Genomic DNA, 60,948 nt, shown 5'->3' with positions numbered 1-60,948 from the left:
TGTAATCCCAGCATTTTGGGAGGCTGAGGTGGGAGGATTACCTGAGCCCATCAGTTCAAGACCAGCCTGGGCAACATAGTGAGAACCTGTCTCTACAAAAAATAAAAAATAGCTCAGCATGGGTGCATGTGCCTGTCAGGAGGCTGAGGCAGGAGGATTGCTTGAGCCTGGGAGATAGAGGTTGCTGCGAGCTATGATGGTGCCAGTGTACTCCAGCCTAGGCGACAGAGTGAGACCAAGTCTCAAAAATAAATAAATAATACATAAATACAGAAAAAAATAGAACTATGAGACTGGATGAGATCGTGAAGGGAGTGGGTATAAATGTTGAAAAGAGGTCGGGCGCAGTGGCTCACACCTGTAATCTCGGCACTTTGGGAGGCCGAGGCGGGTGGATCACGAGGTCAGGTGTTCGAGACCAACCTGGCCAATATGGTGAAACCCCACCTCTACTAAAAACACAAAAATTAGCCAGGCATGGTGGCAGGCACCTTAGTCCCAGCTACCTGGGAGGCTGAGGCAGGAGAATCGCTTGAACCCGGGAGGCAGAGGTTGCAGTGAGCTGAGATCGTGCCACTGCACTCCAGCCTGGGCAACAGAGCAAGACTCCGCTCAAAAAAAAAAAAAAAAAAATTGTTGAAAAGAGTCTGGGCCGGGCGCGGTGGCTCACGCCTGTAATCCCAGCACTTTGGGAGGCCGAGGCGGGCGGATCACAAGGTCAGGAGATCGAGACCATGGTGAAACCCCGTCTCTACTAAAAAATACAAAAAAATTAGCCGGGCGCAGTGGCGGGCGCCTGTAGTCCCAGCTACTCGGGAGGCTGAGGCAGGAGAATGGCGTGAACCCGGGAGGCGGAGCTTGCAGTGAGCCGAGATTGCGCCACTGCACTCCAGCCTGGGGCACAGAGCGAGACTCCGTCTCAAAAAAAAAAAAAAAAAAAAAAAAAGAAAAGAAAAGAGTCTGAAGACTGAGCTTTAGTCCTCAGTGGAGCTGCCGTTCCACTATGGCCTCCCGGCTGTTCCTACAACACCTAAGGGTGCTCCAAGGTTAAGATGTGAGATGAGGAAGAACCAGCAGAGCCGACGAAGTGAAAGGAATTTGGGATCCCAGAGGCTGAGTGAGCAAAGTGTTCTAAGGAGAAGGTAATGAGCACGTCTGTCAAATAATGCTGGTTGTTTAGTAAAATGAGGACTGAACAGAGGTCATTGCCTCGACCAAGTGGAAAGCATGGGTGACTTGCTGCGCACTTTCCATTTTGCAGAAGGGCAAAAACCCAAAGTGTAGTGGGGCTTAAGAAAAAGTGAGAGTTGGCCGGGCGCGGTGGCTCAAGCCTGTAATCCCAGCACTTTGGGAGGCCGAGACGGGTGGATCACGCGGTCAGGAGATCGAGATCATCCTGGCTAACATGGTGAAACCCCATCTCTACTAAGAAATACAAAAAATTAGCCGGGCGAGGTGGCGGGCGCCTGTAGTCCCAGCTACTCAGGAGGCTGAGGCAGGAGAATGGCGGGAACCCGGGAGGCGGAGCTTGCAGTGAGCCGAGATCGCGCCACTGCACTCCAGCCTGGGCGACAAAGCGAGACTCCGTCTCAAAAAAAAAAAAAAAAAAAAAAAAAGAAAAAGTGAGAGTTATCAATTTTGGAGGCCAGTTAATTGAAAAAGAAAGAAAGGGCTGGGCGTGCTAGCTCACGCCTGTAATCCTAGCACTTTGGGAGGCCGAGGCGGGTGGATCACCTGAGGTCGAGAGTTTGAGAATAGCCTGACCAATATGATGAAACCCTGTCTCTACTAAAAATACAAAAATTAGCCGGGTGTGGTGGTGGGCACCTGTAATCCCAGCTACTTGGGAGGCTGAGACAGAAGAATTGCTTGAACCTGGAAGGGGGAGGTTGCAGTGAGCTGAGATTGTGCCACTGCACTCCAGCCTGGGTGGCAGAGCGATACTCTGCCTCAAAAAAAAAAAAAAAAAAAAAAAAAAAAAAAAAAAAAAAAAAAAAAAGTAAAAGAAAGAAGTGAGAGGAAGGGATTAAAAAGAGCCAGGATAGGCTGGGGATGGTGGCACATGCCTGTAATCCCAGCACTTTGGGAGCCCAAGGTGGGCAGATGACAAGGTCAAGAGATTGAGACCATCCTGGCCAACATGGTGAAACCCCGTCTCTATTAAAAATACAAAAATTAGCCGGGTGTGGTGGTGTGTGCCTGTAGTCTCAGCTACTTGGGAGGCTGAGGCAGAAGAATTGCTTGAACCCAGGAGGCAGAGGTTGTAGTGAGCCGAGATTGTGCCACTGCACTCCAGCCCTGGGTGACAGTGAGACTCCGTTTACATAAAAATTTTAAAAAAGGCCGGGTGCGGTGGCTCATGCCTGTGATCCCAGCACTTTGGGAGGCCAAGGCGGGTAGATCACGAGGTCAGGAGATCGAGACCATCCTGGCTAACACGGTGAAACCCCGTCTCTACTAAAAATACAAAAAATTATCTGGGCGTGGTGGCGGGTGCCTGTAGTCCCAGCTACTTGGGAGGCTGAGGCAGGAGAATCACTTGAACCCGGGAGGCAGAGCCTGCAGTGAGCCGAGATCGTGCCACTGCACTCCAGCCTGGGCAACAGAGCGCGACTCCATCAAGAAAGAAAGCGGCCGGGCGCGGTGGCTCAAGCCTGTAATCCCAGCACTTTGGGAGGCCGAGACGGGCGGATCACAAGGTCAGGAGATCGAGACCATCCTGGCTATCACGGTGAAACCCCGTCTCTACTAAAACTACAAAAAATTAGCCGGGCGCGGTGGTGGGCGCCTGTAGTCCCAGCTACTCGGGAGGCTGAGGCAGGAGAATGGCGTGAAACCGGGAGGCGGAGCTTGCAGTGAGCCGAGATCCGGCCACTGCACTCCAGCCTGGGCGGCAGAGCGAGACTCCTTCTCAAAAAAAAAAAAAAAAAAAAAAAAAAAAAAAAAAAAAAAAAAGAAAGAAAGAAAGGGGCCGGGCGCGGTGGCTCAAGCCTGTAATCCCAGCACTTTGGGAGGCCGAGACGGGCGGATCACGAGGTCAGGAGATCGAGACCATCCTGGCTAACATGGTGAAACCCCGTCTCTACTAAAAAATACAAAAAACTAGCTGGGCGAGTTGGCGGGCGCCTGTAGTCCCAGCTACTCGGGAGACTGAGGCAGGACAATGGTGTAAACCCGGGACACGGAGCTTGCAGTGAGCCGAGATCCGGCCACTTCACTCCAGCCTGGGCGACAGAGTGCGACTGTCTCAAAAAAAAAAAAAAAAAAAAAAGAAAGAAGGAAAGAAAGAGAAAGAAAGGAAGGAAAGAAGGAAGGAAGGAGAAAAAAGAGAGTGAGCTAGGATAGACAACTAATATAAGGAGAGTGTTTGGTTAGTTTTTTGTGTTTTTTTTTGAGATGGACTCTTGCCCTGTCGCCTTGGTGGGAGCGCCTCAGCTTCCCGAGTAGCTGGGATTACAGGCGTGCACCACCAGGCCCAGCTAATTTTTGTAGTTTTAGTAGAGACGGGGTTTCACCATGATGGCCAGGCTGGTCTTGAACTCCTGACTTCAAGTGATCCTCCTGCTTCGGCCTCCCAAAGTGCTGGGATTACAGGCGTGAGCCACTGGGCCCGGCCTTCACTTCCCTTCTTACCTAGCTTAAATGTCTTTTAAATTTTTTTTAGTGGGGTCTTGCTCTGTCATCCAGGTTGGAGTGCAGTGGTGTGATCACAGCTCACTGTAGCCTCAACCTCCCAGATTCACTCTAAACTGGGCTAGGCAGACCTGGCAAGGCAGTGGGACGTGGAGGGAGTGGAACACAACATTGAGAGACCCAGTCAAGAGGACCCAGGCCTGGCGCAGTGGCTCACGCCTGTAATCCCAGCACTTTGGGAGGCCGAGGTGGGTGGATCAACTGAGGTCAGGAGTTTGAGACCAGCCTGGAGAACATGGTGAAATGCCATCTCTGCTAAAAATACAAAAACTAACCAGGCATGGTGGCAGACACCTGTAGTCCCAGCTACTCCAAGGCTGAGGCAGGAGAAACAATTGAACCTGGGATGGGGAGGTTGCAGTGAGCCAAGATCATGCCACCACACTACAGCCTTGGGCAATAGAGGGAGACTCTGTCTCAAAAAAAAAAAAAAAAAAAAAAAAAAAAAAAAAGATGACCTAGAGGAGACTGACTAAAATTTTCATCGATCTTACCCTCTTTCTACTGTGTCCCTTCTCTCCCTCCCCAACATCCTCCCTTCCCTTTTTTTTTTTTTTTTTTTTTTTTTTTTTTTGCAATAGAGTCTTGCTTTGTCACCCAGGCTGGAGTGCAATAGTGTGATCTCAGCTCACTGTAACCTCTGCACCCCAGGTTCAAGTGATTCTCCCATGTCAGCCTCCCGAGTAGCTGGGACTACAGAAGCCTGCCATCATGCTGGCTAATTTTTGTATTTTTAGTAGAGACAGGGTTTCCCCATGTTGGTCAGGCTGGTCTTGAACTCCTGACCTTAAGTGATCTGCCTGCCTTGGCCTCCCAAAGTGCTGGGATTACAGGCATGAGCCACAACTCCCAGCCTCCTTATTTTCCTTCCCTTCCTCCCTCCTTCTTTCCCTCCCTCCCTCCCTCCCGTCTTTCCTTCCTTCATTCATTCCTTCCTTTTCTTTCTTTTTATTGAGGTAAGGTCTTGCTGTATCGCCCAGATGGGCGTGCAGTCATAGGATCATAGCTCATCGCAGCCTCCATCCTCCTACCTCAGCCTCCCGAGTAGCTGGGACTACAGGTGTGTGCCACTACGCCCAGCTGATTTAAAAAAAAATTAGAGATAGTGTCTTCTGTGTTGCCCACACTGGTCTCGAACTCCTGGTCTCAAATGACCCTTCTGCCTCAGCCTCCCAAAGTGCTGGGATTACAGGTGCAAGCCACTACACCTTGCCACAGTCTTTTTTGTTTGTTTGAGACAGCGTCTCACTCTGTCACCCAGACTCGAGTGCAGTGGCACTATAGCTCACTCAACCTCCTGGGCTCAAGGGATCTTCCAGTTTCAGCCTCCTGAGGAGCTGGGACAACAGGCGTGCACCACCACGCCTGGCTAATTGTTTTCTTTTCTTCTTTTTTTTTGTGTTTTTTTGAGATGGAGTTTTGCTCTTGTTGCCCAGGCTGGAGTGCAGTGGCGCGATCTCAGCTCACCACAACCTCTGCCTTCCGTGTTAAAGCGATTCTCCTGCCTCAGCCTCCCCAGTAGCTGGGATTACAGGTGCGTGCCACCACGCCCAGCTAATTTTTGTATTTTTAGTAGAGACGGGGTTTCACCATGTTGGCCAGGATGGTCACAATCTCCTGACCTCGTGATCCGCCCACCTCGGCCTCTGAAAGTGCTGGGATTACAGGTGTGAGCCACTGCACCTGGCCCAATTTAAAAAAAAAAAATTTTGTAGAGATGAGGTCCCACTATATTGCCCAGGCTAGTCTGGAGCTCTTGGGCTCAAGTGATCCTCCTGCCTCAGTCTTCCAAAGTGCTGAGATTACAGGCGTGAGCCACCACACCCAGCTCCTCGCCACCATCTTGGTGCCAATCAAAATAGTCCTGAATAAATCTGACTTACTGTTTTAACAAGAGTCAGATTATTTCTTTAATAAGCGCAGTAGAAGAGGTGAACTGAAGAGGCGGGGCTGCAGTCATTGATGAAGACAAGGTCCAAGGCAAAACCACAGAGTAGCAGGGTAAGGTGGAGGTTGAGATTTACAGAAACAGAGTTCAGTGACGGACAGGCCAGGGTATACAAGGGAGTGCTTATAACTGACCCTGAAAACTTTTTTTTTTTTTTTTTCCTGAGACAGAGTCTCTTTCTGTCGCCCTGGCTGGAGTGCAGTGGTGCAATCTCAGCTCACTGCAACCTCTGCCTCCCAGGTTCAAGCGAACCTCTTGCCTCAGCTTCCTGAGTAGCTGGGACTGCAGGCACACGCTTCAGTTCAGAAGTTCCAGAGAAGCCTGGGCAACATGGCAAAACCGGGTCTCTACAAAATATTTAAAAATTAGCCAGGCGTGGTGGTGTGTGTCTGTGTAGTTCCAGGCACTCAGGAGGCCGAGGCAGGATGCTTGAGCCGGAAAGGCTGAGGTTGCAGTGAGCCGAGATCGCGTCACTGCACTCCTGCCTGTGTAATAATCCCTGGATTCAAAAAAGAAAAAGAAATGTATCTGAAACTCTCCAAGCTTCAATTTCCTAATCTGAAAAATTGAAATAGCGGTACCTACCTCACAGAGTGGCTAATTTAATACAGTGCTATTTGCAAGGGATAATTTATCGAATCTTTAGGCGTTGTTCTAGAGTACCTACTGAACTCACAACCTTAGGAGGGAGTTTCGAGTTTATGCCCATTTTACACGAGGACGCGTTGGCAGGCGATACTGCTGTTCATGGGATCTGTAAAGAGTGAAAAAGGAGTCTCAGCTCTCAGTAGAGTTCACAGGCTCTAGGGTTTCTGCTGGAGGTGAGAACACTGTGCAGGGAGGCACGAAAGCGGGCATCAGATGGTGCAAAGCGACGCTGGGCCCAGCTCGGCGGCCAATGGCTCCCTCCGGTGGCCGAAGCGAAGAGCGCAGCTGGATCGGGCGCAAAGAGAGGATCCCCGCAGCCTGTCAGGGGCGAGGCTGGAACCCGGTGGAGGTTCTAGGGCTTTGAGAGGTTGGAGGACTAGGACTCCAGAAGTCCCCGAACGAAGCAGGCCGGAGTTCCAGGTGACGCACCTGGCCCAGGTGTCGCAGCCCCGCCCACCTCCCTGCCGCCTTCCGCCGTCCTCACACGCCCCCTTTAGGAGGGTGGCTGCTCCCAGCGCCTCGGAGCTCGGACTGGGGTCCGGTCCCCGCGGCCACGATTGTTTGCACCTAAGTGATGGAGGCTCCGAGACCCAGGGCCCATGCCCTGCCGGGGACGCTTGTCTGCAGGGCTGCGTTGCAACCCTGGGCGCACGTGGAGCTGTAGCCGCGCAGGCTGGGGGAGCGCAGAGAGGGTCGGGCTTCCCCGGGCGCGCCCACGGGGCGGGGCCGAGGACGGGGACCAATGGCGCGCGCGTGCTGGTGGGGGTGGGGACAGGCTCCGGGCCTGGCATCCCGGTAGCCGCAGCTGTCTTTTCCGGCCCCCGTGCACTCTCCGCCCGAGGCGGAGCCCCCCGGCTCGCGGGGATCCCCCGAGCGCTGCGTCCTGCGGGTGGGTGAGTGAGTGCCCCGCCGTCCCTGAGATGTGGGGTGCACCTGGCTGGGGAGAAGGAGATCTTGGCTCCTTTGCACCCCAGCGGGCGCAAAGGGGCAGGAGCCCGGGTTGGGGGAGGAGGAGGAGGACCCGGGGACCTTGTGTCGCTCTGTGGGAACCGGTCTGTGTTTCTGTTTTGCTAGTCGAGGGGTGTGTTTGGGTTGGTAGAGTTTGTAGCGGGGGTGCCTCGTGTGGATGGGAGGAATCTGGGGAGGCTAAGGCGGGGGGCGGGTTTGAGATGAGTTGAGGGAGAGGATTGACGGAGGGTGGGATTTTGAAAGAGTTGGAAGTTTCTTGGGTGCGGTGATTGCATGGGGGGTCTTGGTAGGGGCAGCTTAGGACACCGAAGGAGAGGATGGCGAAGGCTCTCCTGCCCACAACTTACTTCCCTTTTGGGAGATTTGCTTCCTCTTGCATTGCTAGTTAAGGAAGGAGAAGCTGGAGAAGCCTGTGCCGTCAGAGAACCTTTGCCCCTTTGCAGAACCGGTGCCATCCCTAGTCTCAGGAACATAAGGGAAGGGATGGCCCCCAGGAGCCAGGAGTGGCCCTGAAACTCTTTCCGACAGGTTTGGGGTACCACTTTTTTGTGGAGCAGTGGCTGGTACCATTTGCAGCCCCATGGGCTCTTTTTAGTTGCCAGTAAGCAGGGTGTGGGTTCGTTCCTGTTTCCTTGTGGTTGTGTCTCTTTTTGTTTTTTTCTTGAGACAGGGTCTCACTCTGTCACCCAGGCTGGAGTGCAGTGGCACGATCTCGGCTGGCTACAGCCCTAAGCTTCCAGGACGCAGGCGATTCTTGTGCCTCAGCCTCCCAAGTAGCTGTGATTACAGACCCTGGCTAATTTTTTTTGTTGGTTTGAGACAGTCTCACTCTGTCACCCGGGCTGGAGTGCAGCGGCGTGATGTTGGGCTCACTGCAACCTCTGCCTCCTGGGTTCAAGCAGTTCTCCTGCCTCAGCCTCCCAAGTAGCTGGGACTATAGGCATGAGCCACCACGCCTGGCTAATTTTTGTATTTTTAGTAGAGACAGGGTTTCACCATGTTGATCAGAGTGGTCTCGAACTCCTGACCTCAGGTGATCCGCCCACCTCGGCCTCCCAAAGTGCTGGGATTACAGGCGTGAACCACTGAGCCTGGCCAATTTTTGTATTTTTAGTAGAGAGCAGCTCTCTCTTTTGGGGAGGCTTCGGGGTGTTTGATTAGTGGTCTTTGGGGGTGGGTGGGCCCTGTGGGGCTGCTTTTGATGCAACATAATCTCCTTTGCAGGTCACCTAACCCATTTGTGTCTTCCTCTACCTGTGCTCAGCCATGGCCAGTGAGAGCTCACCTCTGCTGGCCTACCGACTCCTGGGGGAGGAGGGGACGGCCCTCCCTCTCAATGGGGCCGGGGCTCCTGGAGGGGCATCTGCCCGGAAGCTGTCCACCTTCCTGGGTGTGGTGGTGCCCACTGTCCTGTCCATGTTCAGCATAGTTGTTTTTCTGAGGATTGGTGAGTGGGTTCTGGGGCGGGTGTGGACTAACTGTAGTATGGGAGGACATGATGGGGAGAGGTGGAGATGGGACTGGGATGAGAGTAGGAAGGGGACCCAAGAGAAGTGGTTGGCTAAAGGGTTTGGGGAGGGGCTCCCTGTGGGCTTGCATTTAGCTCCACCCTGGAGCTCTGCAGACCCAGGGGGTGGGGGATATGGGGTGTGAGCCCCTGTGACCTGACTCACTGCTTCTGCCTCAGGGTTCGTGGTGGGCCATGCGGGGCTGCTGCAGGCCCTGGCCATGCTGCTGGTTGCCTACTTCATCCTGGCGCTCACCGTCCTCTCTGTCTGTGCCATTGCCACCAATGGAGCTGTGCAGGGGGGTGGAGCCTACTGTATCCTCCAACATCGATGGACTGGGGTCTGGGCTGTTCTGCCTGCTCGGGAGGGTGTGGAAGGGGCCATTACCTTTGTTGGCTCAGGGGCGAGACAAGTGTTTATTTTCATTCTTAAAATTTTTTTAGGCTGGGTGCGGTGGCTCACACCTGTAATCCCAGCACTTTGGGAGGCTGAAGTGGGCGGTTCACTTGAGGCCAGGAGTTCGAGACCAGCCTGGCCAACATGGTGAAAACCCGTCTCCACTAAAAATACAAAAATTAGTTGGGCATGCTGGCACTTGCCTGTGATTTCAGCTACTCAGGAGGCTGAGGCATGAGAATCACTTGAACCTGGGAGGTGGAGGTTGCAGTGAGCCAAGATCGCATCACTGCACTCCAACCTGGGCAGCAGAGCAAGACACTGACTCTCAGACTGCAGTGCAGTGGCGCCATCATAGCTCACTGCGGTCTTGTCTTCCTGGGTTCAAGTGATCCTCCTGCCTCAGCCTCCTAAGTAGCTGGCACTATAGGCATGAACCACCACCCCTGTTTAATTTTTAAATTTTTTGTAGAGATGGAATCTTGCTATGTTTCCCAGGCTGGTCTTGAATTCCTGGCCTCAGGTGATCCTCTTGTCTCAGCCTTCCAAAACGCTGGGATTACAGGTGTCAGCCACTATGCCTGGCCTGGCAGGGCAAGTTTTAATAAATGTGCAGCAGGCACGCTCGTATAATGAAGGAGATCAACATTGCCCTACATGTTAATGCCAATTTCTAGTCTAACAGTCTCATCTGTTAGGCAGTGATTGTTTTACAGATGCAGAAACTGGCACTCAGAGGGTATGAGTGACTTGTGCAAAGCCACATGGCTGGGGCCTGGCTGCACTCAGGTTAAGTGCCTGGAGCTATGGCAACTTCCTTACGTCCATTTCAGTCTCTTTTCCCTTAACGCTTCCACTTTCAGTCATGATCAGCCGCACATTGGGGCCCGAGGTCGGGGGCAGCATTGGGCTCATGTTCTACCTGGCTAACGTGTGTGGCTGTGCCGTCTCCCTGCTGGGACTGGTGGAGTCTGTGCTTGACGTCTTCGGGGCCGGTCTGTGCTCTGTCCGATCTGGGCAGTGCTGCGGGTTTGCAGGGTCTGGGAGTGTGGGATCATGAGGGAGAAGGTCCTCTACAGGAGAGGGGCAGACTGAGCCATTACCTTGGCTTTCTGGAGCTTCTGCTGTGTGGCCAGCATCGTGCAGGAGATGTGGACATCCCTGAGATTGTTCTTGCCTGCAGGGAGCTAACCGTCTAATCGGAGAGACCAGGCTAAGATTCTTAAAATTGACAGAGACTACCAGGGAGAGCTAAGATGCTGGGATGGAGCTAAGAGGGAAGTGGGGAAGGTGGTCTCTCTGACAGCAGGTGGGTAGAGGGGGGCTTGTCTTGCTTTATGTCATGGTTGGGGCTGGGTACCTTCTTTTTTTTTATTTTTTATTTTTTTATTTTTGAGATGGAGTCTTGCTTTGTCGCCCAGGCTGGAGTGCAGTGGTGCGATCTCCCCTCACTGCAAACTTTGCCTCCTGCGTTCAAGCGATTCTCCTGCCTCAGCCTCCTGAGTAGTTGGGATTACAGGCACTCACCCCCACGCCTGGCTAAGGATTGTATTTTCAGTAGCGACGGGATTTCACTGTGTTGGCCAGGCTGGTCTCGAACTCCTGACCTCAAGTGATCTACCTGCCTCAGCCCTCCCAAAGTGTTGGGATTACAGGTGTGAGCCCTGGCGCCCTGCCCCCCTTTTTTTTTTCTTTTTTCTTGAGGCAAGGTCTTACTCTGTCACCCAGGCTAGAGTGCAGTGGTACCATCTTGGCTCAATGTAACTTCTGCCTCCCGGGCTCAAGCGATTCTCCCACCTCAGCCTCCCAGTAGCTGGGACTACAGGCATGCCTCCCCACGCCTGGCGAATTTTTGCAGTTTTTGTGGAGTCGGGGTTTCACAAAGTTGCCAAGGCTAGTTTTAAACTCCTGGACTCAAGTGATCCTCCCACCTCAGCCTCCCAAAGTGCTGGAATTATAGGCGTGAGCCGCCCACCATGCCCGGCTGGTGGGGTGCCTTAGGATCGGGCCTTCTAACTCTGTCCCTACCTCTTTCCAGATGCCACAGGGCCCAGTGGGCTCCGGGTCCTGCCCCAGGGCTACGGCTGGAACCTGCTGTATGGCTCCCTGCTGCTGGGCCTTGTGGGTGGGGTCTGCACCCTGGGAGCTGGCCTCTATGCCAGGGCCTCATTCCTCACATTCCTGCTGGTCTCCGGCTCCCTGGCCTCTGTGCTTATCAGCTTTGTGGCTGTAGGGCCGAGGGACATCCCCTTGACCCCTCGGCCTGGCCCCAATGGCTCCTCCCTGCCACCCCGGTTTGGCCACTTTACCGGCTTCAACAGCAGTACCCTGAAGGACAACTTGGCTGGTGAGCTGGGCACTGCCGTGGCAGGAATCTCGGGGCGAGGGGTGGGCAAGCGTCAGGGCTGGGCCCTTAAAAAATCTCTGGATGAGCACAGGTGTCAGAGGGAATGGGCAGGAGGTCTGGACTGCAGAGCAGTGCAGTTTAATTCAGGCCTGTCTAGCATGTGTTTGGCCAGCGGGGCAGGAGGAAGCCCACAAAACAGTCCCTGCTTTAGAGGAACTTGTGTTCTAGCTGAGGAGAGACGTGCATTTAGGAATCAGTTAAATAGCACAGTAAGGCCCAGCATGACTTTAACAGATCAGGATCTCCCAGGAGTGGAGAGAGGGAGGCCTGACTATGGGCTGGGGAGGGCAGGAGCCGGGGAGCTGGAGGTAGCCTGAGATAGATGGGTGGGGGATTCAGTCAGGAGCTGGGAACAGAGAGGGAAAGCACCTCAGGGAAGAGCTGGAGACTGGGTGTGGGGGCTCACATCTGTAATCCCAGCATTCTGGGAGGCTGAGGCAGGAAGATCACCTGAGGTCAGGAGTTTGAGACCAGTCTAACCAACATGGTGAAACCCTCTCCCAGTCTCTACTAAAAATACAAAAATTAGCTGGGCACGCTGGCTTGCACCTGTAGTCCCAGATACTCAGGAAGCTGAGGGAGAATTGCTTGAACCTGGGAGGTGGAGGTTGCAGTGAACCGAGATTGCGCCATTGCACTCCAGCCTGGGTGACAGAGCGAGGTTCCATCTCCAAAAAAAAAAAAAAAACCAAAAACCATAAAATAAAAATACAAAAATTAGCCAGGGGCAGTGGTGCACTCCTGTAGTCCCAGCTATTCAGGAGGCTAAGGCATGAGAATCGCTTGAACCCGGGAGGCAGAGGCTGCAGTGAGCTAAGATCGCCACGCCTGCACTCCAGCCTTGGCTTCCGAATGAGATTCTGTCTCAAAAAAAAAAAAACAGGCTGTGTGCGGTGGCTCACGCCTGTAATCCCAGGACATTGGGAGGTCGAGCTGGGTGGATCACCTGAGGCCAGGAGTTCGAGATCAGCCTGGCCAACATGGTGAAACCCCATCTCTACTAAAGTTACAAAAATTAGCCAGGCGTGGTGGCGGGCACCTGTAACCTCAGCTACCTGAGAGGCTGAGGCAGGAGAATCGCTTGAACCAGGGAGGCAGAGGTTGCAGTGAGCCGAGATCACACCACTGCACTCTGGCCTGGGTAACAGAGCGAGACTCCGTCTCAAAATAAATAAATAAATAAATAAATAAAAAAAAATTAAAAAGTTAGATGGGCGTGGTGGCGCACACCTGTAGTCCTAGCTACTTGGAAGACTGAGGCAGGAGGATCGCTGTAGCTCAGGAGGGAGAGGTTGCAGTGAGCCACTGCACTCCAGCCTGGGTGACAGAGCGAGATCCTGTCTCTAAATAAATAAATAAATTTATAAATAAATAAATAAATAAAAGAGTATGGATTAGGGTCTGGAGGGAGGAATGTCAGAGCATTAGGGGGACGTGGCAATGTGTCTGGCTGACCCAGGGCCAGTGCAGGGGCAGGCTGGTGTTTTAGTGAGTACGGTGCAAGGGGACCGTGGGAATGTGTGGAGAGGGTGGCTAAGAGGCCTGGATCCCCGAGAGGGATGCTGATGCCCTCTCCTCCGTGGGACGATCCTCTTAGCTGGCTACGCTGAGGACTACACCACAGGAGCCATGATGAATTTTGCCAGCGTCTTTGCTGTCCTCTTTAACGGCTGTACAGGCATCATGGCTGGGGCCAACATGTCAGGTGAGAGTCCCTGCCTGCTGCCTCCTGGGGGTTTGGGGCTGCCACCGTGAGGGACCCAGGGGGACGGTGGGAGGGCTGACCTCGCTCCCTCTGCTCCCCCCTCTCCAGGGGAGCTGAAGGACCCCAGCCGTGCGATCCCTCTGGGCACGATCGTCGCTGTCGCCTACACCTTCTTCGTCTATGTCCTGCTTTTCTTCCTCTCCAGCTTCACCTGTGACAGGTGTCTGGGGAGGGACGGGGATGGAGTGTCAAACAAGATTGGTGCATCTGGGTCACCAAGGGAAGCACAGGCTGGGGGACTGGGGAGCAGAAACCCAGCTTGTTGGAGTGGAGGGAAAATAGGGGGAGGGTAGCTACCAGCGATTGACAACCTGTAGCCAGCAGCTGCCATGGACCCAGTACTGTTGTAGGCACTTAGCTTGCAAGTGAGGGTGGCTAGTGACTTTCTACCCAGTTTGCATTTCCACAAATATTTGGCCTTTTGTGCATATACCGTTAGGTATGACAGCCAGGTGCGGTGGCTCACACCTGTAATCCCAGCACTTAGGGAGCCTCAGGCAGGAGGATTGCTGGAGCCCAGGGGTTCCAGACCAGCCTGAGCAACATAGCAAGACCCTCCCCCCAAATACAAAAATTAGCCAGGCGTGATGGCAAATGCTTGTAGTCCTGGCTACTTGGGAGGCTGAGGTGGGAGGACTGCTTGAGTCCAAGAGGTCGAGGCTGCAGTGAGCTATGAGTACAGCACTGCACTTTAGCCTGGGGGTTGGAGTGAGACCTTGTCTCTTAAAAAAAAGAGAAAGGAGGCCGGGCGCGGTGGCTCAAGCCTGTAATCCCAGCACTTTGGGAGGCCGAGGCGGGCGGATCACGAGGTCAGGAGATCGAGACCATCCTGGCTAACACGGTGAAACCCCGTCTCTACTAAAAAAATACAAAAAAAAAACTAGCCGGGCGAGGTGGCGGGCGCCTGTAGTCCCAGCTACTCGGGAGGCTGAGGCAGGAGAATGACGGGAACCCGGGAGGCGGAGCTTGCAGTGAGCTGAGATCCGGCCACTGCACTCCAGCCTGGGCGACAGAGCGAGACTCCGTCTCAAAAAAAAAAAAAAAAAGAGAAAGGAATGACCGCTGAGTGATTAAATCCAAGGCCGCCCAATGAATACCAGGCATATCCCTTTAGCACATTTGATATCTGAGTCTGATCCTTAAGATCAGGGCTGGAGATTTTCCTACCCCATGACGCATGATCATCTGTGTCCAACTTTCCCTCCTTCCTAGGACCTTGCTGCAGGAAGACTATGGGTTCTTCCGCGCTATCAGCCTGTGGCCCCCACTGGTGTTGATCGGAATCTATGCCACCGCGCTCTCAGCGTCCATGAGCTCGCTCATCGGCGCCTCCCGCATCCTCCATGCCCTGGCCCGGGATGACCTCTTTGGTGGGTTCTCTGCCTCATTGCTGGCTCAGAGCACGCCCTCCCTTGTCTGTTTGTCCATCACAGTTAGGCCCCGGCTGATGGGTCTGCTGTGGATTCTGTTTTTCTAGGAGTGATCTTGGCGCCGGCCAAGGTTGTGTCCCGGGGCGGAAACCCCTGGGCGGCTGTACTGTATTCTTGGGGCCTGGTGCAGGTGAGCCGCCTTCTTCAAGGGGCCCTTTCCCTCACCCCACCAGCTGGCAGGATGGGGCGCAGTTAGATGCAGGCTGGAAGACAAATGCAAAGGCAGATGTGTATGCACTTGGCTGTGCACTGGCACTCTGCAGCGTTCACTGGCACTTTGTGGGGTTCACCAGCACTTTGCAGGTTGCCCCAGTGCTTCGCAGGGTTCATTGGCACCCTGGGGGGTTCACTGACACTTTTTGGGGTACACGGGCATTTGGCAGGGTTCACTGACACTTTGTGGGGTGTATTAGTATTTTTCAGGGTTCACTGGCACTTTGTGGGGTGCCCCAGCACTTTGGGGGATTCACTGGCACTCTGTGGGATGTACCAACACTTTGTGGGGTTCACTGACACTTTGGAGGTTTGGTGGCACTCTGTGGGGGTGCACTGGCCCTTTCTGGGGTTCATTGACACTGGGGGTACACCGGCCCTTTGCAGGGCTCATGGGCACTTTTCAGGGTTCATCGACACTTTGGGGTGCACTGGCCCTTTCTGGGGTTAATTGACACTTTGGGGTGCACTGGCACTTTGCATGGTTCACTGGTATTTTCCAGGGGTTCACTGACACTTTGGGGGTACACTGGCACTTTCCGGGGTTCATTGACACTGGGGGTGCACTGGCACTTTTAGGGTTTAATAGCATTTTGGGGGTTGGGTTCATTGATACTTTGGGGGTGCACTGGCGCTTTGCAGGGTTCACTGGCACTTTCTGGGGCTCATTGACACTTTGGGGGTACACTGGCACTCTGGTGTTCACTGGCATTTTGGGGGTACACCGGCACTTTGGATCAATGCCTCTTGGCCCCTGCCCAGCTGGTGCTCCTGGCCGGGAAGCTGAACACGCTGGCTGCCGTGGTCACTGTCTTCTACCTGGTGGCCTATGCCGCTGTGGACCTGTCCTGCCTGAGCCTGGAGTGGGCCTCGGCCCCCAACTTCCGGTGAGAGACTCAGAGGCCTTTGTCCCCAGAGAGAAGAAGGAAGGAATGGAAAAATGGGGAGGACTCAGGCTCAGGTGTGGGGTTGGGGACAGCAGCCTCGGGTGCGGCCAGCCCTGAGTTTCTGTCTCTCTTCCCCTCCATGCCCGCAGCCCCACCTTCAGCCTGTTCTCCTGGCACACCTGCCTGCTGGGGGTGGCCTCCTGCCTGCTCATGATGTTCCTCATCAGCCCTGGTGCGGCCGGTGGTTCCCTGCTCCTCATGGGTCTCCTGGCTGCCCTGCTCACCGCGCGAGGAGGCCCCAGCAGCTGGGGCTATGTCAGCCAGGCCTTGCTTTTCCACCAGGTATCCCCGCGGAGCTGGCGGGGTGGTGGGGAGACGGGAGGTGGTCAAATAACCCCCCGTCTTTTTGGCTGGAGTTGGTGTTCCCGTCCAGGAGGTGCTGAACAGGGCTGTGTATTTGATCCTGCCACTTCCCCATCACCTCACCCATGTACCCAGGTGCGTAAGTATCTGCTCCGGCTGGACGTCCGGAAGGATCACGTGAAGTTCTGGCGGCCCCAGCTGCTGCTCCTGGTGGGGAACCCCCGGGGCGCCCTGCCTCTGCTGCGGTTGGCCAACCAGCTTAAGAAGGGGGGGCTCTACGTGCTGGGCCACGTCACCCTGGGAGACCTTGGTGAGCTGCCCTCCCACTCATTCACTCACTCCCATCCTTCTTTCCCCCTACCTTTTTTTTTTTTTTTTTTTTGAGATGGAGCTTCGTTCTGTTGCCCAGGCTGGAGTGCAGTGGGATGATCTTGGCTCACTGCAACCTCCACCTCCCAGGTTCAAGTGATTCTCCTGCCTTAGCCTCCTGAGCTGGGATTACAGGCACACACCACCATGCCCAGCTAGTTTTTGTATTTTTAGTAGAGAAGGGGTTTCACCCTGTTGGCCAAGCTGGTCTCGAACTCCTGACCTCAAATGCTCCACCCACCTCGGCCTCCCAAAGTGCTGGGATTGTAGGCATGAGACACCATGACCAGTCCCCCTCCCCCTGTTTTTTTTGAGACAAAGTCTTGCTCTGTCACCCAGATTGGAGGGCAGTGGTCCCATCATAGTTCACTGCAGCCTCAACCTCTTGGGCTCAAGCAATCCTCCTGCCTTGGCCTCCTGAGTAGCTGGGACTATAGGTGTGAGCCCCTAGGCCTGGCTAATTTGTAGAGATGAGGTATCTTTATGTTTCCCAGGCTGGTCTGGAACTCCTGGCTCAAGCAACCCTCCCACTTTGGCCTCCCAAAGTGCAGGGATTATAGGCATGAGCCATGACACTAGTCCCTCTTCTATTTTATTTTATTTTTTAAATTTTATTTAATTTTATTTATTTTATTTTATTTTTATTTTATTTTATTTTATTTTTATTTTATTTTATTTTTTATTTTATTTTATTTTATCTTTTTTTTTTTTTTTTTTTTTTTTTTTTTTTGAGACGGAGTCTTGCTCTGTCGCCCGGGCTGGAGGGCAGTGGCCGGATCTCAGCTCACTGCAAGCTCCGCCTCCCGGGTTTACGCCATTCTCCTGCCTCAGCCTCCCGAGTAACTGGGACTACAGGCGCCCGCCACTTCGCCCGGCTAGTTTTTTGTGTTTTTAGTAGAGACGGGGTTTCACCGTGTTAGCCAGGATGGTCTCGATCTCCTGACCTCGTGATCCGCCCATCTCGGCCTCCCAAAGTGCTGGGATTACAGGCTTGAGCCACCGCGTCCGGCCTTATTTTATTTTTTATTTTATTTTATTTTATTTTATTTTTTTGAGACAGAGGCTCGCTCTGTTGCCCAGGCTGGAGTGCAGTGGCCGGATCTCAGCTCACTGCAAGCTCCGCCTCCCGGGTTTACGCCATTCTCCTGCCTCAGCCTCCCGAGTAGCTGGGACTACAGGCGCCCGCCACCTCACCCGGCTAGTTTTTTTGTATTTTTTAATAGAGATGGGGTTTCACCGTGTTAGCCAGGATGGTCTTGATCTCCTGACCTCGTGATCCGCCCGTCTCGGCCTCCCAAAGTGCTGGGATTACAGGCTTGAGCCACCGCGCCCGGCCCCTCTTCCCATTTTATTTCCTTCCCCATGACCCCTCCAAGCAGCCATAGCCCTGCCTTGGCGCATCTGTGATTTGGACTCTAGGAGACATTGAGTTTGGCCAACACTGGCTACCTTCCTTTCCTTATCTTCTCTGTAGACTCCCTCCCCTCGGACCCTGTACAGCCGCAGTACGGGGCATGGCTCAGCCTGGTGGACCGGGCCCAGGTGAAGGCTTTTGTGGATCTAACTCTCTCACCCTCTGTGCGCCAGGGGGCTCAGCATCTGCTGCGAATCTCCGGCCTCGGTGAGCTGCTCCTCCCTGGATGCCCTTGGCCCTCCTCTGTGGCCACTTCACATCTCCGCTCCCCGCCCCTAGAGAGTCAGCCGCAGATTGCAAACTGCAAAAGGACCTTATAGTCAAGAGCAGATAAGACAGTGCTCAAAGATAATAGCCTCAGACAGTGTGTGATAAAGTCTAATAGGAGATGCTAGGGACTGGCAATGCTGTTGCGGTTTTTTTTTTCCTTTTTTTTTTTTTGGAGACGGAGTCTCGCTCTGTCTTGCCCAGGCTGGAGTGCAGTGGCACGATCTTGGCTCACTGCAGCCTCCGCCTTCCAGGTTCAAGTGATTCTCCTGTCTCAGCCTTCTGAGTAGCTGGCTGGGATTACAGGCGTGTGCTACCACGCCTGGCTAATTTTCGTATTTTTAGTAGAGATGGGGGTTTCACCATGTTGCCTAGGCTGATCTTGAGCTCCTGACCTCAGGTGACCCACCCGCTTTGACCTCCCAAAGTGCTGGGATTACAGGCACCTGACCTTTCTTTCTTTTTTTTTCTGACCCAAAAATTGGGGCATGGGCACTGAAGAGTGTATTTTTGGGGACAATGGAGCATTATTTGAATCTCCAGCTGCCTCATCAAATCAGGTGGTTTTTAACCACCAGCGTTCAGAGAAAGGCATGCCAGCCACTATGCACTGATATGGCCGGCAAAGGTTTTGCGGAGAGATGGTAATTCAGCCAGGCTTTGAAAGGGGTTGGGATGTAGGAGAAGTAACTGTCTCTCCCGCCCCGCCCTGACCCGAAGCCACAAAGGATGCTGGAGGCTGTGTGGGGCGGACGCTTGTGGATGGAGCAGTGAATTCTCAGCTTTTAGCGCTGAGGCCACCAGGGTTATCTGTGCTCAGTCACTGCCTTCTCCCTTAATCCTGGACCAGTACCTGTCACCAAAGTGCAGGCTTCCTTCTCTATTCAGAGTCTGGCTGAAGTTCAACAGTGCTGGACATTGCCCAGTTCAGTGTAAATCAGAACCCTGGGAAATACTCAGGAGGGGGCATGACTAGTTTATTTTGCAAGATCAGCTGGAGTTCACACCTGCTGAGATGTGCTGGGGTGTCGCCAAGCATCATTGACCCACAGAGTGTCTGAGAGCCTGGTCTTCACTTTTTGTGCAGAGACCACAATGCTCATGAAAGTTTTCCTGTGGAAGATACCAGGTCGGTGCAAAAGCAAATGCGGTTTTTGCTTTTTTTTTTTTTTTTGGACAGGGTCTCACTCTGTTGCCCAGGCTGGAGTGCAGTGGCACGATGTTGGCTCACTGCAACTTCTGCCTTCCGGGTTCAAGTGCTTCTCCCATCTCAGCCTCCCAAGTAGCTGAGACTGCAGATACACGCCAGCATGTCTGGCTAAATTTTGTATATTTTTAGTAGAGATGGGGTTTCACCACATTGCCCGGGCTGATCTTAAACTTCCGACCTCAGGTCCGCCTCCGTCTCCCAAAGTGCTAGGGTGCCATTTTAATGGGAAAAAAAAACCGCAATTACTTTTGCACCAACCTATTCCAATAAAAGGAAAAGTATTTCCTTTAAATGGTGGATTCTCCTATCATAGAAAATTTGACTTACGGGTTGAGCAACGTTTGCTTCATGAGAAGACGTCTCCACGTCTCCCTGTAACTCTCCGCGTCTCCCTGTAAACTCAGCCTGGTTCAAGGGGGCAATTATCCGATTCCACATGGGTTGTTCAAAAATTAAGAACCAAGAGCTTGTCAGCAGGGACTTGGAGCACTGTGGTTGGCACGTGCCCAGCTCGGTGGCTCAGAGTGTGGCCTCTCATGCTGGGTGGAGGCAGATTGCGTTGACCTACCTGCCCCAGTACCTACCAGCCATGAGCCTGTGGGCAAGTGACTTCATCGCTTGGTGCTTTGGGTTCCTTATCAGTAAAAAGAGAAGACTAAATAGTACCTACCTCATAGCATTACTTCAAGGTTCAAATAAGTTAAAATACAAAGTGCTTTCTATAGGACACAGCCACTGGTAAGTGGATACCATGCAATGAACCACCACGATTAGGGTTTTGCAGTAAACGCTACTAGGGTTAGGGTTTACTGCAGTAAACATACTGGGTAGCCCTGGTTCTTTTTTTTTTTTTTTTTTTTTGAGATAGAGTCTTGCTGGAGTCTCACTCTGTTGCCCAGACTGGAGTACAGTGGTGTGATCTCAGCTGACTGCAACCTCCACCTTCCGGTTTCACGCAATTCTCATGTCTCAGCCTCCTGAGTAGCTGAGATTATAGGCACCCACCACAGTGCCTGGCTAATTTTTGTATTTTTAGTAGAGACAGCATTTCACCGTATTGGCCAGGCTGGTCTCAAACTCCTGACCTCAGGTGATCTATGTGCCTCAGCTTCCCAAGATGCTGGGATTACAGGTGTGAGCCACTGCGCCCTGCCTGGTCCATTTTCTCATCTTTCCATAGCAGAGTCTGGGACGCTATTACCCTGGGGATTCAGGTCATCAGCTTGGCTGATCAGGGTGTCTGGTTTGCACAACTGAGTCAAACTCTCATCTCCTACCATGAAACAGATGCCCCGCTAGAAGCCGGGAGTGGACAGCGTCCTACTCTCTCCGCAGAATTGGAGTGCTCATTAGTGGCAAGAATCCTAATGCGAACTTTGCCTGTTTAAGTGGAGGAGATTAGTCACCGAGATAATAAAATAAATGCATGTGAAAGTGTTTAGGAAAAATGAAAAGTCATTATGCAAATGTGCAGAATGTTGCCGTGAGAGCCCGTACACAGTGGGAGTGTCATACCTATGGCTGACACACATTGCTGTCAGCGTGTGGGAGCGTGGTGTAAACTTAGCCTGTGAGCCTGACTCCTGTCTGTTCCTGCCTTCCCTGCTCTGCCCCCAGGTGGCATGAAGCCCAACACGTTGGTCCTGGGTTTCTACGATGACGCTCCACCGCAGGACCATTTCCTGACAGACCCGGCTTTCTCTGAGCCTGCAGACAGTACCAGGGAGGGCAGTTCCCCAGCTCTGAGTACCCTGTTCCCTCCTCCCCGGGCTCCTGGGAGCCCCCGGGCTCTCAGTCCCCAGGACTACGTGGCCACGGTGGCCGATGCCCTCAAGATGAACAAGAATGTGGTGCTGGCCCGGGCCAGTGGGGCCTTGCCCCCTGAGCGGCTGAGCCGGGGGTCTGGGGGCACCTCTCAGCTGCACCACGTGGATGTGTGGCCCCTCAACCTGCTGCGGCCCCGGGGTGGGCCCGGCTACGTGGACGTCTGCGGCCTCTTCCTACTGCAGATGGCAACCATCTTGGGCATGGTGCCCGCTTGGCATAGCGCCCGGCTCCGGATCTTCCTGTGCCTGGGGCCTAGGGAGGCGCCTGGGGCGGCCGAGGGGCGGCTGCGGGCGCTGCTGAGCCAACTGAGGATCCGGGCTGAGGTGCAGGAGGTGGTGTGGGGCGAGGGGGCTGGGGCTGGGGAACCCGAGGTGGAGGAGGAAGGGGACTTTGTGAACAGTGGGTGGGGAGATGCGGAGGCAGAGGCCCTGGCACGCAGCGCCAACGCCCTGGTTCGGGCCCAGCAGGGGCGTGGCACAGGAGGAGGGCCGGGTGGGCCGGAGGGTGGGGACACCGAGGGCCCCACCACAGCCCTCACCTTCTTGTACTTGCCTCGGCCGCCCGCCGATCCCGCCCGCTACCCCCGATACCTGGCGCTACTGGAGACTCTAACCCGAGACCTGGGCCCCACGCTGCTGGTTCATGGGGTCACCCCAGTCACCTGCACTGATCTCTGATGCCCCTGCCTCCAGGGCTGGGTAGAGAGGGCCCAGGCAGGTGGCCCATCCCGATCCTGAGGAGGAGGAGGAGGAGGAGGAGGAAGAGGAGGAGGAGGAGGAGGAGGAGGAAGAGGAGGAGGAGGAGGAAAGCACTGTGTCCCGTGGCCCTGCCCTTGGGACGTGGAGCCCAGGGGAGGTTTGAAGGGGATCATGCCACCTCCTTTGACAGAGGGACTCCAGCACACTAACTCTGGGCGCCTGTCCCCACTGTGCAGGGGAGGGAGTCCGCAGCCTCCCTTCACTGGTGCCTTGATGCTAGGGGCCAGGCCTCCGTGACTCTGGGCTACCTCAGTTTCCCCATTTTGGCCAGACTCACCGGCCCACTGGGGTGGTGATGTTTTCGTTCTGTTTTATTTTTCTAACTCTGCTGACCATGAATAAAAGACCAAAACACTACAGGCTGGCTGAGCAGTGCTGGTGGGTAGCTGAGAGGGAGCGGGTGGGAAGGGAGAGCTCTGCAGAGGGGTGGAGATCGGAGCCTTCAGCCTCCCGCAGTGAGGCTGCCACGTGCAGGGCTGGGGCTCGGGGCCTGGACGCATCCGTGGACTTGGAGGCTGGCCCGGGCCTGCACCTCCCATCCCCAGCTGCCCACAGCCCCCAGTGACTCGGGCTCCCCGGGAGAGCCCTCCCCTCTTGGCAGGAGGGGGCTGACTCGGGGAGAAATGGCAGTTTAGGGCCTAGGGGGCCACGTGACCCTCCCCCAGGAATGTGGTGACGTCATCGGGGGCGTGGTCGTCCCCAAAATTAGGGAGGAAGAGGAAAAAAAAGACAGAAAAAGTTTTCTTTTCTGGAGTCCCAAACGAGGTGCGGGACGGAAGAAGGGTTGAAGGCCAGAGGCCCGGGGCTTCAAGACTGTTGTCTGGAGTCCCCCCGTTCCAGGCCATGTCGGGGCCCACCTGGCTGCCCCCGAAGCAGCCAGAGCCTGCCAGAGCCCCTCAGGGGAGGGCGATCCCACGAGGCACCCCGGGGCCTCCACCGGCCCATGGAGCAGGTAAGGCAGCCCTTGTGAGACAGAAGAGCTACCCGGCTGTGGCGCTCACCTCTGTCCTCCAGCTCCAGCCTCCCGCCCTGCCTGCTTCCTCTTACCCCTTCCCCAAGCCGGGGGGAACAGCCGCCTGCGCTCTCTTGGGACCCTAGGTTTGGGGGAGGAGGTAAGGAGGGGCAAAGAGGGCAGCTCCCCAAATGCACACCCCTCCTGTCCTCCGCCACCCCACCTTTGATCTCTCTTCCCTCAACCCAGCACTCCAGCCCCACCCCAGGGTCAATTTTTGCCCCCTCCCATCTGAGCAGTGTTACCAGGCCCCAGGGGGACCGGAGGATCGGGGGCCGGCCTGGGTGGGGTCCCATGGAGTACTCCAGCGCACGCAGGTGAGAACTGGGATTGCGGGGTGGGATGTGCGGCGTCCCCTAGAACCGAGTCTGGGGGACCCAGGACAGGAGAAGGCCTATGGTGATTTGCATTCTTCCCTGCTCTGGCTCCATCCTCAGGGGCTCCCTGCAGACAGGGGGGGCCTTCGCCCCGGAAGCCTGGATGCCGAGATAGACTTGCTGAGCAGCACGCTGGCCGAGCTGAATGGGGGTCGGGGTCATGTGCCACGGCGACCAGAGCGACAGGTGACTCTGCCCCTCCTCCCCATTGGCACCCTGCCCCCTTCTGTGGACTCTCAGACCCAGCCCGACCCCCCGATGTATGTGATGTGCACCTTAGCATGGAGGAAGCACGGCTGCAAGTACCAACATGTCAGCCACTTGAGGACGGGACCTTGCCAAATGCAAAAGCCTGTGTTTCCCCACACCCAGGGTCATTTCCACAAATGTGGGTCCTGGAGTGGGGGCCTTGCTTACGGCTTCTGGCCTGCGTTTCTCCTTAGGCATACGAGCCCCCGCCACCTCCTGCCTACCGCACGGGCTCCCTGAAGCCGAACCCAGCCTCGCCGCTCCCAGCGTCTCCCTATGGGGGCCCCACTCCAGCCTCCTATGCTACTGCCAGCACCCCAGCTGGTCCGGCCTTCCCCGTACAAGTGAAGGTGGCACAGCCAGTGAGGGGCTGTGGCCCACCCAGGCAGGGAGCCTCTCAGGCCTCTGGGCCCCTCCCGGGTCCCCACTTTCCTCTCCCAGGCCGAGGTGAAGTCTGGGGGCCTGGCTATAGGAGCCAGAGAGAGCCAGGGCCAGGGGCCAAAGAGGAAGCTGCTGGGGTCTCTGGCCCTGCAGGAGGAGGAAGAGGAGGCGAGCACGGGCCCCAGGTAAGCCCTGGGGAACTGGGATTTCGGGTCCTACAGGCAATGGGACACTGATTGGGTGGGATGGCTGGTGGTGTTTTAGGGGGCTAGTTTTTTTTTTGAGACAGAGTTTGCTCTTGTTTGCCCAGGCTGGGGTGCATTGGTACCATCTTGGCTCACTGCAACCTCTGGCTCACGGGTTCAAGTGATTCTCCTGCCTCAGCCTCCCGAGTAGCTGGGATTACAGGCATGCGCCGCCATGCTCGGCTAATTTTTGTATTTTTAGTAGAGACGGGGTGAGCCACCACGCCTGGCTAAGGGGCTGGTTTTGGAGCAGAGTCAGAGGTCTGGGATGTGGAACAGGTAAGGGTGGGGCCGTGGTATGGGGGAGCAGGATAGAACTGCTCACTGGGGCCAGGTACAGTGGCTCACACCTGTAATCCCAGCACTTTGGGAGGCTGAGGCGGGCGGATCACCTGAGGTTGCGAGTTTGAGACCAGCCTGACAAACATGGAGAAACCTCGTCTCTACTAAAAATACAAAATTAGCCAGGCATGGTGGGGCGTGCCTGTAATCCCAGCTACTCGGGAGGTTGAGGCAGGAGAATCGCTTGAACCTGGGAGGTGGAGGTTGTGGTGAGCCGAGATCGCACCATTGCACTCCAGCCTGGGCAACAAGAGCAAAACTCCGTTTCAAAAAAAAAAAAAAGAACTGCCCACAGGCCCCTGGGCTGAGATGTTCTCAGATGAGCTTTCTAGCTGGAATTGCCTGGCCACCTTCAGGGACATTACAGTAGTCCCCAGTCTTTTTGGCACCAGGGACCAGTTTTGGGGAAGACAATTTTTCCATGGACTGGGGAGGGCGATGGGAGGGGGATAGTTTCGGGATGATTCAAGCACATTACATTCATTGTGCACTTTATTTCTGTTATAATAATGGAACATACAATATATATAATTGTTTCATTATATATTACAATGTAATATATAACAACGTAACATATAACGAAACAATTATACAACTCATCATCATGTAGGATCAGTGGGAGCCCTGAACTTGTTTTCCTGCAACTAGACGGTCCCATCTGGGGGTGATGGGAGACAGTGACAGATCATCAGGCATTAGATTCTCATAAGGAGCTTGCAAGCTACATCCCTCGAATGCACAGTTCACAATAGCGTTCACACTCTTATGAGAATCTAATGCCCTGCTGATCTGAGAGGAGGCGGAGCTGAGGTGGTAATGCAAGTGATGGGGAGTGGCTGTAAATACAGATGAAGCTTTGCCCATTGCTCACCTCCTGCTGTGCAGCCCAGTTCCTAACAGGCCATGGCCTGGGGGTTGAGGACCCTGGTATTACAGAATCAGGAACTAGAGTAGGACCGAGCCCCTGATTCCCACCTTCCAGGTGCACCTGAGCCAGCCTCCAGAGGATGAGCTGGACAGGCTGACGAAGAAGCTGGTGCACGACATGAACCACCCGCCTAGCGGGGAGTACTTCGGTGAGCTGAGGCTGTGGAGCGGGTGGGGCGTGGGAAGGGAGGCTGGGAGACAGAGGCGACAGTGGCTTCCTGGGTCTGTGAAGACTGATGCTGTTTCTCCCTATCCTCAGGCCAGTGTGGTGGCTGCGGAGAAGATGTGGTCGGGGACGGGGCTGGGGTTGTGGCCCTCGATCGCGTCTTTCATGTGGGCTGCTTTGTGTGTTCTACATGCCGGGCCCAGCTTCGGGGCCAGCATTTCTATGCCGTGGAGAGGAGGGCGTATTGCGAGGGCTGCTATGTGGTGAGTGGCTGGGGCTGTGGGGAGGGAGTCAGCGACTGGATGCAGGGGGCTTCCATCCAAGGTGGGAACTAGAGCATCCAAGCCCAAAGGAGGAACGGTGCTAAAAGCCAGGTAACTGAAAGTGATGTACAAACAGAGAGGAATTCTGCAAGTATCAAGCAAGTAGCTTAACACTGGTGGCTGGAGGGAAGGATGCAGCTCTTACAAGTGTGGAGCGTCTTACAGTTAAAGAGAATGTGTTAGATTCCCACGACACCCCTGTGAGGCCGGTATTACTACTGATTCCTGTTCCTCTTTTTCTTTCTTTCTTTTTTAAATTTGAGACAAAGTCTCGCTCTGTTGCCCAGGCTGGGGCGCAGTGGCATGATCTCTGCTCACTGCAACCTCAGCCTCCCCTGGTTCAAGCGATTCTCATGCCTCAGCCTCCCGAGTAGTTGGGATTACAGGTGCCCACCACCACACCCAGCTAATTTTTGTATTTTTAGTAGAGACAGGGTTTTACCATGTTGGCCAGGCTGTTCTTAAACTCCTGGCCTCAAGCAGTCCGCCCACTCTGTCCTCCCAAAGTACTGGCATTACAGGCGTGAGCCACTGCACCCAGCCTGATGCCTGTTTTTCTCATAGTGGTTAAATACTGTGTGTAGTGCTGGGACCTGAACTCAGATCTGGTCAAGTCTGCCTTTCACCGAATTACATGCAGGGGGCTGCAGAAATTAGATGGCTGGGTTGCTGGGGTGCCTGTTGTGCTGCCATGGCTCCCGCCTGCTCCCAGACCTTCCTGCCTTCCTTCCCAACAGGCCACCCTGGAGAAATGTGCCACGTGCTCCCAGCCCATCCTGGACCGGATCCTGCGGGCTATGGGGAAGGCCTACCACCCTGGCTGCTTCACCTGCGTGGTGTGTCACCGTGGCCTCGACGGCATCCCCTTCACAGTGGATGCTACGAGCCAGATCCACTGCATTGAGGACTTTCACAGGTCAGGCCCAGGCTCCACCTCGTCTCACAATGTCTGACCTTTCCTGTCTCTTTCATCTCTTCATGCCCCAGTACTGTCTCTTCCTGTTTCCCACCCCTGGCCCTCCTTCATTCTTTGTTATTGTTATTTTTTAGAGACAAGAGTTTCACTCTGTTGCCCAGGCTAGAGTGCAATGGCAAATGATCATAGCTCACTGCAGCCTCCAACTCCTGGGCTCAAGTGATCCTCCCGCCTCAGCCTCCTGAGTATCTGGGACTACAGGTGTACACACCACCATGCCTGGCTAGTTTTCTTCTTTGTTTTTTGTTAGCTTTTTTTTTTTTTTTTTTTGAGATGGAGTCTCGCTCTGTCACCCAAGCTGGAATGCAGTGGCAGGATCTCAGCTCACTGCAACCTCTGCCTCCTGGGTTCAAGTGATTCACCTGCCTCAGCCTCCCAAGTAGCTGGGATTACAGGCGTGTGCCACCACGCCTTGCTAGTTTTTTTGTTTTTGTATTTTTTGTAGAGACAGGGTTTCATCATGTTGGCCAAGCTGGTCTCAAACTCCGGAGCTCAAGCGATCCACCTGCCTCGGCCCCCCAAAGTGCAGGGATTGCAGGCGTGGGCACCCAGTCTTCTTCTGTTTTTTAATAAAGACAGGGTCTTGCTGTGTTGCCTAGGCTGGTCTTGAACGCCTGACATCAAGTGATCCTCTTGCCTTGGCCTCCCAAAGTGGGAGGATTACAGGCTAGAGCCACTGCACCTAGCCTCTCTCATTCTCTGACATCATCCCTTCCCCAAGACCTAAGGTCATACCTCTGGCCTCCCTGAATCCCTCCTATGCCCCACCTTCTCTGGGTTCCATTGTTGGTGCCCTGCAACCCCAAGGCTTGATGGCCTTCTTGGTTCTCTTCCCCCGCAGGAAGTTTGCCCCGAGATGCTCAGTGTGCGGTGGGGCCATAATGCCTGAGCCAGGTCAGGAGGAGACTGTGAGAATTGTTGCTCTGGATCGAAGTTTTCACATTGGCTGTTACAAGTGCGAGGTCAGGGGCCCCCAGCACGTGCAAGGGGCTGGCAGTGTCTGCAGTGCTGGGTAGAGCACGAGACGGGGAACACAGAGGTCTGGGGCTGATGGAAATCTGTTCCTTCTTTCTTTTTTTTTTTTGAGATGGAGTCTCGATCTGTGGCCCAGGCTGGAGTGCAGTGACACGATCTTGGCTCACTGCAACCTCCACCTCCCGGGTTCAGGCGATTCTCCTGTTTCAGCCTCCTGAGCAGCTAGGATGACAGGTGCTGGCTACCACGCCTGGCTGATTTTTGTATTAGTAGAGACAGGGTTTCACCATATTGGCCAGGCTGGTCTCGAACTCCTGACCTTGTGATCCGCCCGCCTCGGCTTCTCAAAGTGCTGGGATTACAGGCGTGAGCCACCGCACCCGGCCAATTGTTGCTTCTTTTTCAACAGGAGTGTGGGCTGCTGCTCTCCTCTGAGGGCGAGTGTCAGGGCTGCTACCCGCTGGATGGGCACATCTTATGCAAGGCCTGCAGCGCCTGGCGCATCCAGGAGCTCTCAGCCACCGTCACCACTGACTGCTGAGTCTTCCTAGAAGTACCTGCTGGGTTCTCAGTTCCAGTTCCCATCCTTCGATCAATCACCCTCCCTGACATCCACCTGTATGACTTCATCACCAAATGCTGTCTCCTCTTTCTCCAATCAAGAAATAATAATCCCTCGAGTTTACAAAACACTTCCAAGTCTGCTGTCTCATCTGATTCTCCCAGTAGCCCATTACAAGCCCAGTTGTTGTTACTACCTGCATTTTTTTTCTTTTTTTTTGAGACGGAGTCTGGCTCTGTCACCTAGGCTGGAGTGCAGTGATGCCATCTTGGCTCACTGCAACCTCCGCCTCCCGGGTTCAAGTGATTCTCTTGCCTCAGCTTCTCGAGTAGCGGGGTTTACAGGCGCCTGCCACCATGCCTGGCTAATTATTTGTTTATTTTTTTGAGATGGAGTCTTGCTCTGTCACCCAGGCTGGAGTACAGTGGTGCAATCTCGGCTCACCGGAAGCTCCGCCTCCCGGGTTCACACAATTCTCCTGCCTCAGCCTCCCGAGTAGCTGGGACTATAGGCACCCACCACCATGCCCAACTAATTTTTTGTATTTTTAGTAGAGACAGGATTTTACTGTGTTAGCTAGGATGGTCTTGATCTGCCCTCGTGATCCACCCACCTTGGCCTCCCAAAGTGCTGGGATTACAGGTGTGAGCCACCACGCCCAGCCAATTTTTGTATTTTTGGTAGAGATGGAGTTTCACCATGTTGGTCAGGCTGGTCTCAAACTCCTGACCTCAAGTGATCTGCCCGCTTCGGCCTCCCAAAGTGTTGGGATTACAGGCATGAGCCACCGCGCCCGGCCACTGTCTGCATTTTTACATGTGAGGATGCCAGAGGAGAGTGACTCCCCCAGATTGCATGGTTCTTAAATGGTGGAACCTGGGTCTTTTTGGCTCAGGTCCAGTTTTTTTTGACAACTCTTGTAATGTCACTACCCACCTCTCAGTGCTGGGAGCAAGCATGCCTCAGGGAGGCGGCAAGATTTCCTATATGTATTTTGAGACAGGGTCTCACTCTGTTCCCCAGGCTAGAGTGCAGTGGTGAAATTCAAGGCAGCCCTGAACTCCTCGGCTCAAACAGTCCTCCTGGCTTAGCCTCCCCAGTAGCTAGGACTACAGGGGCATCCTACCAAGCCCAGTTATTATTTTTTTGTGCATAGATGGGATCTTGCTATGTTGCCCAGGCTAGGCCTGAACTCTTGGGCTCAAGTCCTCCCTCCTCAACCTTCCCAAGTGCTGGGATCACAGGTGTGAGCCACTGTGCCTGGCCCTGAATATTCTGTAAAGGGGTCTTGCTATGTTGCCCACGCAGGTCTTCAACTCCTGGGCTCAAGTGATCCTCCCACCTCGGCCTCCCAAAGCGCTGGGACTGCAGGCGTGAGTCACCTCAGCTGGCCTTCCTATTAGGTCTCACACTCAATTCTGAGAGGGGCCTTCGTGTTACTCCCGGGCGTGGCAGTCCACTGAATGTGGGCGGTCCATACTCTGTTTCGGGCCTTAACTTACAGCCTATATCATCCAAGTACTGACTGGCGTTAAAACTGAGATCTACCAATTTTCCTTAAAGATGGGGCGTCTTTGTCGAGGAAGATCAGGAATGGCGGACTTTGCATTTAGTGCGCACTGTGGCACCCAATTTTGGCTGGATATTTGGAGCAGAAAATGGTGGGAGACGATGCTTTAAAATGGTTGCTTCCATCTTCCATCCCCTAAACGCGCTTCCCAAGTCCACGTCCTGCCCGAGAAGAGGACGAAACCTCCCCCGGTGAGGTCAGGAGGCCCGTAGGGGGAACACGGCTGGATGAGAACTGGCTCAGACCCCCCACACATCCGGGGTCGCGCGATCCTCGACTTCGGCCCTCGGAAGCTCTCCCTTCGCGCCCACAGGGCGCCTTCGGCCCCCGAGGCCGCGCTTGGCCCAGCCGAGCTCCCGTAGTTCCTAAAACTCGAGCCATTCTCGTCTCGAAAAACCGCGCGAGACTTGCGAGAACCCCGCCCCTTTCCCGTCACGCCCTGCTTTCCCCGCCCATCGCGCTCGGTTCGTTAGTTCCAGTTCGGGCCGCGAGGGGGGAGCTTTGTGCCTCGGAGGCGTGGGTGACGCAGGCGCAACGCGGGCCGCGCTCGCTACCGCCCATCCTTGGTTGTCCCACTTTTGTTCCCCTCTCTTCGGCCCTGTAACCAAGAGCTCCGTCTTCGTTTCGCCCTCCTCGTCGTCCTCGTCGCGCGCCCGCGGCCCAGGTCGCCCTGAAATCCAGCCCGTCCGAGCGCGAGTCCAACGGCCGCGGCCGCTCCCAGGTGGGGGAGGGGAGGAGCCTGGGGGGCCCCGCTGGGGCGGGAGAGGAACCGGGGGCCACGGGGTCGTGCTGGGAGACCCTCAGGGCGAGTGGAAGGAAGCGTTGGAGCCGCGTCCTGAGGCCCAGGATGGTGTGGGTAGCGGAGGGCTGGCCTTGGCGGGAGGGAAGCGGGCGAGGTGCCCGCGAGGGACGATCTCTTCCTCTGCTTGCCCTTTTGCACCACCCTGACCGCCCCTCTCCGGTCCCCAGGCCCCCTCAGACCGCGCCATGGGTGACAGTGATGACGAGTACGATCGAAGGCGCAGAGACAAGTTCAGAAGAGAGCGCAGCGACTACGACCGTTCCCGCGAGAGAGATGAAAGACGTCGAGGGGACGATTGGAATGACAGGTGAGCCGTTTTTAACTTCATCTTGTCTCCATTTCATGCCGTTTCACTCCACCCGCGTCGCTTTTCTTTTTCCCCCTTGTAATTTTTATGAGGGCGAACCCTATGAAATGGCTCATTGGATCGTTTGCTGTTGTTTAGCCTATTTGTTGTTGGCCAAGTAACTAGCTGTGTGGCTTGGTTTTTGAAATTTTCTGCAGATCAGAGCAACAGAGCTAAGAGTTTGAGAATGAAGCAGCACTGTTTATACATGCACGAAAAACGTGCTTTTTTGTTTCTTTTTTGTTTTGTTATGGAGATGGGGTCTTGTTCTGCCCTGGCTGGAGTGCATTGGTGCAGTCATAGCAGCTTCCACCTCCTGGGCTCAACCGATCCTCCTGCCTCAGCCTCCTGAGAAGTTGGGAGTACAGGGGGAGGCCGTCACGCCTGGCTAACTTTTAAAAATTATTATTGTTATTATTTCGAGACAGAGTCTCGCTCTGTCGGCTATCCTGGAGTGCAGTGGCGCAATCTTGGTTCACTGCAGCATCCGCCTCTGGGGTTCAAGTAATTCTCCTGCCTCAGCCTCCCGAGTAGCTGGGATTGCAGGCACCCGCTACCACGCCTGGCTAATTTTTGTATTTTTAGTAGAGGCAGGGTTTCACCATGTTGGCCAGGCTGGTTTGGAACTCCTGACTTGAGGTGATTCACCCGGCTTAGCCTCCCAAAGTGCTGGGATTACAGGCGTGAGCCACAGTACCTGGTCTAAAATTATTTTTTGTAGAGACAGAGTCTTGCTCTGTTGCCCAGGTTGTAAATTATATTTTAGGAAGATTGCTTCAGAAAAATAATAATACAGAGTTGATCTGACTGAAGAGGTTGTCAGACTATTTCCCTGACAATATATGATTAGGTTTCTTGTCACTGTTTTGCCTAAAATCTCAGAGTTCATTGGATGGTGCTGATTGGATTAATTGATTATAAGATGTGGTTATTGACCTTAGGATGTTACAGTGTGGGCTTGGCCTGGGGGTTCAGAATGGCCATGGATGTATTCTATAAATGAGTATACATAGCAGAAGTTATGAAGAGGGTAAGCATTAAGGGAACAGATCTCTAAAGGAGGGGAGCGGTGCTGGAGGTGGTGTGTCAGGGACCCACTGGAAAGTGACACTTAGCTAGACTTAGAAAGATAAGTGGGAATTCCCCAGACACGAGTGACACGAACAGCTTGGAGTTGTGGACATAATGTGTGCTTTTAGCATATTCTAGTTTGGTTAGAGTCCTGTTTCTCAGGATGTCCGCAGACCATAGGGAGTCTCTGAGGTTAAAATTATTTTTTGTGGTAATGTTTACATATTATTGCCATTTCCACTGATGGTGCCATAGCAGTGGTGGGTAACACTGCTGATGCTTTAGCAAACATCAAGGCAGTGACAGCAAAGAGTTAAAAAAACAAAAAAAGCCAGCTGGGTGCGGTGGCTTGTACCTGTAATCCCAGTACTTTGGGAGGCCAAGACGGGCAGATCATGAGGTCAAGAGATGGAGACCATCCTGGCCAACATTGTGAAACCCCATCTCTACTAAAAATAGAAAAAGTTAGCCAGGCGCGGTGGTACGTGCATGTAGTCCCAGCTACTCGGGAGGCTGAGACAGGAGGATCACTTGAACCTGGGAGGCAGAGGTTGCAGTGAGCCAAGATCGTACCACTGCACTCCCGCCTGGCGACAGAGCAAGACTACGTCTCAAAAAAAAAAAAAAAATGCCAGTTCTATCAATGGTTCTTGATGAAAGAGTAAAACATTTAATTTGATTAAATTGGACTCGACTGTACGTCTTTGTTTTTGACATAAAATCTCTCTCTGTTACCCAGGCTGGAGTGCAGTGGTGCAATCTCAGCTCACTGCAGCCTCCACCCCCCGGGTTCAGGCGCTTCTCCTGCCTCAGCCTCTCGAGTAGCTGGGACTTCTGACCTCAAGTGATCTACCTGCTTCGGCCTCTCAAAGTGCTAGGATTACAGGCCTGCATTAGTTTTCTTGAGCAAGAGTATGCATGTGATTGAGTGAGCTGAACTAACAGCTTTTTTCTATGGGACGTTATTTTTACTTGAATGAATGACAAACAGTGATTGTTCATACTTGGGTATTTGGCAGACATCTTGAAAATGAACTGAGAACCTGTTACTTCAGTGTAAGCTGTCAGTATTTGTTGCCAGTGATGAAGTAGAACTTTCCAGTGAAAATTAAAATTTTGGGCCGACGCAGTGGCTCATGCCTGTAATACCAACACTTTGGGAGGAGAAGGTGGGTGGATTGCTTGAGCCCAGGAATTTGAGAACAACCTGGGCAATGTGGTGAAACCTGGCGGTACAAAAAAATACAAAAATTAGCTGGGGGTGGTGGCACATGCCTGTAGTCCTAGCTACTCAGGAGGCTGAGGCGGGAGGATGGCTTGAGCCTGGGAGGTCGAGGTGGGAGTGAGCCTTGATTGCACCACTGCACTCCAGCTTGGAGTGCAGACAGAGAAATACCCTGTCTAAAAAAAAAAAGGAAATTAAAATTTTGGAAAACTTCTGTCTACTAATGTGAGCTTGACAGCTTCCCGTTAAGTAAAGACTTTTTTGGTGAGATAGGCAGTGATGCTGATGCATACATATTGATATTGTGTGAGACGTATCAAAGTCCATTCAAAGGGCAAGATAGAAGAGTGCATTTTAATGTAGCAGAGAAAGAAATATTCACTGATACTATTTCAGATTGAAGGTTCTAACTAGCCTGTGAGAAACTACTTCCGTCTTGGACAAGGTAGCATAAAGAAAAGATAAAAAAGAACCTATTTCTTGTTGAATTTTGGGTAGTATTCAAAATGAATGTCTACAGTTAATCTGAAGAGGCTTTTTCAACTCCTTATTAGTGTGAGGCCTGATTATCTGTTTTTTTTTTTTTTTTTAAACGGGGTGTTACTCTGTTGCCCAGGTTGGAGTGCAGTGGCACAATCATGGCCATGGATCACTGCAGCCTTGACTTCCCCAGGCTCAGGTGATCCTCCCATCTCAGCCTCCTGATTAGTTGGGACTACAAGTGTATGCCACCACACCCAGCTAATTTTTTTTCTTTCTTTTTTTTTTTCTTTTTTTTGAGATGGAGTCTCACTCTGTTGCCCAGGCTAGAGTATAGTAGCATGATCTGGGCTCACTGCAACCTCTGCCTCCTGGGTTCAAGCGATTCTCCCGCCTCAGCCTCCCAAGTAGTTGGGATTACAGGTGTCTGCCACCACGCCTGGCTAATTTTTGTGTATTTAGCAGAGACAGGGTTTTGCCATGTTGGCCAGACTGGTCTCAAACTTCTGACCTCAAGTGATCTGCCCGCGTTGGCCTCCCAGAGTGCTGGGATTACAGGCTTGAGCCACCACTTCTAGCCAGCCAGCTAATTTCTGTATTTTTAGTAGAAAGGTGGTTTCACCATGTTGCCCCAGCCTGGTCTTGAACTCCTGGGCTCAGGCAATCCACCTGCTTTGGCCTTCCAAAGTGCTAGCATTCATTACAGATGTGAGCCACCATGCCCAGCCTGCCTCATTTTTCAAATAGAACAGAGTATCTCAACAGATTTCAGCGTAGAAGCTATCCTCTACAAAGCCAGAACTTGGAGAGATTGGTGACAATGTAAAAACAACGCCACTTTTTCTCACCAGAATTTTTCTGGAAAATAATCACTTTTCATAAAAACGTGATCTATTTCATCTTACTGTGTAATTTAAAAATGAAGGTTTTGGAATGTTTTGTTTTAATTTTGAATATAGTAAGTATTGATAGATGTAACCCACATAAGCAGAAACTCTTTGATGTCCTCAGTCATTTTTAAGAGTATTAAGGGGCCGAGGCAGGAGAATTGCTTGAGCCCAGGAGGCGGAGGCTGTAGTGAGCCGAGAGTGAGATTGCGCTACTGCACTCCAGCCTGAGCAACAGAGTGAGACTGTCTCCAAAACAAAAAAAAAAAAGAAGAAGAAGATGAGGATGGGGGAGGCTGGGTGACTGGTTGGGAGGTTGGTGACTGGTGGGGAGGCTGGTCGAGAGGCTGGAGTGACAGCCAGGAGCCCAAGTTAAAACAACAGTGTTGCTTACTGGCATTGAAGTAAGGGTGTGATGTGATGAGACTTGTGTTTGAGGAAGGTCTGCCTGCCAGTGGGGAGACAGGAGCGAGAGACCAGAAGCAGGTGGGCAGCCAGGGCTGCAGGAGCCACACTGGACAAAGACAAGGACTAGCACAGGTTGTGTGGGGATGGCAGAGTGTGGGACAGCTTTGATAGGCTTTGAGGCAGGGGATTAGCAGGAGCAGTAATTAGCGGTGAGGGTAGTGAATGACAGCTGGGGAGAGATGCTGTTCCGTTACAGCAGAGTGGGGAGTCGGGGGAGGAAAAGACATTTGGGCCCATAATGGTGGGATGAATAGGATTGATTCTGGTTTTTTTTTGTTTTTTGGGACGGAGTCTTGCCCTGTTGCTCAGGCTGGAGTGCAGTGGTGCGATCTCGGCTCACTGCAAGCTCCGCCTCCCAGGTTCACGCCATTCTCCTGCCTCAGCCTCCTGAGTAGATGGGACTAAGGGTGCCCACCACCACAACCGGCTAATTTTTTTTGTGTTTTTAGTAGAGACGGGGTTTCACCGTGTTAGCCAGGATGGTCTCAATCTCCTGACCTCGTGATCCACCTGTCTCCGCCTCCCAAAGTGCTGGGATTACAGGCGTGAGCCACCGTCCCCAGCCAAAAAGGCTTGATTCTGACAGGTTGAATTTGAGGGGGTGATGGACTTCTAGTGGGGGATGATTTTAAGGAAGTTCTTTTTATTTTTAGAGACAGGGTCTCCCTCTGTCACCCGGGCTGAATGCACTGGTGCAATGGAAGCCTGCCGCAGCCCCGACCTCCTGCGCGTGAGCGGGCCTGTAGCAGGGGCGATTCATGTGGGTCTGGAGCTCAGGCGGAAGGCCAGGCTGAGAGAACAGTTGGAGAACCATCAGTTCTTGGGTATTGGCTGAACTCATGGAGTTAGACAAGAATCTTTGTTTTGTTTTGTTTTGAGACAGGGTCTCTATTGCCAAGGCTGGAGTGCAGTGGCTTGCCCCGACTAGAGAAAAATCTTTTTCTGTTAGGAGTGAAGTTTTATAATTGTAGGCTTTTTAGTTTGGTATCTCAGGGTGCAGGAAGGGCCTGTTTAAGGAGCGTGGCTATGGCATATCCAGCTGTATCTTTAATTATTGTTACCTTTTTAAAAAATAAAAATTTTTTTTTTTTTTTTTGAGACTCACTCTGTCGCCCAGGCTGGAGTGCAGTGGCCGGATCTTAGCTCACTGCAAGCTCCGCCTCCCGGGTTTACGCCATTCTCCTGCCTCAGCCTCCCAAGTAGCCGGGACTACAGGTGACCGCCCCCTCGCCCAGCTAGTTTTTTGTATTTTTTAGTAGAGACGGGGTTTCACTGGGTTAGCCAGGATGGTCTCGATCTCCTGACCTCGTGATCCGCCTGTCTCAGCCTCCCAGAGTGCTGGGATTACAGGCTTGCGCCACCGCGCCCGGCCTAAAAAATGTTTTATAGGGATGGGGTCTCACTATTGCCCAGGTTGGTCTTGAACTGGCCTCAAGTGATCTTCTGCCTCGGCCTCTCAAAGTGCTTGGATTACAGGCATGAACCACCGTGCCCGACCTTTAATCTTTGTTACTTGTTCTTACCTCCAGAGAGTGGGACCGTGGCCGTGAGCGCCGTAGTCGGGGTGAATATCGGGACTATGACCGGAATCGGCGAGAGCGCTTCTCGCCACCTCGCCATGAACTCAGCCCGCCACAGAAGCGCATGAGGCGAGACTGGTGAGATGGAGCGGTTTCCCTCTCCTCCCCTTCACCTCAGTTCCACCTGGGCCTCCCCTTTCTCCCCTCACCTGTGCCTAAATCTTTGTCATTTCCTTGTCTCAACTTCCCATCACCCATCGTTTCTTTGTCCCTTGAAACCCTTGTCTGGGAGACCATGCTGTGTGTACCCCTGTCTGTCTGTCCTCCTTCATGCTCTGGGGAGGTGACTCCCTTCTCTGCCTTACTTTTGTGTCCCCCACCCTCAGGGATGAGCACAGCTCTGACCCATACCACAGTGGCTATGAGATGCCCTATGCTGGGGGTGGTGGGGGCCCAACTTATGGCCCCCCTCAGCCCTGGGGCCACCCCGACGTCCACATCATGCAGCACCATGTCCTGCCTATCCAGGCCAGGTAAGGGCCGGGCTTTTTGGGAGAAGGGGGTTGGTAGGCATGGGGGATGGATGAGGTTGCTGAAGGCTATGGCTGAAGCCAGGGAGTGGGTCAGGCCCACAGAGACATGTCCCTGGGATGGGGGTAGTAGCTGTTGGGGTTTGGGGTGATGTCCATGGTGGGCAAAGGAGGGGGGCACCTGGCTACTTTGGCCCCCGTAGCCTCCAACCCTTCCCCAACAACCAAGCCTTTCTGACCGGGGTCCCCTCCAGGCTGGGCAGCATCGCAGAGATCGACCTGGGTGTGCCGCCGCCTGTGATGAAGACCTTCAAGGAGTTTCTCCTCTCCCTGGATGACTCGGTGGATGAGACGGAGGCCGTCAAGCGCTATAATGACTATAAGCTGGATTTCCGGAGGCAGCAGATGCAGGATTTCTTCCTGGCGCACAAAGATGAGGAGTGGTGAGTGCCCCGGCTTCCCTGGATCTCTGCCCTGGCATGTCCCCCTGGCCCCACTGGTGGAGCCGTGGCCCTGTCCTCTTCCCAGTTTCCCCTGTCCGGAACTTTCTGGGGGTGGGGGTCGGGAAGTATGACAGCATTGGCTGATGGGGTCTCCCCCTCACTTCAGCGACTGCCACGGCCCCCGCCCTGCCCTATCTCCTGTCCTGCTGTCCTCAGAGAGTGGGACACCTCCAGGCAGCAGGCCAGAGCCACCTGGCCCCTTGGGGCAGCAAACAGGCCGCTTCCCACTTGCTGGTGTTGGGTCATTGTCATCCCTGATCACCAGGACCCCGTGTGGCTGTGGCGTCCTCCTAAAGCGACGAGTGAATCCAGACAGGAAAAGCAAAGATCTCAGGGTCATTTGACAGAAAAAGAATTTTAATTTTTTTTTCCTTTTGTGGATGTTTTAATTTTAATCAACCATCTTTTCCCCCCTTCCTGCTCCTCCTCCTCCTCATCCTCTTTCTGCTCCTCCTCCTTGAAAAGAGCCAGAACTGGGAACTACACCCGCTCATCGACGGAGCTCGGAGCAAACCCACCTCCACCCCCACCATACCCAGCCCATACATGAGCCCCTGGGCTGAGCTGCGCGGCCCGGCCAGGCAGACAGGCAGGGCACTGCTGTGCACAATGCAGCGGTTTAGCTGAATGTGATTGCTCAGGCAGCTAGCCAGTCAGGCCCCACTGCGGAGTCCCGCGGGGCAGGGCATTTCGGCCGGGCGCCCAGCCAGGAGCCAGCCGGTGGCCCACCAGCCAGCATGGGCCCTGGGCGCCGCTAGTTAAATCTTGAGCTCTGTTTGACCAAGCGGCCAAGGTAAAGATCCTGGAGGTGATGCCTGCGGCTTTCCTTTCCTCCTCCGCCCCACTCGTGGTTCTGTTCTGTCTTCGCTGTCCCCTCTCAAATTGCTCTGTGTCTTTGTCCTAATCTCTCACGCACCTTCATTCTTCTCTGTCCCTGTTCTTGCTCCCTGCCTAACACTGCCTTCCGCCCTGTTGGTTTTTTCAGTTTCTCTCTCTTTAGTTTTTCCCTTTGTTTTGGGGGACTTTCTCACACTTTCCCCTTTCCTCCCTTTCCCCTTTTCCTCATACTCCTCATTTCTTCTGTTTTCCCCCTGAGGTCCTATTTGAAATGTTTTATTTTTCTTTTCCTCCCTGACCTTCCAGCCCTCTCCTCTCTCTCCCCTGTGGGCAGGACCTGAGGCTCTAAAGGGCACTCCAGTCTCTCCCTTCGGTCTTTCCTGTCCCTTCACCGTCTTGCTTATCTTCCCACGGGTGGAGAAAGGCCTCTGGGCTTTTGCTATCTGGCCCCCTCTGTCTTCCACCTTGGGGTGGAGGGAGTTGGCGGGAGCAGTTTTTGAATGACTGCAGTTTGGGGTTGGTGAGGAGAGGGAGGTTCTTCAGGGCCTGCTATTTCCTGAGCCTTCCTCTCTGAAGCTTTGGGAAATGACACCTTTTGACTAGTTAGTGTTTCCCAGAGACTTAAAGTGGTAAATCTGCCTCTCCAACCCTGGCGTCCCCCTGTAGTCATTGGTCTTCCCAAATCCAGAGCTCTTAGTTCCTGGTTTTCCCCCAGATCTTCTCAGAGCACAACTTCTGGTTCCTTTTGGGGTGTTGGGTGGTTCTAGTGTAACCCTATCCCCTAATCTCTCTGTTTTGATGACCTTTTGTGGGTGTGAGAGGATGGGGGCTATGCCCTGTCTTTCCTGGGCCCCTTCCCACATCCTGGCTTTGGCTTCCAGTAATTGTTTTGTCTTTCCCTCCCCTGCTTCGTTCCCAGGTTTCGGTCTAAGTACCACCCAGATGAGGTGGGGAAGCGTCGGCAGGAGGCCCGGGGGGGCCTGCAAAACCGTCTGAGGGTCTTCCTGTCCCTCATGGAGACTGGCTGGTTTGATAATCTTCTCCTGGACATAGACAAAGCTGATGCCATCGTCAAGATGCTGGATGCAGGTGTGTGGATTTGGAGGGGTGGCAGGCATTTGGGGTGGGTGTATCTGGGGACCAGGCAGACATGGGTTGACAGGAGCCAGGGCCCTGGGGTTGTGAACTCTGTTCCCTTTGTTGGTAGCTGTGATTAAGATGGAAGGAGGCACAGAGAATGATCTCCGTATCCTGGAGCAGGAGGAGGAGGAGGAACAGGCAGGAAAGCCTGGGGAGCCTGGCAAGAAAGAGGAAGGACGGGCTGGAGCAGGCCTTGGGGACGGGGAGCGTAAAACGAACGACAAGGATGAGAAGAAGGAAGACGGCAAGCAGGTCCGAGCGCCGGGCCTCTAGTGCTGCCTCGGGGTCCAAAGGAGCTACAAGTGCGGGGCTGTGTTCTGGGAGGGGTGGGGAAAATGAACCTGTGGCCTCAGCTGTCGGGGTGGGGGCCCTCTGATAAAGGTGGAAGGGGAGGTTTGACATCCCCAGTGGTGGTCTCTTCCCATAGTCCGAGAATGACAGTTCTAATGATGACAAAACGAAGAAGTCGGAGGGTGACGGGGACAAGGAAGAGAAGAAAGAAGACTCTGAGAAAGAAGCCAAAAAGGTGAGGTGTCTGTGACCTGGGGTCAGAGCGTTGTTGCTGGGGTCCTGGCGCACTGACTGGTCCCCTCCGCTGTGGCTTGCTCAGAGTAGCAAGAAGCGGAACCGGAAGCACAGCGGGGACGACAGCTTTGATGAGGGCAGTGTGTCGGAGTCCGAGTCGGAGTCAGAGAGCGGCCAGGCTGAGGAGGAGAAGGAGGAGGCCGGTAGGGTTTCTTTTCTGCTTCTAAAGTGCATTCTAATGTGGGTGGGGAGGTGAGCGGTTGGTGACATTGATGTGGGAGGGAGGGTGGCTTTTAGGGGAAAGCTTCTCTATCCTCCCCATCAAAATCAGTAATAAAAATGCACCAACTCCTTCCTACCCCTTCCTGCCCAGAAGAAGCGCTCAAGGAGAAGGAGAAGCCCAAGGAAGAAGAATGGGAGAAGCCCAAGGATGCCGCCGGGCTGGAGTGCAAGCCACGGCCGCTGCATAAGACCTGCTCCCTCTTCATGCGCAACATTGCGCCCAACATCTCCCGGGCTGAGATCATCTCCGTGAGTGGGGACCCATGGAGTCGGGGCAGGGCTGATGGAGAAGTGGAGGGCAGAGGGAAGGCAGTGGGGCCCTGCCTGTGACAGATGCCCCCGTTTCACCTGTTAGGGAGGCCCCTTCCCCAGGGCCCATGGCCTCTGAGGACTAGTCCTGATCACGCCATTGGCTTTCAGGTGCTGGTGTTTGAAGCCCTTTAGTGGTTTTTCCCTGCCCAAGGATGGGAAGAATGACAAAGCAGTTAGTCCTAGGGTTCTGAGGACAGTGGGGGATTGGAGGAAGAAGTGAGTGAATCCTTGAGTCACTACATGGGGCTGGTTTTCTGCTTCTTGCAGCTTTGTAAAAGGTACCCAGGCTTTATGCGGGTGGCGCTCTCAGAGCCCCAGCCAGAGAGGAGGTGAGCAACTCGTTGTGTTGGAGGGAAAAATGCAGGGGAATGTTAATGGCCAACACCAAGTCCCTTGCTTGACTGTGCTAACATTTTCTTTCTTGTGTAGGTTTTTCCGTCGTGGCTGGGTGACCTTCGACCGCAGTGTTAACATTAAAGAGATCTGTTGGAACCTGCAGAACATCCGTGTGAGTGCTGCGGGTGGGACTGTGGGGAAGAGGAAGGGAGGCTCTCTGTGCCCCGCAGGACCTCTGCATGACTTTGTTCGTCTGATAGGCCGGTTGTTCTGCATCCTCTTTGACTGTGTTATCTGCCTACATTGTCTCTGGGCAAGGCTCTAGAGCTATTACCATGGACAGGACCTATGTGGTCCGCGTCCCCAGGGAGCTTGCAGTCTGATAATCGCTGGTGCTCAAGAGGGGAGGGTCTTAGAGCTGCTACTTCTCCGGCAAGTGGGGTAAGTGGGATAAGCTTCCAATGACGTCTGCCCTCCAGCTCCGGGAGTGCGAGCTGAGCCCTGGTGTGAACAGGGACCTGACCCGGCGCGTTCGCAATATCAATGGCATCACCCAGCACAAGCAGATTGTGCGCAACGACATCAAGCTGGCGGCCAAGCTGATCCACACGCTGGACGACAGGACCCAGCTTTGGGCCTCGGAACCAGGGACGCCTCCCCTGCCAACGGTCAGTGACTCCCCAAAGGACTTTGTCAGAAGCAGCTGATGGTGCCTCTGCTGTGGGCACCTCTGACCTCACCTATCTATAGCCTTAACCCCTTGCACCCACTTGCCTGCTCACTCATTTGTCCCTCCCTGTGTGGGTAGCATCTTCTCCAGCTTCCAGCAGAACGGGGGGATGCTAGTGATCATTTGTGGCTGGGGTGGAACAAAAGCTAAAATGAAGACAAATCTCAAGGGGGCAAAAGGCGCCAGTTATGTCCGGTGAACTCTTGTTCCCTCACTGCTCTTTCACTTGTAGAAGGTCTCAGGTTACCACCTCCCCTGAAGGTCTTTCTCTGCCTTACTTGCCTGTCTTCCTCCCACCAGAGCCTGCCCTCACAAAACCCCATCTTGAAGAATATCACCGACTACCTGATCGAGGAAGTGAGCGCTGAGGAGGAGGAGCTGCTGGGGAGCAGCGGGGGCGCCCCTCCTGAGGAGCCTCCTAAGGAAGGGAACCCGGCAGAGATCAACGTGGAGCGGGATGAAAAGTTGATCAAGGTGCCAGTGGCAGCACGGGGCACGTGGGGGCTCAGGTGGTGAGGGCAGGAGCTGAGCACTCGCACTCATTTCCCTTAGGTCTTGGACAAGCTCCTCCTTTACCTGCGCATCGTGCATTCCTTGGATTATTACAACACCTGTGAGTACCCCAACGAGGACGAGATGCCCAATCGCTGTGGCATCATCCACGTTCGGGGGCCCATGCCACCCAACCGCATCAGTCACGGGGAAGGTGAGCTCCAGGTTCCCCTTTGTCGCCGGCTGCCCCTGGCCTCGGTCCTCCAGCCCCTTGCCATCATCCTTCCTTCCGGCTCCCTTCCCAACCTTCCTTTCTCTGTTCCCAAACCACAGTGCTGGAGTGGCAAAAGACGTTTGAGGAGAAGCTCACGCCATTGCTGAGTGTGCGGGAGTCGCTCTCAGAGGAAGAGGCCCAGAAGATGGGGCGCAAAGACCCAGAGCAGGAAGTGGAGAAGTTCGTCACCTCCAACACGCAGGAACTGGGCAAGGATAAGTGGCTGTGTCCTCTCAGTGGCAAGAAATTCAAGGTCTGGGATGTTGGAGAATGGCCGTGCTACAGCGGTGGGAGGTGGGGTTGAGACAGGAAGCCCCCTAAAGGCCTGGGCAGGGGTGGGGGAACTGCTCACTGGACTGGCAGGTGGGAGCTGGAAATCCTTCCAGGTCAGGCCTGGGAGCGAGGCAACCATTACCTGGCTGTCCTGACCCCTCTCCTCTCTCCACCCAGGGTCCTGAGTTTGTGCGCAAACATATCTTCAACAAGCATGCAGAGAAAATTGAGGAAGTGAAAAAGGAGGTGGCGTTTTTTAACAACTTCCTCACTGATGCCAAGCGCCCAGCTCTGCCTGAGATCAAGCCAGCCCAACCACCTGGCCCTGCCCAGAGTAAGATACGATCCATGAAGGTCGCATGTCCCCTCTCCCTTGATTACCCACGGACTCCCGTTTCTCTTTAACATGTCACCCCGAGAAGTTTCTGCCCCATCCTCAGGGCATAGCCCTAGAAGTCAATTGTACCCATCCCCCTCCCGCCCCCGCAGTAATTCATGTCCCTGTCCGTGTTGTACTCCCCCCAGGTTTAACCCCAGGACTCCCCTACCCACACCAGACTCCCCAGGGCCTGATGCCCTACGGTCAGCCCCGGCCCCCGATCTTGGGCTACGGAGGTAAGTACAGGAGGGAGATGAAGGGGCTTGGTGAGTGTGTGGCGTTGGGAGGAAACAGAGGATGGAGTTGAGGACATAGTTTTGCAACTCAACACTAATCTCTGTCATAGCTGGTGCTGTCCGCCCTGCAGTCCCCACAGGAGGCCCTCCATACCCCCACGCCCCATATGGTGCTGGTCGAGGGAACTACGATGCCTTCCGAGGCCAGGGAGGTTATCCTGGGAAACCTCGCAACAGGTAAGGAGGAGGGCAGATGTGAAACGTCGCAACAGGTAAGGAGGGCAGACACCCAAGCTTTGTTGCTGCCTGCAAACTCCCTTTTGGGAGCCCCCAGCTCTCATCCTTTACCTCTCATCTCACAGGATGGTTCGTGGAGACCCAAGGGCCATTGTGGAATATCGGGACCTGGATGCCCCAGACGATGTTGATTTCTTTTGAGCCGTCCACCGTTCCTCACTCCTGTATCCATACTCGTGACTACCTTGTCCCATCCAGCTCTGAGAATTTTTTGTACGATCAGCCTTACTGCCAATAAAAGCACTTCCACAGGGTTCCTGACTCTCGTGTTACATACCTCCCCCATCCTTCCACAGTAACTCCTGAGGTGTTGCTCAGCCCTGCCACTTTTATTATTGATGTCAAAAGCGCCAGGCTCTGCAGGGACACCAGTGGGAGGTACAAAGGTGCATGTCTGGGACCCGAGAATCTCAGTTCTGTAACTTTGCCCTCAGTCCAAGGTGTGCTGCTGCTGCTGGGAGCTAAGGCTGGTCAAGCACAGGTTGTAGAAGGAGTTGGGGTCAAAGGCTGCACTCACCTCTTGCCAGCCCACCCACCCAGCAGCTTGTAGTTCACTGGGGCTTTTTGGAGCGCCCCAGTAGTGAGGGTCCAATACCAGGACATAGGCTTCCGTGCCTGACCCGATGCAGATTCCCAGCAAGGCCTTAGACCTGGCATCCGCGTCTCCTCCAACCATGACTGGGCCCCCGCCCCCTGCGAAGTGGGAGTAAAGCTTCTCCAGCTCCCCGTGCAGCCCCGCTCCCCGGGGTACGTGGCAGAGGCGCCCCTGGGGCCCTCCGAAGTGAGCGAGGCAGAGGCTGGCCTCCACGCAGCCGATCCAGTCCCGGGAGCCCCGGAAGCCGGGGGGCTTGTCGCCCATGTCCTCCAGGGCCGCCTGCACGGCAGCCAGTCCGGGTACGCCTGTGGGCTGGCCCTCCGGCCACGAGCACAGCGTCTGCAGAGTGCGGTAGCCGCAGCCCCAACCGCGGTCGTCTAGGCCGTCGCAGCCGTAGTGGTAGTAGAGGTAGTGGCCGGAGAGCAGCGCCAGGCGGGCAGGGCCGCGGCTCGGCGGAGGCAGGCCCACGTGGACGTCCCTCAGCAGCTCCAGGGCGGTGGGCGGGAGCGGAGGTCCCAGGCCAGGCACAGCGTCCTCCTAGCGGCGCAGAGCGACCTCAGGCCCCAACACTTCCTTTCGGCTCCGGGTCTTTGGTCAGCTGCCGCAGGACTGGCGCGCAGGCTGGGGACGCGCTCCCCCGGCCTCGTTGATCACTGCAGGCAGCAAGCGGCAACCACCTAACGGCATCGACCCAGGGGCTCCCACAATGCTCCGCCGCGCTCCGCCGCTCCGCCCCTCCCCGCCGCTCCGCCCCTCCCCGCCGCTCCGCCCCTCCGCCCCTCCGCCCCTCCGCCCCTCCGCCCCTCCGCCCCTCCGCCCCTCCGCCCCTCCGCCCCTCCGCCGTGCCAGCCTGCCGACCCGCGGGCCTCATTGCGCAGGCGCGAGCTCCGCCCGGGGGGGCAGGGCGGGGGATTGGCGTTCGCTGGAATGAGCAGGCGCCTTGGGGCCGCCTCGGAGCTCGCCTATTTCTTGACCTGCAGCCCCGCTCCTGCATAGACTCGGTCCCCGTGATTCCGGCGTTCTGCCCCTACCCCTAGCTCCCTAGTTGCGCACACTCCCGTGGCTGTAACAGTTTATTGGCAGCCCAGAGGGGCGAAGGCACCGCGGGGGAGGGAGCTCAGTCCGAGACATGCAGAGGACCGGGAGCCCCGGGGGACGTCGGGGGTGGGGTGGGGATGGGCAGGGTCTGGGGCTCCTCTGTGTTATAGCCCAGCCCTGAAATAAATAGTATATACAGCTAGGAGGCCGGGCGGAGCGGGGGACTTGGGGGTCCCGCCGGGGTCACAGGTCTGAGCAGCGATCCTGCTTGCTGTAGTGGTCGAACTGGTTCTTCCAGTGCACCATGTAGGAGCTCCAGCGGTGGAACTCGGCCTTCCACTGGCGCTCCGCCTCGTCGAGCGTGTCTGCGGCCAGGGCGCCCGGCGAGGCGGGGGGGAGGACGGTACGAAGAAGGTCGGGGATCGGACATTTGGGCGGGTGGGTGGGGGCATGAGTGCAGGGAGGACGCACGGAGAAATGCAGGCGACCACGTGAGACGGTGGCAAAGAGGATCAGGAGAATGTGCGAAAGACGAGAGGGAGGATGAGGGCAGAGGCGGGGCCAGAGAAGGACAGCAGGAAGGAGAGAGGAGGAGAAAAGAATGACCGGAAGACAGGGGAACAGAGGGGACAGGAGGGGGAGGTTGGGGGAAAAAGAAGAGACAGAAATGGTTGACCGTTATAGCCCCAATGGGGGGTGCTACCCAGCCCAGGGCCTCCCTCTCCCCCCCAATGTCAGGCTCAGGTTCCAAAAGATAATTTTATAAAAGAATACTGGCTTTTCCATTTCCATTCAAACAACAAAAGCGTGGGGGTCCCTGAGAAGGGTGGGAGGCACGGTCCCTTCCTCCTGCCCTGTCCAGTGTGAGTCTCTTGGTTTGAGGAGGGAGGGGGCACTGGGTCTGAGATCCCTGAGTGGGGCCCTTCCCCACTGTCCGACCACTCATTAGAGGAGGGGCCCCTGTGGCCGTAGGGGAAGAGGCCGTGGTGACAGCCGCAGGAGGTGGGAGAGGAGGAGGAGGAGAAGCTGGTGGAGGAGGAGGAGGGGCAGGGGGAGGCCGGGCCTCGGAGCAGCCTCCCCATGGGTGAAGCCTGGGCAGGTGCTGGGAGCCTCCGAGGCTAGGGGGAGAAGAGAGGGGTTACACCTGGCCAGCTCCCACTCCCCTCCTCCCAGCCGCTGCCCGCTGGCCCCTGCGTACCGGTGGCGCTGAGCAATTTGGGGAGGAAACGGTTCCAGAAGGCGCAGGCCTGGGCGCGCAGCCCCCGCCGCACCTCCAGCGGCCGCAGGTCCAGACTCACGTACTGCTGAGCCCCCGCCGTGTACGGGGGCCATTGCGGGCCCTTGGGGTCTCGGGGCTCATTGGGGTCCCTGCGGAAGGAAGGGAAGGCTCAGACGGGCAGTGGGAGGAGGCGGACCCCAACCCCACGGGACCCGGACTCTTCAGCTCTGCGGAGAGCCCCAGAGATCCCGTCCCCTCCCTCCCACGACCAAGTCACTTCTTTCCCTTCTCCAGTGCGCCCGGTCATGGGGTCTTCCCTTCCTCCTATGCTCCGTCTCCTCTCCGTTTCCCTCAGCTTTTCTGTTCCATCTTTGTTTCTCGCACTAAAAAAATGGCTAGGATGTCTTAAGCCCTTCCTAAATAACCAGGACGGGTCCTATGTCTACAAACATCACATTTTTTAACAACAACCATCTGATGCTACATTTCATTGTCCTCTTCTTGATCCAGGTAAACAGGTGTGTGTGTGAGAGAATGTGTCACTGCTAGTGAATCATCACTGGTTTGGTTTAATCCAGCTCCAACTGCTTTGTCTTGGTCTGCCGTCTTTTTTTTTTTTTTTTTTTTCCTAGAGATAGGGTCGCTCAGGCTGGAGTGCAGTGGCACCGTCATAGCTCACTGCAGCCTCAACCTCCCAGGCTCAAGCAATCCTCCTGCCTCAGCTTCCCAAGTAGCTGGGACTACAGGCACGAGCCACCATACCTGGCTAAGTTTTGTATTTTTTTTTTTTTTCTTTTTAAGAGTCGGGGTCTTGTTATGTTGTCCAGTCTGGTCTCAAACTCCTGGCCTCAAGGGATCCTCCCACCTTGGCCTCCCAAAGGGCTGCGATTACAGGGGTGAGCCACTGTGCCCACCCCCTCCGTGTCTATCTCGTCTCTTCCTCACTTTTCTTTGCCTCTGTCTGTCTCTGCAAGACCCCCTCTGCCTACTCTGTCTCCTTTCTTTTGCTTTCTCCTTTTATCTCCTTTGTGAGCATGTCCCTCTCTGGCTGTCCTATCCTGCCCCTGTCCCACCCGTCCTTTCTGTCTCTGTGTGTCTGCCTCTTTGTGTGTGTCTCCCCACCCCCGACTCCTGTCCTCCCCAGCCTCCTCTCCCTCTGCACTGCTGACCCTGTGCGGGCGAAGTTGGCCCAGTATCGCATCAGTCGCTGGGCGAAGATTTTCTCCTCCGCGGTGTAGTTTCGAGAGGGGTCCAGGGGGATCCCAAAGATGAACTCGATCTCGTAGCCGTGGGGCACCCCCATCCACAGGGGCCAGGAGAGCGTGGAGGCACGGTGTTCGAAGACGTAGGCGTAGACCCGGGCACCCTGGGCAGCCAATCGCCCAGCCAGCTGGGCCACGGGGCACACGACATTGTGGTCGCCCACCACATCGCTCAGGGCCTCCCTCAGGCGTGCCGGGTCCTCGGGATGCAGCCAGTCTGTGTAATGCAGGACCACAGCCTCGGCTGCCAGGTCACTTACCTGGGGGACCCCGACCCGCACCCCGGCCAGGAACTCGGCCCGGCTGATGAGAGACTCGTTGTCTTTGCTGAAGCCTGGGGCCCCGTAAACCAGAAAATATGAGCCCTCATCCTTCACCACACCCACCAGCACCTGGGGGTGAGGGAGAGCGGGGTGGGATGGAGGGACAGGCACAGACAGACAAGTAGACAGAAACAGATGGACAGACAAAGAGCCAGAGAGATGAACAGTTACAGACCTGGAACCATGGACAGAGAGAGGACGAGATCGGGGGAGGGACTCAGAGAAACAGAAAACAGACCCATGGAGGCCTTCCTGTCTGCCCTGCCGACCACCCTGGGATCTGAGCCCTCAGGGAGGACTTCTGGGACTTCTGGGAATGGGTCTAGAGAAGCCCTCATGCTTGGGTCCCTGTGGGGAGGGGAGGGACTGTTGGGACCCAGAGGAGCCAGCTTCACCCCCACTAGTTACCTGCAGGCCATGGAAGTCTCCCGCGTTGATAAGGGCCTCTGGGGTGTCACTGAGGAAGTCTCCATCTACCACCGGTACGAAGGAGAACCGGAAGACGCTTTCTTGAGGCAGCACATGCCATTCGTTGTTCACCAGGACCTGCGCTGGTCGTGTCCGAAGGCAGGCTACTAGCTCTGTGTCATTCCCACCAGTGCCGCCCGGGGGACAGCCCACAAGGTGGGCCAGCTGTGTGGCCCTGCGGCGGGCCTCTCCCATGCCCACCGTGGCCCAGGGTCCATTGGGGGCACCGCTTTGTAGCACAGCCCTGTGGAACAGACCCCGGCTGGGCGGGGACAGCAGATGCATGCCCACTGAGGCAGCACCCGCGCTCTCCCCAAACAGCGTCACTGATGTCGGGTCCCCCCCGAAGGCTGCCACGTTCTCCTGCACCCACTGCAGGGCCAGCCTCTGATCCAGGAGACCCACATTGCCCGGGGCCTCTCGGCTCCCGGGCAGGGCCAGGAAGCCAAAGGCTCCCACCCGGTAGTTCATGGACACCAGCACAGTCCTCTCGGCCTGTACCAAGAAGCGGCCATCATAGACGTCTAAGGAGGAGGCCCCACTGTAGAAGCCACCCCCATAGATCCAGACGAGGACAGGGGTGGGGGATGTAGGCCGGGGGTATGGTGTCCACACGTTGAGGTAGAGGCAGTCCTCGCTCAGCTCACGGTTGGGGTTCCACATCTCGGTGCCCTCAAAACCTGGGTATAAGGTGTCCACATACTGGTAGCAGACACTCTGGAAGGTTGTAGCATCTACCACCCCTGACCAAGGCTGCTTGGGCTCCGGTGGCAGAAAGCGACGAGGTCCCGTGGGTGGCTCCGCAAAGGGGATGCCCAGGAAAGCAGAGACGGGGCCCCCGGGGGTCTTCAGACGAATGCCCCGCAGCCGGCCCCCACGCACAGTCACCAGCAGCTCTGCATCCTCCCGGCCCTCAGCCCCCACTCCTCCTCCCAGGAGCCAGAGAAGGAGGAGAAGGAGTGGGGAAGCCAGGGAAGGCGTGTGCAGGGGACACTGCGGGGGCCTCATGGCTGCAGGGCAGGCGGTGTCTGCTGGGAGAAAGAAAGGGAAAGGGTGAAAGGTCGGTGGAGAAGCCAGGAGGGAGGAGATTAGGACATGGTCGGCCCAAGGGTTATCGCTCAGCTGCAGAGGAGGTGGGGCAGGTTGGCAAAGATGAGGGGAGACAGGGAGGGAGGGAGGGAAGGAGACAGGCAGAGACAAGGACACAGGCCATCGGGCAGGAGGGGACAGAGATCAGGCAGACACCCCCATCCAGACAAATGAAGGGAACAGAGAGGAGTACCCTCTCTACCCCCCAGGGGTCCACCGCCCTCACCTCTTCCCGGAACTGGGCCGAGCCCAGCTCGTGCAGTGCGGGCACCAGAGGCCTCAGTCCACACACAGGCCACCCGACAGGGGCGCGGCCTCACGGACGGGCGGCGCCGCTGGGGGAGCTTGCTGCAGCCTGAAGGCGCAGCCCCGCTCTCCTGCGTTGGCCAGGCCCGGGGCCCTGGGGGACGGTGGGCTGGGCATTCAGGGTGTGGAAGCCTTAGGTCCCGGGGTCCCCCAAATCCTGCCTAGTCCACTCCCCACCCAACCCTGCCCCATCTCATCCAATGTCTAGCACCGAGCACTGATGCCCGCGGGTTCCCATCAGCTGCGCACGCTCCCAGCCCAGCCCCAGCAAACAGGCTAGCCAGGCTCCCGTGTCCCCCAGGACTCGAGAGCCCCCCATCCGTCTGAAGCTGCCGTGCACGCCGCCGCCGGCGGAGGGCAGTAGAGACCGAGAAAAGGTCGGCGCTCCCCACCCCGAGCCGGGAACCGGGAGCCGGGAAGTTGGGGTGGGGGACTGGGGGCTCAAGGGCCTTGCAGAGCCGCCTGAAGGGCGAGCCGGGACGCTTGTGTTCCCGGGGCTCCGGAGATCCCCGGCTGCAGGGGCGGGGGCGCTATTTTGGGGGCAGCAGCTGTTACGGTTCCGGCATCTCCAGCCAAAGGATCAAAATTCCCCGGGTGGGAACTCCCCCCTCTCCCGCCGGTCACCCCTCGCCCAGCCCCCACTGTCCTGAGCTGGGGGTGGTGATGCTGCTGGAGATTAACTAGGAAACCCAAGTGGCTCTAATTATAACTCGGGGCTTCCGCTGAGCCTCCCCTTCCCAAAAAATAGATGGAGTCTCCGCAGGAGGGGGCGTCCTGGGCCTGGGAGGGGGCCTCTGCGGGGCGCTGCGCAGGGGCGCTGGGCTTGCGGCCCTGTGGATGGGGGTGCCCGGCCCGGCGCCGGGAACCTGCGTAGTTCGGGTACCGCCCCAATCAGGAGGTGTCTTCCAGTGGCCCCGGACTAGGGAGCGATCGGGGAAAGGGCGCTCGGGGGTCCCCGCGGGAATCGGAGCGCAGAGGCGGCGGCGGTCCCCGCGGGCTTGGGCTCCTGCGTGGGCGTCGGTGAGTGTGAAGCAGCCGGGGAAGAGTTCCGGACGAGTGCGGGGCAGCGGAGGGCGGCGCTGGGCAGGCCCGGCGACGCGGGAGCCGTCCCGTTAGGGGGGCCTGGACCCCTCGGGGAGCGCACGGTGCCCCGGACGCGGGCCGGAAGGAGTGTCCCGGGCGGGGAGGGAGACTCACCTGAGGCGGCCAAGCCGGGCCGGGCCGGGCCGCGCCGGGAGCTGGAGGCGGCCGATGTTCCCCGGCGCAGGCTGAGCCGACTCTGACAGCCGCCGCCTCCGGCCCCCCGCACACACCCCCTGCGGGCTGCACAGCGCCCCCGCCCGCCCCCGCCCACTGTCTCCGCCCCCGCCCCTCCCCGCTTCCCCGGGCGGCCACCTCCCCTCTCTCTCCCTCCCTCGGAGCCGAGACCCGGAGACCCCGGGGCCCAGACGCACTCCAGTGCCAGACGCCGACCGACGACAGACGCGCAGTGACAGACGCGACCCAAAGACCTGCAGCGGCGGAGCAGACACCCACGTGACAGACAGACGGACAGAAGCCCGTGGAGACAGACACGCGCAGACGGACGACCTCATGCAGCGACAGGCACAGACAAACGCAGGGACCGACTTTCACAGACGGACGGACACACTTGGACACCCCGACGGTCTCGCTCGAGGCTGGGGAAGTTAGCGCAAGGCCAAGGGGCCATGCATCCACGGCCACGACAGAGACAGGGGTGGCATGGTTGGAGAGGCATGTGGGAGTGTGGCCGAGGACCGTCCTGTTAGGGGTCCAGGTGGCACTGGTGCAGAAATGGTGACGTGGGACACTCCTGGGGATGAAGGGACACCTGTGGGAATGGACATGTAAACATGGGATCGCGAGTGGAAATGAGGTGGGGGGGCATGGAGACAGGAGACTCCCGGGGGGAGGAAAGGGTGACTCGGGGACACCTGAGAAGGCAGGCCAGCGTGGTGGCACGCGCAAGGCTGCGGGTCGAGGCCGCACTCCGCGGTGGCAGTGGAAACTTCTGGAATCCCCGCGGGTGGGTCTGCGCTGGTTCCCTGACGGGTGACCTCGGACTTTCGTCACCAGGGTCCGGTCGGGGCATGACATCACCAGGCCTAGCATTCATTGGCCGCACTGCTGGCAGGTGGGAGCGGCCTGGCCCGGGCGCCCCTAGCCTGCTCCAAGGGGCCTGACCCGCGCAGATTGCCCCCCGCCCCGCCCTCCAGGAGGTCACCCGTGTGGACACGGCTGCTGCAGCAGGGTCCCCTCGCCCGAGGTGCAGGCGGCAATACCGCGCGGCGCCCGCTTTCCGGAGGCTGCGGGCTGGGGAACCCCCAGGCCCCCGCGTGGGAGAGCGGTCGGCGCAGGCCAGCGTCGGGGCGTGCGTGCGCGCGCGCGGCGGTGCGGGGCGAGGCGTGGGATGGGCGCGTGCGCGCACGCTCGCTCTGGCTGCCTCGCGCCCCGCAGCGCCCCGGGAACGCGTGCGCCGCCGCTTGGGACCGCGAGCGCTGGGTATCGGGCCCTCGCAGGGGTTGAATCCGGAGTCTTGCCCGTCCCTGGGCCGCGCGGTTCCCGGCTTTCCAAGCTGGGCGCGCCCCACGCCCGCTAGCCCCACGGGAACCGGGTCCCGCAGGCACGGACACTCGCACTCTGCTCGCTGGAGACGGCCGCCAGGTGGCGCAAAAAGCAGCCGCTTGGGCCTCGGAGACTGAGCTGGGTTGGGGGTGTTGGGGAGATGAACCCCTCGGCATCTGTGCCCACTGTCTCCGGCTCTCCCCGCCCCAAGCTCAGGCAACCCCAGATCTCCTGCCTGGACACCGAGGCTCCCTGCATCCGGCCTTCAGCGTCCTAGCCGCACTAGTTGAAGGCTCCCCACTGGCCAGACCGTGTGCCCTAGTTGAGATCCCTGAAGATCAGGTGTAAGGGCTGTGCATGGGTGCAGGGGACAGGAGAATGGACGGTGGGTGTTGCTGCGGGGGGAATGGATCTGAGGCAGGTTTCTAAGCGTGGTAATTATGAATCATTAAAATGATGGGGCCGGGTGCGGCCCCTAGTGCAGTGCCTGTAATCCCAGCACTCTGGGAGGCTGAGGCGGGAGGATCGCCTCAGTCCAGGAGTTGGAGACCAGCCTGGACAACATAGCGAGACTCCCTTCTCAGCAAAAAAATGAAATGGTGGAAACAAACTATGAACGAGTGTGCTGAGGCCTGCCCAAGTCCTGAGGCTTTAGGGAATTTTGACCCTGCTAGTGATAAAAGCTTGCCCTATCACCCTGCAGACAAACTGTGCCACGCAGGTGTCACCTAACCTCTGTCGTCACAAGTTTCTAGGCCTGTACAATGAAGATAGGGAGGGCAGGGACAGTTTATCACCAGGGTTATCATTTCCTGGAACTATCCCTCTTTTCGCCTTGAGCTCTCAGCAACCTTTGTCAACACAGGCACCTAACCTGTCAAGCCAGGAGGCCTTTCCCTACGTAGTCTAGCATAGTAAACTCCCCAGCATCCTCTAGGACCCCACCCTCAATAGCTGTCACTGCAGGGATGTTCTTGATTTTTCCCATTTCTTCTGTCACCATTTCTTTTTATCCACGAATCAGCCTTGTTTCTACTACCAGTTCCGCCAATTCAGAGAATTCCCCTACCCCTCTTTTATCTCTGTCTCCCACCTTGGCAGGAAGCCCCAATTTTTTTTTTTTTTTTTTTGAGACGGAGTCTCGCTCTGTCGCCCAGGCTGGAGTGCAGTGGCCGGATCTCAGCTCACTGCAAGCTCTGCCTCCCGGGTTTACGCCATTCTCCTGCCTCAGCCTCCGGAGTAGCTGGGACTACAGGCGCCCGCCACCGTGCCCGGCTAGTTTTTTTTGTATTTTTTAGTAGAAACGGGGTTTCACCATGTTAGCCAGGATGGTCTCGATCTCCTGACCTCGTGATCCGCCCCTCTCGGCCTCTCAAAGTGCTGGGATTACAGGCTTGAGCCACCGCGCCCGGCCCCAATTTTTATTTATTTATTTATTTTTTATTAGACAGAGTCTCGCTCTGTTGCCCAGGCTAGAGTGTAATGGCGGCATCTCAGCTCGCTGCAACCTCTGCCTCCTGGGCTCAAGGATTCTCCTGTCCCTACCTCCTGAGTAGTTGGGACTAGAGGCACCTGCCACCACGCCTGGCTAATTTTTATATTTTTAGCAGGGTGGGGTTTCACCATGTTGGCCAGGCTGGTCTCAGTCTCCTGACCTCAGGTGCTCCTCCTGCCACAGCCTCCCAAAGTACTGGGATTACAGGCATGAGCCACCATGCCTGTCAGGGAACCCCACTTCTATTACAAACCTTGATCCACATCTTCTAACAAAAAAGATTCTTATTTCCTCTATTTATTGGTTAATATTCAGTTCAGCTGTATGAAACCAAAAACCAAATAATGGCTTTAACAAAATATAATAGAGGCTGAGTGCGGTGGCTCACCCCTATAATCCCAGCACTTTGGGAGGCTGAGGCGGAGTGGATCACCTGTAATCCCGGAGGCCGAGGTGGGTGGATCACCTGAGGTTGGGAGTTCGAGACCAACCTGACCAACATGGACAAACCCCATCTCTACTAAAAATACAAAAAAATTAACTGGACCTGGTGGCCCATGCTTGTAATCTCAGCTACTCAGGAGGCTGAGGCAGGAGAATCGCTTGAACCCGGGAGGCGGAGGTTGCAGTGAGCAGAGATCACGCCATTGTACTCCAGCCTAGGCAGCAGGAGCAAAACTCCGTCTCAAAAATAATAATAATAGGCCAGGCGTGGTGGCTTACACCTGTAATCCCAGCACTTTGGGAGGCCGAGGTGGGTGGATCACGAGGTCAGAAGATCGAGACCATCCTGGCTAACATGGTGAAGCCCTCTCTCTACTAAAAATACAAAAAATTAGTCGGGCGTGGTGGCGGGTGCCTACAGTCCCAGCTACTCGGGAGGCTGAGGCAGGAGAATGGCGTGAACCCGGGAGGCGGAGCTTGCAGTGAGCTGAGATGGCACCACTGCACTCCAGCCTGGGCGACAGAGTGAGACTCTGTCTCAAAAAAAAATAAATAAATAAAAATAAAATAATAGAAATGTATTTCTTAGGCCAGGTGCAGTGACTGTCATCCCAGTACTTTGGGAGGACAAGGAGAGAGGATCACTTGAGGCCAGGAGTATGAGACCAGCATGGCCAATGTAGTGAGACCCTGTCTCTAGAAAAAATAAAAATAAATAGTTGGGTGTGGTGGTGCATACTTATAGTTCTGGCTACTTGGGAGGCTGAAGTGGGAGGATCACTTGAGGCCAGGAGTTTAAGACCAGCCTGGGCAACATAGTAAAACTTTGTCTCTACTAATAATACAAAAATTAGCTCAGTGAGGTGGCACGTGCCTGTACTCCTAGCTACTTGGGAGGCTGAGGCACGAGAATTGCTTGAACCTGGGAGGCAGAGATTGCAGTGGGCCAAGATCTCACCACTGCACTCCAGCTTGGGTGACAGAGGGAGACTCTGTCTCAAAAAAAAAAAAAAAAAACCCAGAAATGGGTCATGCAGGGTTGGCATGGTGCCCTCAATGTCGCGGTCCAGGCTTCTTTACACAGAACCTTGTTGCTTCTTACACAGTATCTTGTTACTGCACCATCTTCAGCATGTGACTTCCACCGCATGGCGTAGACTGGCTGCTGGAACATCAGCAATCACATCTACATTCCAGCCAGCAGGAAGGAGGAGGGGCTGAAGAAGAGTATCTCCTATTTATTTATTTATATATTTATTTATTTATTTGGCAGAGTCTCACTCTGTTGCCCCAGACTGGAGTGCAGTGGTGTGATCTTGGTTCACTGCAACCTCCACCTCCCAGGTTCAAGCGATTCTCCTGCCTCAGCCTCCTGAGTAACTGGGATTACAGATGCGCACCACCATACCTGGTTAATAGAGATGGAGTTTCACCATGTTGGCCAGGCTGGTCTCAAACTCCTGGCCTCAAGTGATCCACCTGCCTCGGCCTCCCAAAGTGCTGGGATTACAGGCCTGAGCCACCATACCCAGCCGAACTCTTCCTTTAATGATGAGCCTTTGCCTAATCCCCCATTAACTGAGATTGTAACCTGGCAGAATTGGGAGCCTGAGGCCACACAAAGGACTTTCCTCCCTCTGCCCACCCCTTCCTATGTCCCCTACTTAATGTTGGGCCAGTCTTCCTGCTGGATTCAAGTTACGTCATCCTACACAGGATGGGATGATTTCTTTTTGTGGCTTATCCATCCTTTTTACCCTTTTCTCTCTTGCTAGCTATGAGCATTTCACACATTTTTTATAGCTTGTCTCTACAAAGTCTTTGTTTTCAAAATTTTGTTAAATATTTAATGAGTGTACAGTATTTCCCATGGAATTTGCCAAATAACCTTTTGCTTAGTTGAGTCTCTTTTCTGGCGGGGGGTAGAGTGGAGTGGGGATGGCATGCCCTTGTGCTCAGGTTTTTTGTGTGTGTGTTTTGTTTTTGTTTTTGTTTTTTTGGTCTCATTTTGTCACCTGCGGTTGGAGTGCAATGGTGTGATCATATCTCATTGCAGCCTTGAAGTCCTGGGCTCAAGCAGTAATCCTACTTCAGCCTTCTGAATAGCTGGGACCACAGGTGGCACCACCACGCCCAGCTAATTTTTAAAAATTTTATTAATTTGTAGAGACGGGGTCTTGCTATGTTGCCCAGGCTGGTCTTGAACTCCTGGGCTCAAGTGATCCTCCCGCCTCTGCCTCCCAAAGTGCTGGGATTACAGGCGTGAGCCACCGTGCCTGGCCATCAGAACTGATCAGTACTTTTCTTGGCATTCCTTTCTGCCCATGAACGTGAGTGCTTCTGAAAGGAGTGAAATATGCAATTTAATTCACCAGTAGTACATTGAACTGCACGTTGCCACTCATCTTCCCTGGTATGACCCGACATCCATCTGACACGGTCCCTGGCATGCTGGGCTAACTGGCTGCTCAGATCCTGGTCTCACAGGTTCCAGCGAACCCTGACTCGGTTTTCAGTTTAAATGTTAGCAATGCATCTTGAATGGCTTCTTGGGAACAGCTGGTGAGGTTATACTAGGTGCTATAGATGTTTGACACCTGAAGAGCTCCTAGTCACTCCTGGCTGCCCTGCAGGTATCAAGTAGCCAAGTGAGAGCCATGCCGGAAGCACAGGTTCCACAGATGACCTTGGCTGGGGTTCCAGGGACACTGAGTATTTAGCACAAGATTGGTGCAGAAGTGAGGACAACCGGTTTGGAATTCTGCCACCTAGCTTGGGGACAGTGCAGGCTGGCTGTGAGGTTGGCCCAGTGGCCAGCTGGATCCCTTAAACGTCTACAACATTGGGGACAACAGGGTGGAGTGGAAGAGAAGCCCAGATTCAATGTTGCTTTCACAGTAGCATGTACGGAGAAGAAGAGCTTGTTTGCCAGCTGCTTGCTGAAGGCTTTGCTAAATATCCTCTCATTTAATTCTCACTTGTAGCATTCAAATGGGGTAGGATATATTTTCTTTCTTTTTTTTTTTTGAGACAAAGTCTCACTTTTGTCCCCCAGGCTGGAGTGCAATGGCACGATCTTGGCTCACTGCAACCTCTGCCTCCCAGGTTCAAATGATTCTCCCGCCTCAGCTTCCCGAGTAGCTGGGATTACAGGTGTGTACCACCATGCCCGGCTAATTTTTTGTATTTTAAGTAGAGACAGAGTTTCACCAGGTTGGCCAGGCTGGTCGCAAACTCCTGACCTCAGGAGATCCGCCCACCTCGGCCTCCCAAAGGGTTGGGATTACGGGCATGAGCCACTGCGCCCAGCTCCAATGGGGTAGGCTGTATTTGCATTACAATTTTTTTTGGTGGTGTTGAGACAGAGTCTCAATCTGTCGCCCAGGCTGGAGTGCAATGGTGTGATCTTGGCTCACTACCTCCTGGGTTCAAGTGATTCTCCTGTCTCAGCCTCCTGAGACAGCTGAGTAGCTGGGATTACAGGTGCCTACCATCACGCCCAGCTAATTTTTTCTATTTTTACTAGTAACGGGGTTTCACCTTGTTGGCCAGGCTGGTCTCCAACTCCTGACCTCAGCTCATCCACCTGCCTTGACCTCCCAAAGTCCTGGGATTACGGGCACGAGCCACCACACCCAGGCTATTCTTAGTACAATTTAACAGCTGGGAAACTGAAACTGATGCCCAGAGGTGTTATATACAGCTGATGATACAGAATTTGTTTCGTTTCATTAGCTGGTAAATTGCAGACTTTGGACTTTGGGTGAGAACTCTGACCCGAATGGGCTGGGTTGTTTCATAGTGACTCACTCCTGTGACTTCCGGAAAATCAACTCCTAGAGTTTCTCAGGCCCTCCTGGCCCCTCCTTCCAAGGAGAGGGGTGTGGGGTGTGTGCATGGTTACAGGGTGGGGGTCCCTGCCCGAGTCTCTGTGCTTCCTGGGAGATGATTCTCTTCTGCCTCCCATTCTCCCCCAAGTTCTTCCTCCTTTTTTTTTTTTTTTTTTTTGAGACAGAGTCTCACTCTGTTGCCCAGGCTGGAGTTCAGTGGTGTGATTTCCCCTCATTGCAACCTCCGCCTCCCGGGTTCAAGCAATTCTCCTGCCCCAGCCTCCTGAGTAGCTGGAATTACAGGTACACACCACCACGCCTGGTTAATTTTTGTATTTTTTGTAGAGATGGGGTTTTGCCATGTTGGCCAGGCTGGTCTCAAACTCCTGACCTTGTGATCTGCCTGCCTCGGACTCCCGAAGTGTTGGGAGTACAGGTGTGAGCCACTGCGCCTGGCCTGGGTTTAAATCTTGAGATGACAATTACTTCCTAGTCCTTCACTGTGCCTGCCCCGTTTCCCTACCCTTCCTCTCCCTAACTTACTTAGAGACTGCGGCTCTGCCACAGTGGAGGGTGGGGAGCCCTGGGGTCCTGGAGTGGCGGCATGTGGGCAGGTGCTTCCTCCGCTCCTCACTAGAGAGGTGCCCAGCAGGGCCAGGGTGGGGGCTGGGGCTGGGGCTGTGCTGGGAAGTTTTGTGCCATTGACACATGGGAACTACAGCAGAAAACGGATCAGCTCAGAGCATCTGGGGCCTCTCTGCATCTAGGGCTGGACGACTCCTCCTTTATTTTTTAATTTTTAATTTTGAAAAAAGAGATGGGGATCTCACTCTGTTACCCGGGCTGGAGTGTGGTGGTGTGATTGTAGCTCACTGTAGCCTTGACCTCCTGAGCTCAAAGGATCCTCTGGCCTCAGCTTCCTGAGTAGCTGGGACTACAGACCCATGCCACCAAGCTTGGCTAATTTTTTTTTTTTTTTTGGATAGATGCAGGGTTTCGCTATGTTGCCCAGGCTGAACTTGAACTCCTGGGCTTGAGCGATCCTCCTGCCTTCAGCCTCCTGAGTAACTGGAATTGATTACAGGTGTGAGCCACCGCGCCTGGCTTCCTTACTTTCATTCAGCTGTGACACCCTCCCATCCTCATCGTGGGCACACTTACAAATGTCTGTGCTATAGGCAACAGTGATGGCGAGAAATGAGAGTGGAAAGATCTTAGAAGAGTGGGGAGAAGTTATTTCCTGGCTGGGGAATATCTTTTTTAAGTTACATTTTGGGCCAGGCATGGTGCCTCACGCCTTTAGTCCCTGCACTTTGGGAGGCCGAGGTGGGTGGATCGCTTGAGCCCAGGAGTTCGAGATCAGCTTGGGCAACGTAGGGAGACCCCCTTCTCTACAAAAAATACAAAAATTAGCTGGGTGTGGTGGTGCGTGGCTGTGGTCCCAGCTACTCAGGAGGCTGAGGTGGGAGGATCGCTTGGGCCTAGGAAGTCAAGGCTGCAGTGAGCTGAGATTATACCACTGCACTACAGCCTAGGGGATAGAGGGAAATCCTGTCGTAAAAAACAAAAAACAAAAAACAAACACAAAAAACGTTGTATTTTGTTTATTTGGACAGTTAGTGAATTCATAAAATTGAAAAGGTATAGAGTGAAAAGTTCTCTTCTTCCCTGCCTTCCTCGACCCAGTATTCATTCCTAAAGCAGTGTTAGCTGTGGTCCTGTATTGCATATATTACCCACTTTTTTTCTTCATTTTTTCTGTGGCCCAAACAGGTACATGCATATATCATCAATATATATTTTTCTGCCCCAAATCCATGTTTTTACATAATTGTAGCATCCTTTATACACTCTTCTGTACTTGACTTAGAAAAAAAAAAAAAGAAACCTCGCTAACAGTATATTTTAAGGATAGTTCCAGACTGGTACATCATAGACTTTCTCATTCTTTTTTTTTTTTTAGACGGAGTTTAGCAATGTCGCCCAGGCTGGAGCACAGTGGCATGATCTCCAATCACTGTAACCTCCGCCTACCTGCCCCCGCCCCAAGTTCAAGCGATTCTCCTGCCTCAGCGTCCCAAGTAGCTGGGATTACAGGCACCCACCACCACACCTGGCTAATTTTTCCATTTTTAGTAACGGCGGGGTTTCTCCGTGTTGGCCAGGCTGGT

At 55.1% G+C, this 60,948-nt stretch overlaps 5 protein-coding genes across 18 annotated transcripts; 3 read left to right on the top strand and 2 right to left on the bottom strand.

The window, feature by feature from the left end:
* Nucleotides 1-7,056: 7,056 nt before the first annotated feature.
* SLC12A9 (solute carrier family 12 member 9) lies at nt 7,057-22,429 on the top strand. Of its 4 annotated transcripts, none has more exons than XM_008018510.3 (14): nt 7,057-7,178; nt 8,483-8,705; nt 8,946-9,080; nt 10,026-10,157; nt 11,201-11,509; nt 13,167-13,274; nt 13,383-13,494; nt 14,547-14,704; nt 14,812-14,894; nt 15,740-15,864; nt 16,014-16,206; nt 16,363-16,537; nt 18,071-18,217; nt 21,105-22,429. In XM_008018510.3, exons 2-14 carry the CDS (start codon nt 8,525-8,527, stop codon nt 21,989-21,991), a joined length of 2,745 nt encoding a protein of 914 aa, XP_008016701.2. In that variant the 5' UTR covers nt 7,057-7,178; nt 8,483-8,524; the 3' UTR covers nt 21,992-22,429. The 4 variants fall into 4 exon arrangements, with proteins under 4 accessions (XP_008016701.2, XP_008016702.2, XP_008016700.2 ...); XM_008018511.3 differs by having other exon boundaries at nt 7,074-7,182; nt 8,523-8,705; XM_008018509.3 differs by having other exon boundaries at nt 7,075-7,182.
* Nucleotides 22,430-22,552: 123 nt separating this feature from the next.
* On the top strand, nt 22,553-28,737 carry TRIP6 (thyroid hormone receptor interactor 6). Of its 2 annotated transcripts, none has more exons than XM_073012733.1 (9): nt 22,553-23,024; nt 23,324-23,401; nt 23,522-23,647; nt 23,905-24,276; nt 25,661-25,754; nt 25,865-26,034; nt 26,832-27,010; nt 27,912-28,032; nt 28,455-28,737. In XM_073012733.1, exons 1-9 carry the CDS (start codon nt 23,016-23,018, stop codon nt 28,584-28,586), a joined length of 1,281 nt encoding a protein of 426 aa, XP_072868834.1. In that variant the 5' UTR covers nt 22,553-23,015; the 3' UTR covers nt 28,587-28,737. The 2 variants fall into 2 exon arrangements, with proteins under 2 accessions (XP_072868834.1, XP_008016704.2); XM_008018513.3 differs by having other exon boundaries at nt 23,274-23,401.
* A 708-nt stretch (nt 28,738-29,445) lies between these two features.
* SRRT (serrate, RNA effector molecule) lies at nt 29,446-44,376 on the top strand. Of its 6 annotated transcripts, none has more exons than XM_037990444.2 (20): nt 29,446-30,898; nt 31,147-31,286; nt 36,986-37,114; nt 37,363-37,509; nt 37,761-37,949; nt 39,766-39,935; nt 40,054-40,238; nt 40,414-40,512; nt 40,597-40,714; nt 40,885-41,042; nt 41,373-41,434; nt 41,535-41,613; nt 41,921-42,109; nt 42,472-42,645; nt 42,724-42,877; nt 42,997-43,190; nt 43,388-43,544; nt 43,724-43,825; nt 43,936-44,062; nt 44,188-44,376. In XM_037990444.2, exons 2-20 carry the CDS (start codon nt 31,165-31,167, stop codon nt 44,261-44,263), a joined length of 2,631 nt encoding a protein of 876 aa, XP_037846372.1. In that variant the 5' UTR covers nt 29,446-30,898; nt 31,147-31,164; the 3' UTR covers nt 44,264-44,376. The 6 variants fall into 6 exon arrangements, with proteins under 6 accessions (XP_037846372.1, XP_008016697.1, XP_008016696.1 ...); XM_008018506.3 differs by having other exon boundaries at nt 30,173-30,898; nt 43,736-43,825; nt 43,957-44,062; XM_008018505.3 differs by having other exon boundaries at nt 30,174-30,898; nt 43,957-44,062.
* A 54-nt stretch (nt 44,377-44,430) lies between these two features.
* On the bottom strand, nt 44,431-45,465 carry UFSP1 (UFM1 specific peptidase 1). Its single transcript, XM_008018501.3, has one exon. It carries the CDS (start codon nt 44,979-44,981, stop codon nt 44,553-44,555), a length of 429 nt encoding a protein of 142 aa, XP_008016692.2. The 5' UTR covers nt 44,982-45,465; the 3' UTR covers nt 44,431-44,552.
* A 95-nt stretch (nt 45,466-45,560) lies between these two features.
* On the bottom strand, nt 45,561-52,811 carry ACHE (acetylcholinesterase (Yt blood group)). 5 transcript variants are annotated; one of them, XM_008018497.3, is made up of 5 exons: nt 51,620-51,750; nt 48,968-50,058; nt 48,144-48,628; nt 46,954-47,123; nt 45,561-46,873 (listed from the first exon to the last, which is right to left on the bottom strand). In XM_008018497.3, exons 2-5 carry the CDS (start codon nt 50,033-50,035, stop codon nt 46,701-46,703), a joined length of 1,896 nt encoding a protein of 631 aa, XP_008016688.2. In that variant the 5' UTR covers nt 50,036-50,058; nt 51,620-51,750; the 3' UTR covers nt 45,561-46,700. The 5 variants fall into 5 exon arrangements, with proteins under 5 accessions (XP_008016688.2, XP_072868833.1, XP_037846374.1 ...); XM_073012732.1 differs by lacking the exon at nt 51,620-51,750 and adding an exon at nt 52,378-52,811 and having other exon boundaries at nt 45,562-46,120; XM_037990446.2 differs by having other exon boundaries at nt 45,563-46,120; nt 51,620-51,748.
* Nucleotides 52,812-60,948: the final 8,137 nt, after the last annotated feature.

The sequence above is a fragment of the Chlorocebus sabaeus genome, chromosome 28 (genome assembly GCF_047675955.1).
Source record: "Chlorocebus sabaeus isolate Y175 chromosome 28, mChlSab1.0.hap1, whole genome shotgun sequence".
Lineage (NCBI taxonomy): Eukaryota > Metazoa > Chordata > Mammalia > Primates > Cercopithecidae > Chlorocebus > Chlorocebus sabaeus.
The sequence above is the reverse complement of the archived record's forward strand: the minus strand, read 5'-3'. Positions and strand labels throughout refer to the sequence as shown.

What these genes read in the sequence shown, in the direction of transcription:
- SLC12A9 (XM_008018510.3), top strand. Translation starts at nt 8,525, where the DNA reads ATGGCCAGTGAGAGCTCACCTCTGCTGGCCTACCGACTCCTGGGGGAG. An exon ending in AGTTGTTTTTCTGAGGATTG is followed by an intron (nt 8,706 to 8,945) that starts GTGAGTGGGTTC and finishes CTTCTGCCTCAG; the next exon opens with GGTTCGTGGTGGGCCATGCG. An exon ending in TCCAGCTTCACCTGTGACAG is followed by an intron (nt 13,495 to 14,546) that starts GTGTCTGGGGAG and finishes CCTCCTTCCTAG; the next exon opens with GACCTTGCTGCAGGAAGACT.
- TRIP6 (XM_008018513.3), top strand. Translation starts at nt 22,916, where the DNA reads ATGTCGGGGCCCACCTGGCTGCCCCCGAAGCAGCCAGAGCCTGCCAGA. An exon ending in GAGTACTCCAGCGCACGCAG is followed by an intron (nt 23,402 to 23,521) that starts GTGAGAACTGGG and finishes CTCCATCCTCAG; the next exon opens with GGGCTCCCTGCAGACAGGGG. An exon ending in GCCTAGCGGGGAGTACTTCG is followed by an intron (nt 25,755 to 25,864) that starts GTGAGCTGAGGC and finishes CCCTATCCTCAG; the next exon opens with GCCAGTGTGGTGGCTGCGGA.
- SRRT (XM_037990444.2), top strand. Translation starts at nt 31,165, where the DNA reads ATGGGTGACAGTGATGACGAGTACGATCGAAGGCGCAGAGACAAGTTC. An exon ending in CGTCAAGATGCTGGATGCAG is followed by an intron (nt 39,936 to 40,053) that starts GTGTGTGGATTT and finishes CTTTGTTGGTAG; the next exon opens with CTGTGATTAAGATGGAAGGA. An exon ending in ACCACCTGGCCCTGCCCAGA is followed by an intron (nt 43,545 to 43,723) that starts GTAAGATACGAT and finishes CTGTCCGTGTTG; the next exon opens with TACTCCCCCCAGGTTTAACC.
- UFSP1 (XM_008018501.3), bottom strand. Translation starts at nt 44,981, where the DNA reads ATGGGCGACAAGCCCCCCGGCTTCCGGGGCTCCCGGGACTGGATCGGC.
- ACHE (XM_073012732.1), bottom strand. Translation starts at nt 52,555, where the DNA reads ATGCTAGGCCTGGTGATGTCATGCCCCGACCGGACCCTGGTGACGAAA. An exon ending in ACGCTGGCCTGCCTTCTCAG is followed by an intron (nt 50,059 to 52,377) that starts GTGTCCCCGAGT and finishes TCTTTCTCCCAG; the next exon opens with CAGACACCGCCTGCCCTGCA. An exon ending in CAAATTGCTCAGCGCCACCG is followed by an intron (nt 46,121 to 46,953) that starts GTACGCAGGGGC and finishes CCCTGGCCGCAG; the next exon opens with ACACGCTCGACGAGGCGGAG.